The 71,345-nt window shown below is 48.7% G+C and overlaps 1 protein-coding gene across 8 annotated transcripts; it reads right to left on the bottom strand.

Annotated features, from left to right (window-relative positions):
- Positions 1-20,857: 20,857 nt before the first annotated feature.
- Positions 20,858-53,926, bottom strand: ZNF496 (zinc finger protein 496). Of its 8 annotated transcripts, none has more exons than XM_043584016.1 (11): positions 53,712-53,832; positions 53,061-53,264; positions 51,744-51,848; positions 50,968-51,347; positions 50,510-50,693; positions 46,706-46,782; positions 45,756-45,818; positions 31,412-31,544; positions 30,676-30,783; positions 29,598-29,711; positions 20,858-24,057 (listed from the first exon to the last, which is right to left on the bottom strand). In XM_043584016.1, exons 4-11 carry the CDS (start codon positions 51,295-51,297, stop codon positions 23,321-23,323), a joined length of 1,746 nt encoding a protein of 581 aa, XP_043439951.1. In that variant the 5' UTR covers positions 51,298-51,347; positions 51,744-51,848; positions 53,061-53,264; positions 53,712-53,832; the 3' UTR covers positions 20,858-23,320. The 8 variants fall into 8 exon arrangements, with proteins under 8 accessions (XP_043439951.1, XP_043439923.1, XP_043439957.1 ...); XM_043583988.1 differs by having other exon boundaries at positions 50,968-51,394; positions 53,712-53,830; XM_043584022.1 differs by lacking the exon at positions 45,756-45,818 and having other exon boundaries at positions 50,968-51,394; positions 53,712-53,926.
- Positions 53,927-71,345: the final 17,419 nt, after the last annotated feature.

Genomic DNA, 71,345 nt, shown 5'->3' with positions numbered 1-71,345 from the left:
CACTGCAGGTGCAGGGCCTGTCAAGATGCCAAATACAATGTTGTATGTGCTTGCTGTTATCAGACAATTTGCAAAAATAAAAGAGGCTTGATCCAGGGGCCAATGATTCGGCTCCTGGAGAGTCTTAGCCCCCTGCTTTCCAATTCTCTCATCTCTGCACCTTTAGGCCTATCTCTCTACACTTTTTTATCCATTCAGTCACCCTATGTGTTTTGAATGGGGCACTTAGTCCATTTTGACTCAAGTAATTATTGGTAGTTAGGTACTTATTGTCATCTTGTTACTTGTTTTACAATCCTTTTTGTAGTTCTCTGTTTCTTCTCTTGCTGTCTTCCCTTACCATTTGATTGCTTTCTTCGGTGATATGCTTGGATATTTTCCTTTCCTTTTTTTCCTTTCCTTTCCTTTCCTTTCCTTTCCTTTCCTTTCCTTTCCTTTCCTCTCCTCCCTCTCCTCTCCTTTTCTTTTCTTTTTTCTTTTCTTTTCTTTCTTTTCTTTTCATTTTTGTATATCTTTACAAGTTTTTGATTTGTGGCTAGTATTAGGTTGACGTATAACATTTTATGTATATAGCAGTCTATATTAAGGTGGTCACTTAAGTTTGAACCCATTCTAGAAGTGCTAAATTTTTATTCCTACACTTCCTACACATTCCTACACATTCCTACACATTCCTACACTACGTATATTATGCCATACTTTACATCCTTTTGTGATTTCCTTGACTAATATTTTTTAAACATTTTATTTATTTATTTATCTTAAGGAATCTGTACACCCAATGTGGGGCTTGAACTCACAACCTTGAGATCAAGAGTTGCATGGTCTTCCAACTGAGCTAGTCAGGTGCCCCTCATTGACTAATTTTTATAGATACAGTCCATTTACTGCTTTTGTGCTTTATCTTCTGTACTGTTTTTTAAATATATTAACCTATTACTTTTATTATGTTTGTATTTATCTGTGAACTTTTTTCTTTTATTAGTTTTTGTACTCCTTCTCTTTCCACAGAATTCCCTTTATCATTTCTTGTAAGGCTGGTTTAGTGGTGATAAACTCCTTTAATTTTTGTTTGTCTGGGAAATTCTTTATTTCTCCTTCTATTATGAATGGTGACCTTGCTGGATAGAATATCTTTGGCTGCAGCGTTTTGGTTTTTTTTTTTTTCCTTTTAGCATTTTGAATATATCAGACCATTCACTTCTGGCCTGAAAACTTTCTGCTGAAAAATCAGCTGATAGCTTTATGAGGTTTCCTTATGTATATTCCTTTCTTGTCTCTTGCTGCTTTCTTGTCTCTTTATCATTATTTTTTGACATTTTAATTATTCTGTGTCCTGATGTAAATCTCATTGGGTTGAATTTGTTGGGGGCTCTCTGTGCCTCCTGGATCTGCATGTGTGTTTCCTTCCCCAGATTAGGGAAATTTCAGGTATGATTTCTTCAAATAGATTTTATGCCCCCATTTTCTCTCTCTTCTCCTGGGATCTTTACAATGAAAATGTTTTTATACTTGATGGTGTCACTGAGTTCCCTTAACCTATTCTCATTTATTATTCTTTCTTTTTGCTGTTCAGCTTGATTGCCTTCCATTACTGTTTTCCAGGTCCCTGATCCATTCTTCTGCTTTCTGTAGTCTATTATTTATTCCTTCTAGGTATTTTTGACTTCAGTTATTGAGTTCTTCACTTCTGATTGGTTCTGTTTTTATAATTTCTATTTCTTTGTTGAAGGTCTCATTGATGTCTTCCCTTGTTTTTCTCAAGTCCAGTGAATTTCTTTATGTCATCCCCCTTTAGTTTTATCTTTATCTTTATTCATTACTTTGAATTCTCTATCAGACATGTAGTTATCTCCCTTTCATTTATCTTTTTTTTTTTTTCTGTTATTTTGTCCTGATCTTTCTTTTGGGATATATTCTTCTGTCTCCTCATTTTGTCTCATTCTCTATTTCTATATATTAGGAAAGTAGTGGACTTATGAAGAAGTCCTGTAGTATATTAGGATATCCTGTAGTAGAAGTCATGTAGTATATTAAGATTAGATATAGTATATCTGTATATTAGGAAAGTAGTGGACTTATGAAGAAGTCCTGTAGTGTCCTATAGTGCAATGTCCCTTGTTCACTAGAACCAGTTGCTTCAAGGATGTCTAACTGCATGTGCCCTACTGTTGTGGTTGAGACATGTTTGCCTTTAGTCCAGCTAGCTTCAATGACCCCTTTGCCTGTTGTGGGAAGGGTTTGGTACTTGTGCTGTCAAGGACAACCTTGTGGGGCAACCTTGTGCTTATAGTTGAGTCAGACCAGGTACCTTCCCTCAGCCCCTTTGCTGGATATGTGGGCATATCAAAATGCAGGGTTCTCTCTGTGCATTGCCCTATGAGAGGCTTTTAGTGATGAGCAGAACCTACAGTCAGAACAGATGTCTGCCCCTAATCTATCTGCTAGGGTTGCTGTGACCTTGAACTATAGGGCTCTTTTCTTGTGCTGTCCTTTGTAAGATTTTTGTTGGTGGGTGGGACTGGCAATCAGGTCAAATATCTATCCCCAGCCCACTTCTGGGGCTATGATCAAACTGGTATATGTGGTTATCTTCCCCTTTCCCCAGGGCAAGAGTCACTTTGGAATGATGCTGGTCGCTGTTAGGGCTGCTTGTGAAATGAGATGCAGTAGGTACTGCTTTGGAAAGACCTGCTGAGTGGGGCAGGTTGGATGGGGTGAATCTAATGGATAATGTGGAATGGGATATGTGGTGTTAGCGAGCTATGTGGAAAGTGTGGTGCTGGTTCTTACAGGTGTCTGGGTATCTAGGCTGGGTGGGAGGAGGGAAATGGTGCCTATAAGTTCTTTTATTCTTAGGGAAATCCCTTAAAAATCCATGCCCCTCCAGCACAAGTTCTGAGATTAGTAAATACATCTCCTTCTCATATACCCTAGGCACTTTTCAAACTGATGCTTCTATGCTGTTTCTCCACTAGGTTGTTTGTTATGCTTTCTGTAAGGGTGAGGACTCAGTTTCCTATTGTCCTCCAGCTCTCCTAGTACCAAGCATGATGAATTTTAAAGTACCTGTAGTTATGCCCTACTGACTTCAAAAACTCATGCAGTTAAGCCCTGCCTGGTTTTCAAAGCCAAATATTACAAGGACTTGTCTTCTCAGTACAAAGGTCTGGGGTGCCTGGTGTGGGATCTGCTCCTCTCTCTTGTCCGCATTGGGGTGTCCCACTGGGAGTTTGATTCCTGACCATTTTTCCACCCCTCTTACCCTTCTAGATGTGACCTCCTGTCTAGGACTAACTGTGGAGAGAGTTGTGTCAGTCTTTGTGTCATTGTCTGGGTTAGTTGCATTGATGTGGCTGTTATCTAGGTGTATCCATGGGACAAGGTGAGCTTAGGATCCTCCTACTCTGCTATCTTCTGAGATTCCCTGATATATATGTTTTTAACATGGGTTAACTCCTCTTGTAAAGTAGAAACAGAATCCGATAAAATCCACGCACAAACTAGAAAGTTAAATGCAGTGTCCAATGATATCCATGGTTCTTTGATCTTTTTAGCTGACTGCCCCCAGGAATTCTTTCCTGGTTTGGGTCAATCCTTCTATTTGGATTCAGTATTTTTACTGAACTTGTCCCTGTAAAACTTTGTAAAAATTTTTACTGGACTTGTCCCTGTAAAACTTTGTCTCCTCTCTATAGTTGCATGTTATAAGGACACCACCCAAATAATGGTCACTCAACAATTTGAAATGATTTCAAAGGCTTATGACACCTCACACGAGGAAGATCCAAAAACTCCAGAAGACATTTGGCCTTAAAGGAACTTGACGGTAAAGCCTTTTTCCATTCTGGCACTCTTGTGGCTCAAATGTGGCCTAAAGCTCCTAAGGAAATCATTTTTCTCCTGTTGAAACATGCCACACTGGGAATGAGTCTTCCTGAAGAAAACAAGAGCAATAATCCTTGATGACTTAGCATCACTGCTTAATGTCAAGGAAACAAAGGAATATAAGAACAGCAGCCACTACCAGGCCAGGGGACAACCTAATCGCACAAAGGACAACAACAACTAATCAGTGGTAAACTCCCAGTGCTGATTCAAAGGTAAAGATTGACCTGACACACATTGTTGAGTTCTATTTGCAAATGTAAACCCCTGTAAGCACTCCAATACCAGAGCAACGAAAGCCAGGGAACTAAAGTTGACCCTGGCTGGCCCCATGACTTTGACGTGGACTCTGTCACCTCAAGATGACTTTTCCCCCAGTTGCTTGTTGAATTCCCCATTGTGCAAGCCCCTTCATGAATATGTATGTGCCCTCAGCTTAAAACTTCCCCAATTTTGCTGTTCAGGGAAACATTGCTTTGAGAAATACCCCAAATGTTCTCCTTACTTGTTACAAGCAAAACCCTTTTTTTCCATTCTGGCCTGGCTGTGTCTTTTGGCTTGACACCCACCAAGAGGTCAACCCAGTCTCAGGCAGCACTGCCTTCTGAAGGCTGATCAGGGATGCTTTCAGAGAAAGATCAAGATCAAAAGGGGAAAATGTGACAAACTGGCATGACTAGAAACATTTTAAAATAGAGCCAGAGTGGCCACTGCAGAAAAGCTCACTTACCTGCCTTTGTATGAACTGGGATATAATCTTTGGATTGGGAAAAATATCAGGTGTTTTAAGCAATTGCTGGACAAGTTGGAGAGCGGGGGTGGTAATGGACATCCTGATCACAAGACTGATGGTTGTGGACTTTCTGAAGATAGAATCAGTAGTCTATCAGTGTAACTTAGCTTGTCATCACACATAGAAAACTTTTTTTTCTGTTCTCCTACTCTTATAATTTCCCCCTTCCTTTTTCCTCTTAGAAACTCCTTGCTTTCATCCTATAAGTGGGACACTATTTGGGTTTCTGCCTGAATCTGTGCTCACTGAATTGCAATTTTTTATTCTGAAATAAACACTCATTTGTCTATCATTGTGGCTCTTATTTTCAGGTTAACATTACACAAGTATGGTACACTTGTTACAGTTAATATATCAATATAATACATTCTTATTAGCTAAAGTCCATACATCATTCAGACTTACTTTTTTCCTAATGTGCTTTTTCTGTCCCAGGATCCCACATGACATCTAGTCATCAGTATGGTCTCTCTTTGTCTTTTATTTATTCATTCATTCTTTCATTCATTTATTCTAAGTAGGCTTCATGTCTAGTGTGGAGCCCAATGCCTGGGGCTCAAACGCACAACCCTGAGATCAAGACCTGAGCTGAGATCAAGACTTGGAAGCTTAACCTCTTTAGCCACACAAGCACCCCTCTCTTTGTCTTTTAGATACACATTTAGCTAGACTCCCTCCTTCCAGGCTCCCTTGTGTTTTCATGATTTCTCCCGTGGCGACCTCCTCTGCTCTCACAGATGCCATTACAGTAACAGGACATGACTCCAGGGTCTCCCCTACAGCCTGAAGCTGTCTCCAGTCTCCAGATGTTCTGTCCAGCTGCTCCCTTGTGGCTGCCCTGAACTCAGTGAGACCCACACTACACTCGTGCTGATGTATTCCTTCCTCTTCACACCTCATCTCCTCACATCTCCTTCCTCCTGCCTGTCTACTGCTGTCGGCTGGTTCTTGCAGGGTATCCCAGATGTGCTAGAAAGACAACATTGAAAGTCTGCTCCCCAAATCTCCAGTCTGCACTATGACCCTGACTGCCATTTGCTCCCCTTCACCCCACAGTGCTCCACCCTTCACCCCCCTGCCCTCCCTTCACTCCACGGCCCTCTTCCCTTCAACCCACTTCCCCTCCCTTCACCCCTTTGCCCCTCCCTTTGCCCCATTCTCCTCTCCCTTCACACACTGCTGCCTTCCCTTCACCACACTGCATTATTCCCTTCACGCCACTGCCCCCGTCCCTTAACCACACTGCTCCCCTCCCTTCAAAAAACTGTCCCCTCCCTTTACCCCACAGCCCCCTCTCCCTTTACCACATTGCCACTCTTCTGCATACTGCCCTCCTCCCTTCACCCCACTCCCCTCCTCTCTTAACCACACTGCCTCCCTCCCTTCACCACACTGCTTCTCTCCCTTCACCCCACTGCATTATTCCCTTAACCACACTGCCCCCCTCCCTTCACCCCACAGCCCCCTCTCCCTTTACCACACTGCCTCCCTCCCTTCACCACACTGCCCCCTCCCTTCACCCCACTGCCCCCTCTCTCTTTACCACACTGCCCTCCTGCCTTCACCACACTACCCTCCTCCCTTCACCCCACAGCTCCCTCTCCCTTCACCACACTGCGCTCCTCCCTTCACCACATTGCCCTCCTCCCTTCACTAAACTGCTCTCCTGCCTTCAACCTACTGCCCCCTCCCTTGACCACACTGCCCTCCTCCCGTCACCACACTGCCCTCCTGCCTTCACTACACTGTCTCCCTCCCTTCATCACACTGCCCTCCTCCCTTTACCACAGTGCCCTCCTCCCTTCACCACACTGCTCCCCTCCCTTCACCACACTGCGCTCCTCCCTTCACCACATTGCCCTCCTCCCTTCACCACACTGCACCCCTCCCTTCACCCCACAGCCCCCTCTCCCTTTACCACAGTGCCCTCCTCCCTTCACCACACTGCTCCCCTCCCTTCACCACACTGCGCTCCTCCCTTCACCACATTGCCCTCCTCCCTTCACCACACTGCACCCCTCCCTTCACCCCACAGCCCCCTCTCCCTTTACCACACTGCCCTCCTCCCTTCACCACACTGCTCCCCTCCCTTCACCACACTGCGCTCCTCCCTTCACCACATTGCCCTCCTCCCTTCACCACACTGCACCCCTCCCTTCACCCCACAGCCCCCTCTCCCTTTACCACACTGCCCTCCTCCCTTCACCACACTGCTCCCCTCCCTTCACCACACTGCGCTCCTCCCTTCACCACATTGCCCTCCTCCCTTCACCACACTGCACCCCTCCCTTCACCCCACAGCCCCCTCTCCCTTTACCACACTGCCCTCCTCCCTTCACCACACTGCTCCCCTCCCTTCACCACACTGCGCTCCTCCCTTCACCACATTGCCCTCCTCCCTTCACCACACTGCACCCCTCCCTTCACCCCACAGCCCCCTCTCCCTTTACCACACTGCCCTCCTCCCTTCACCACACTGCTCCCCTCCCTTCACCACACTGCGCTCCTCCCTTCACCACATTGCCCTCCTCCCTTCACCACACTGCACCCCTCCCTTCACCCCACAGCCCCCTCTCCCTTTACCACACTGCCCTCCTCCCTTCACCACACTGCTCCCCTCCCTTCACCACACTGCGCTCCTCCCTTCACCACATTGCCCTCCTCCCTTCACCACACTGCACCCCTCCCTTCACCCCACAGCCCCCTCTCCCTTTACCACACTGCCCTCCTCCCTTCACCACACTGCTCCCCTCCCTTCACCACACTGCGCTCCTCCCTTCACCACATTGCCCTCCTCCCTTCACCACACTGCACCCCTCCCTTCACCCCACAGCCCCCTCTCCCTTTACCACACTGCCCTCCTCCCTTCACCACACTGCTCCCCTCCCTTCACCACACTGCGCTCCTCCCTTCACCACATTGCCCTCCTCCCTTCACCACACTGCACCCCTCCCTTCACCCCACAGCCCCCTCTCCCTTTACCACACTGCCCTCCTCCCTTCACCACACTGCTCCCCTCCCTTCACCACACTGCGCTCCTCCCTTCACCACATTGCCCTCCTCCCTTCACCACACTGCACCCCTCCCTTCACCCCACAGCCCCCTCTCCCTTTACCACACTGCCCTCCTCCCTTCACCACACTGCCCTCCTCCCTTCATCCTACTGCCCTCCTGCCTTCACCACACTGCACCCCTCCCTTCACCACACTGCACCCCTCCCTTCACCCCATAGCCCCCTCTCCCTTTACCACACTGCCCTCCTCCCTTCACCACACTGCTCCCCTCCCTTCACCCCACAGCCCCCTCTCCCTTTACCACACTGCCCTCCTCCCTTCACCACACTGCACCCCTCCCTTCACCACACTGCTCCCCTCCCTTCACCACAGTGCCCTCCTCCCTTCACCACACTGCACCCCTCCCTTCACCCCACTGCCAGCCTCCCTTTACCATGCTGCTCCCCTCCCTTCACTGCTTTCCTCCCTTCACACACTGCCCCCCTCCCTTCACCCCACTGTCCTCCTCCCTTCACTACATTTCCCCCCTCCCTTGACCACACTGCACCCTTCCCTTCACCCCCCTCCCTTTACCACACTGTCCCCCATTCACCCCACTCCCTCCTCCCTTCACCTCACTTCCCCCCCCTTCACCCCACCATAGCAGAGCCATCTCTGAAAACACAAACCTGGTCTTACCATATCCCAATCCTAATTGACTCTGAAGGTAAATTTGAAGCTTGGTGCCACCCTGGCCTTGTTCTGTCCCTTTATATTCTACTTTTATTTTTCTGCCACATCTCACTTTATGGTTACTTCTCATAGCAGTCTTCCTACAGCCAGAGCACCAGCGTGCAAGAGCACCTGGCTTGGGAGTCCCCTGCAGACCAGGTTCAGCCATTGTCCACCGACAAAATCCACAGCAGAGAAACAAGTGTGTTGATACAGAAAAGGATTTTATTTCAGTGTGGCCAGCCCCAGGAAAACAGCGGGCTAACATGTCAAAGATGTCTCCAAGTACTGAAAATACTTCCAGGTTTATTTTCTTTAAAGTTTATTTATGTATTTTGAGAGAGAGAGTTGGGGGAAGGGCAGAGAGAGAGGAAGACAGAGGATCAGAAGCAGACTTCACACTAACAGTGCAGAGCCTGACGCGGAACTCGAACTATCAACATGAGATCAGGACTTGAGCCCAAGTGGAGTCAGATGCTTAACTGACTGAGCCAGCCAGGTGCCCCCTTCCAGGTTTGTATAAGGAAAATGTGGGCCAAGGTGGGTGGGTACCCGCACAGGTGGGCAGCGAATGTCAAATCAATCATTGTCTTGGAGTCAGTCCTGGGTGGTGTCTTGGTGGCTCCGGGCAGTCCTCATTGCTTGAGGGGGTCATTTCAGGGGCTGCTTTACCTTCGGGGTCTTCCACATGAGCCACGAGACAAGCCAGAAAGAAGAACCCTACTAGAAAGTGTGAGGTCAGAGTGGAGGCAGCTGAAGCCCTCTTTCATTCCCTGACACATTCTCTCTGTGTTCCTCATCTGTCACCCTGTCCCAGCAGTAATTTAAAAGATATTTGTGCAATTTATTATCTAACACCTTAGACAAGCTGCTGGCTCAGCACACTATGAATGCCCAGACTACCTAACGGGCTACCTGGATGGGAGTCTTGGTCAGCTGGGTCTCCCTAAGCCTATTTCTGAACCATTGTGCATCACCTGTGAAATAATAATTGTGCCTCTTTTACAGGACGATCCTGATGATTAGAGTTGACATGGGGAAAGATCGTCCAAGCTTTTCTCACTGAGATCCAGTGATTCCCAGGAAAAGTAAACACCAAGTCTCTTCCAGGTCATAGGATATTCTCCAACTTCTTTTTCTGCTTCTCAGTTCATCAACCATAGGGAGGGGCATGTTGTGGTTTAGGTCTTGCACAGTGCATGTGCATTTCCCTTCTTAGTTCCAATGACCCCACCCAGTGCCGAGCTTGGGTTATGGGCTTTGCAGGCACAGCTGCACCTCTGACTACCCAGTCCAGGAAGAGGGTCACTGCCCCTGAGGCACAGAGCAGTTAAATGAGCCTCAGGATGAGGCACAGAGCAGTTAAATGAGCCCCAGGAAACAACTTAGAGCCATCAGAAAGTGGTGGGACCAGGAGTCAGGTCCACTACACTTTCGTGCCTTTCTGGAAAACAGATGGAAAGACAGAGAGAGCCTGGAGAGGGGCAGCAGGGGATTAGAGGTAGGAGAACTGAATGCCTTCAAGATATCTGCAGTCAGCGCTTCCTTGCCTCCCATTTGAGGTTTGATCTAATTAACAAGACAGAAAGTGCACTAGAATACAAGATACCCAGAAATAGGGGCACCACCCAACTTCTGCTGTAGCCCTAAGAGCCATGCTCTGCCTTCCTCAAACAGCTGCTCCTCTGAGTACAGGGTCCATGGCACCAGGAGTTTGGGTCCATCGACGGGCACACGGCAACCAAGCCCAGGTGTCCTGGCCTTCCATACGTTCTTCACCAACTGGCTGACGGCCAAGGTAGCAAAGGACAAGGGTAGACAATGAGGGCTGCTCCTACGTGCTCGCAGGGAAATCAGGTCTTCTTCCCAGAAAGTCTCCCCCTCGCCCGATTTCAAACCACACCAGGGTCTTCTGATTAGAAATGATTTTATTCTCCCTTCTCTAGATTTATCATGACTTCACCCTTACTCTCCAGGACCTGAAGCTCACCCAGGACCACACCCTATGACCCAAGCCCTGATCTTGCCTGGAGGAAACAGACAAGCCAGAGCAGCCCCCAACCTCCACTGTCCCCAGGAGGGCCTCCTCCAGGTGGAGGAGGCTGAGCTCAGACTGGGGGAGAAGGACACTGTCTGGCTTTGCACAAGCCTTTGTGTCATAGATTCCTTCTTCCCAAGTGTCCATGAAGATGCAGAAAAGGCACGTTCCTCCCTCCGCCTCTTCAAACCTAACCCAATATCTCACCTCTACCAAGAAAAAAGTGACAAAAGTCATGTGTTCCATGTTCTCAGACTGTCCATCCTAACAGGAGAGCAACTGCATCTACTACCTTTATTCCCCCTCCAAGGGGAAGCCCTGGGGTGTGGTGGGGGCAGCGGTGACAAGTAAGGCATTCACTGCCACCCAGCCCCTCAATCCACTCAGCATGGCTACTTACAGTAGTTTGAGCATGAGGCACTTTGCAGTCTGTGCAGCAGGACATCAGGATTGGCAGAGTGGTCGACATCCAGCACAGATCCAAGCTCCTGGTAAGCACGGAAGGGGTCAGGACATGCCACCCTAAAATATGCCACTATAGGGTAAGTAAGATTTGGAGCTAAAGGAATTTGAGTTCCTACAATTCCTTATTTGCCTAAAATCAGCCCCTCCCAAAAGAACTGACATCCTCAACCCCCTCACCTCCTTGGAGCTTCACCAAAAGTCAACAAAGGATGATGGGCTTTTATCACAGGAAAGGGGACTAGAAGTCAGAACCACACCCAGACAGACTTTGTTGGGAGGCTATTGTACCTCCCAACTATTCTCCTAAGGGCCCTAAGGGCCCATTTGTCAGTCAATAAAATCCTTTGTGTTTCCATAAGTACCCTTTCCCCACCCTTCTAAGAAGTCATTCCTTCTCCCAGAGCAAAGTGCCCCTCAGTCCCTCCCCAGCCCCTACTAAGAAGGTATAGAAGCCCCAAATTCTAACCACCAACTTGAATCACATTTTTCTATGACTTTATGTATATAAGTGGGTAAAAAAAAACACCTGTCTTTTCCCTTGCTTACCGATATTTTGCCAATTTAATTTGGAGGTTTACAATTAATGAATAGAAGGTAGAGAGTTTTTTCTCCCCAGCAGTGCTCAGTGAGTACAAGCTGAGACCATGCACAGAAACTGGGCTTGGAAAGGTGGGGTGCAACAGGAAATGTGGGACTGGATAGACTGGGTGGTACAGATGACCATGAACCTGCAGGCAGGTCCCAGCCCTGGGTGAGAAAGACTCAGCTTCAGGAAGGAGTGCTCCCGCCATAAACCACAGAAGTGCTCTTAGAATAGGGAAAGACGGGACAAAATAGGCAGAGAGGGAAGGGTTACCTGAGCTCCCTGGGGAAAGGAAACACACAGATTTTGGAACAATGCTGGGAGCGTCTGACCACAACAAATCCCCTCAGGCATAACCTTCCTCTTAAGAATGTAACAGATACCACCACTCACCCTCAGGTTCCCCTCAGGAATCTGACAACCAAAATACCTAGCTAAACCATAAAAACATATGTTATACCTTATACGGGGTATGGTATGACCAGTCTGACTCTTCACACAATGGAGTTGAGTCAATCAGGAATGGACAACCCAGTACCTAGAGTTGTTCAGCCGGTAAGGGTAGGACCTGAGAAGGAATAAGGGGGAAGGAAGAAGGTGTGGACCAGAACCTTATAAAACAAGGACGCTTCCCTATAGTCGCAGGCATTCACTTTAGAATGTGCCCTCTATAAAGACAGCGTTCATATTCTTCTTTTTTTATTTATTTATTTTATTATTTTTTTTTTTAATTTTTTTTTTTTTAACGTTTATTTATTTTTGAGACAGAGAGAGACAGAGCATGAATGGGAGAGGGTCAGAGAGAGGGAGACACAGAATCTGAAACAGGCTCCAGGATCTGAGCTGTCAGCACAGAGCCCGATGCGGGGTTCGAATTCACGGACCGCGAGATCATGACCTGAGCCGAAGTCGGCCGCCCAACCGACTGAGCCACCCAGGCGCCCCATTCTTCTTTTTTTTTTTTAATGTTTATTTATTTTTGAGAGAAAGAGACAGAGCGTGAGCATGGGAGGGGAGGAGAGAGAGGGAGACAGAATCCGAAGCAGTCTCCAGGCTCCGTGGTGTCAGCACAGAGCCCAACGCAGGGCTCAAACGACCTGAACCAAAGTTGGAGGCCCAACGGACTGAGCCACCCAGGTGTCCATTTAAAAAAAAAAATTTTAACGTTTATTCAGTTTTTGAGAGACAGAGAGAAAGCATGAGCAGGGAAGGGGCAGAAAGAGAGGGGAGACAAGAATCGGAAGCAGTCTCCAGGCTTTGAGCTGTCAGCACAGAGCCTGATATGGGGCTGCAACTCACGAACCGTAAGATCATGACCTGAGCTGATTAAGACTAGATTAGAATTTATACTCTAATTAATAAACTTTTGCCTACCACTCATTCTGTGTCCACCTCTTCATTTTTCGAAGTAGCGAGACAACGAATCCTGGGTATTGAGGTAAAAAATCCTGCAAGACTCTGAGGCTGGGAGAGCCTGGTGCAAGGACCGACACTGTGCCCCACCACTAACTGGCTGCCTGTGAATGAGCTGTTCAAGCCTGCTTGGGCTTCAGCTTCCTCATCAATGGAATAAACGGGCCAAGCCAGGTAATCTGAAGATGCCCAGTGGTTCTATAATCATCACTTCCAAGGGCAGGGATGCACCGTGATGCAAATAGCATCACAAACCATTTCCCTCTGAGGAGACAGTGAACTCACTCTGGAGAACTCCATGCATGCTAATGTTTTGTCCTGTATCCCTCTTATTCCATTCTAAAATAGGAGACAGTATAAAAGGATTTTAAAATCAGTCCATAAATGAGGAGTCCCCACTCCCCATGCTGAGTTTTGCTCAGCTTGTGAAAGGCACATTCATACTCAAGGCAGTTTAATCTCAGGATGACAGGTAAGAGAGGGTGGGCAGCATGGGGTTTCAATCTTACCCCTCAGAGTGGAAACAATGGTCGAGACTAGAGTTGGGAGAGAGGTCCCTGATTTGGAACATAGCAGGCTCTGAATCGAGGAAAACAGGCCACCAGAATACTCTTCTCAGCCTGCTTCCCTGCCTCTCTAGGAGGTGGGCTTGTATAAACTCCTGCACACAGTGATGCAGAACAGGAGGTATTAAGATGGGGGGCAGCTGGTAGTACAGAAGGATTGGGGTGTGGGGTGCGGGCAGGGCGGAAGGGAAGGAAGAGGGGCCTCCATTCCTTATCAGTCAACTCGAGGCACGAGTTATGGAAGTTGAGAGAGAAGAGGACAGGTGTTTGTTTAGGCTTCTGGGTGGACACCCAAGTGTGAAGCAGGGAAGCTTGTCATGGATGCAGGCTTCTGGACCCCAGAGGCTGGGTGCTCATATGTGGACATCATGTCAACCTGTCCACCGTATGCTGCCTTGAGTACTGCCCAGATCATGGCACGGGTGTAGTCAGGGAGCCAGGGACACCCAGGGCCCACCCTAGGAGGCTCAACATTTTCTTCAAAGCAGACGAGGCCTCTCTGCCAGACAGAGCAGGGAAGATTGCACCCATGCAGCATCTCAGAACCTCAGTGAAGGTTCATCTCACCTCTAAAGTTCAAGTTCCTGGCTCCCAATTCTTTACCCTATTGAGGTTCAGTCATTCTTGGAAGACTGTCCTAAGAACCTCCTGTAGATAGTGCAGAGGTAATAAGGGATGTTCCTCTCACCCTCTTCTTCCTTCCCTAGGTGGGTGAGCAAAGTCAGCAAGGAGGGAAATGGCAGGACCCTGGCAGGCGGTCGGACTGGTGGGTGGGCAGTCTTCCTTGACCACAAGGGGGTGTCCTGAGCTGGTGTAGCCCTGACCCATGGTTTCCCCTAGCTGTGGCTAGGGTTGGCTCTGGCTGACTCCGTCACAGCAATGCCTTGGACACTCAAGGGACTCTGAGAATTTCAGCACAAGTTGAGAGGCTTGGAACAGAGGTGTTTTTTGTTTTGTTTTGTTTTGTTTTTTTTTTTTTTAACATTTATTTATTATTGAGAGACAGAGAGGGACAGAGCATGAGCATGGGAGGAGCCAAGAGATGGGGAGACACAGAATCCAAAGCAGGCTCCAGGCTCTGAGCTGTCAGCACAGAGTCCAACGAGGGGCTTGAACTCACAAACCAAGAGATCATGACCTGAGCAGAAGTCGGACGCTTAACCAACTGAGCCACCCAGGCTCCCCACTTTTTTTTTAATGTGTATTTTTTGTGAGGGGGGAGGGGCAAAAAAATTGGTGGGGTGAGGGGCAGAGAGAGAGGGAGACACAGAATCTGAAACAGGCCCCAGGATCTGAGCTGTCAGCAGAGCCCAACACGGGCCTCAAATCCATGAACTGTGAGATCATGACCTAAGCCAAAGTCAGACGCTTAACCAACTGAGCCACCCAGGCATCCCCAGAGCTCTGTCTTGAGCAGACCCAAATTTACTTTCATGATGAAAAGCCAACTCTAGGCCTGGCCAGCCATTAACTTGGCCATAGGGCTTATTTGGAACCAAAGTTTCTAACTCATTCAAGACTTTGTGCACCAGATACCTGGAGAGTTTGCTTTTGTTGCACAGAATTGGTCCCCTAAGGAAGTGGGAATCTAAGTGTGATGGTTGATTTTATGTGTCAGTGTGGTGGGGCCATGGTGGCCAGATATTCTGTCAAAAAAATTTTGGATGCTCCTGGGAGGTGTTTTTGGATGAGATTAACACTTAAATCAGTTGATGTTGGCGCGTCTGAGTGGCTCAGTGGGTTAAGCACCCTATTCTTGATCTCAGCTCAGGTCTTGATCTCAGGGTGTTGGGCTTCCCACTGGGCATGGAGCCTACTTTAAAAAAATGCTAAATCAGTAGATGTTGAATAAAGCAGATTGCTCTCCATAATGTGGGTTGGCTGCAGCCAATCAGATGAAGGCTGCTATGGACTGACTGTTTGTACCCCCAGGACCCCAACCCTTCTGTACTCACTACCAGCTGCCGTCCATCCTGATACCTCCTGTTCTGCACCACTCTGCACGGGTGCTTATCCAAGCCCACCTCCTAGAGAAGCAGGGAAGCAGGCTGAGAAGAAATTCTGGTGGCCTCTTTTCCTCGATTCAGAGCCTGCTATGCTCCAAATCAGGGACCTCTCTCCCAACTCTAGGCTCAACCCGCTAAAATTTATATGTTGGAACCTAATCCCCAGTGTAATGGTATGAGGAAGTGGAGCCTTGGGAGGTGATTAGGTCATGAGCCTCATGATAGGATTAGTGCCCTTATATACAAATCCAGAGAGCCCCCTCACGCCTTCTACCATATGAGGACACAGCAAGCAGGTGGCTGCTTATGAACCAGGAAGTGGGTTTTCACCAGACACCAGATGTGCTGGAGCCTCCATCTTGCACTTCCCAAACTCCATAACTGTGAGAAATCAGTGTTTGCCACCCAGTCTCTGGCACTTTTATTACTGAAGCCCAAACTGACTGAGACAAAAGCCTTAATAAAATATTGACCTTTCCTAAGAAAGAAGGAATTCTGCTAGCAGACTGCCTTTACACTAGAACTGCAAGTCTTCCTGAGTGTCCAGATGGACAGCATACCCTGTAGGTTTTAGATTTGCCAGCTCTGGAAATTATGTGAGCAATTTCCTTAACATAAATGCCTTTCTTGGGGTGTCTGAGTGGCTCAGTCAGTTAAGAGCTTGACTTCAGTTCAGTTCATGATCTTATGGTTCTTGGGTTTGAGCCCCACGTCGGGCTTTGCACTGACAGAACAGAGCTAGCTTCAAGTTCTCTGTCTCCCTCTCTCTCTGTCCCTCCCCTGTTCACTCTCTCTCTCTCTCTCTCTCTCAAAAAACAAATAAACATTAAAAAAAAAGAATTTAAATTTGGGAGGGGGACAAAACATAAGACACTCTTAAATATAGAGAACAAACAGAGGGTTACTGGAGGGGTCGTGGGAGCGGGGATGGGCTAAATGGGTAAGGGGCACTAAAGAATCTACTCCTAAAATCATTGTTGCACTATACGCTAATTAACTTGGATGTAAATTTAAAAAATAAATTTTAAATGAATAAATAAATAAATCCCTATATATATACATACATATATATATATACATACATATATATATATATATATATATATATATATATACATATATATATATGTATATACACACATCCTGTATTGGTGACATTTCTGTGGAAAATCCTGATAGTTAAGATTTTTCACTTTGGGTGGTTAGTTGGTTAAATGTCTGACTTCAGCTCAGGTCATGATCTTACGGCTCGTAAGACTGAGCCCCACATCTGGCTCTGTGCTGACAGCTCAGAGCCTGGACCCTGCTTCAGATTGTGTCCCCCTTGCTCTGTGCTCCTTCCCTGCTCACTGTTTGTCTTTGTCTCTCTCTCTCTCAAAAAACAAACAAACAAAAAAAACATTAAAAATTAAAAAAAAAAAAAGATTTTTCATGTTTTACTTAAGCAATCTCTACACTCAACATGGGGCCAGAATTCACAACCCCAAGATCAAGTCATACTCTCCACTGAGCCAGCCAGGTGCCCCTCTTGATAGATACTGTTTAAAAAAAAAAAAAAAAAAAAAAAAAGGAGTGTTTGGGTGGCTCAGTAGGTTAAGCGTCCGACTCTTGATTTTGGCTCAGGTCATGATCTCATGAGGGACTCGAGGGATCGAGTCCCATATCAGGCTCTGGGCAGACAGCTTGGAACCTGCTTGGAATTCTCTCTCTGCCCACCCACTGCCCCCCCTCCCCCAAGTAAAGAAACTTTTTTTTTAAAGAAAAAACCTCTCAGCTGAGTAAGTTTAAAGATCTAATTGACTGTATTCAATGACTTGACTTAGGCAGCTCACCATCTAGCAAGCAGAAGCGATCTCTGATCTCTGAGGACCTGTACAATATGAAAGGCTTTAATAGGCAGAAAGGGGCCGGGACAAGGATGTCATAAACAAAAGAAATTATTATTTCAGTTAATCACCTTCTTCTGGGGAAAGGGTGGGTTTGCCTTACTAGTGTTGATCAGGAAATTCCAGACTGAGTGGTTTAAAATTCTATTCCTGGGAGAGATCGAAATTAATTTGGTTGGTTATTAAGTTTTGATGGTGCTTAGCAAGAGTGACTCCACTTGGGGCCCATTATTTCCTTTTAACAACACAATGAGGTATCAGTCTGTCTCTCCTCTCCCCACTTCACAGTGCAAAGCCAGGGATCCTGGCCCAGCAGCAGATATCCTGGGCGCTTTCCCTTAGATGCCTCTGATCTTAGACAAAACCAAACGGCCCCCACCTGCCGAGGAGGGTTTTGGGTAACTCATCGCATTTCCTTCAGGTTTAACACTCCAGACTCTTGACTGAAGAGAATCATTTCCTCGGGGAGCATCTCTTTACTGTGGAAAACCAGACGGTCAAGGGCAGTTTTAATTTGCCCAAGACGTAGGACATTATCAATTAACTGGCTGGTTTTGATTTTAATCCTCACTTGAAAGAATAAGATTCTCAGTAATCACCATAATGAGTTGAATGGGGACCCCTCGATGATCTGTTCCCTGAAACTTGTGAATGTCACCTTGTTTGGAGAAAGGGGTCTTTGCAGACTAATTAAATTAAGGTTTTTGACATGAGACCCTCAAGGATTACCTGGGTTGGTCCTAATTCCAATGAGAGTTTATAAGAGCAGAAGATGTGAAGAAGAGGCCTTGACAAGACAGAATTTGGGCTGATGCAGTCACAAGCCAAGGGATACCTGGAGCCACCAGAAGCTGGTGTAACCCATGGATGTCACAACAAATTATCACAAACTGGGTGGCTTAAAACATCCTCTGTGTCCTCTCACAGTTCTGGAGGCCAGAAGTCTGAAATCAAGGTGTTGAAGGCTCTAGGGTCTGATCATTTCTTGCATCTTTCAGCTTCTATTGGCTTGAGACTTTCCTCAGCTTGTGGCTTCTCACTCGATCTCTGCCTGTGCCTGATATAGCGTTCTCCCATGTGTCCCCCCTGCTGTGTCTCTTAAGAACACTTTTTGGATTTCAGGCCCACACACGTAATTCAGGATCATCTATTCTCAAAAATTTTAACTTCATTACATCAGCAAAGACCCTTTTTCTAAACAGGTCATGTTCACAGGTTCTGGGGGTTAGGACATGGACGTATCTTTTTGAGGGACGAAACTGAGCCCTTTCATCCCCATACAGTTTCCCAGTGTTTTCTCTTACATGGGGCCATGTTTTGTTTTTAAGTTTTTATTTTAATTTCAGTTGGTTAACATACAGTGTAATATTAGTTTCAGATCTACAATATAGTGATTCAGCATTTCATACAACACCTGGTGCTCATCACAAGTGCAACCTTGATCCCCATTATATATTTAACACCCGGGGCCAGGTTTTAACCCCATTTTATATGCAGTTTGTTGTTATCTTGCTTATACCAGATTCTCAGGAATCCTGAATGACCGTTCTTTCTCCCAAGACTACTTACTCTAACTTGGGATTTCACTCCTAACAGTGAAACCTATGGAGCCTCAAAATTAACAACTCAAGAAATAGGTGTTGGCAAGGATGCACAGAAAGGGGAACCCTCTTGCACTGCTGGTGGGAATGTAAACTGGCACAGCCACTCTAGAAAACAGTATGGAATTTCCCCAAAAAGTTAAAAATAGAGCTACCCTAACATCCAGCAATTGCACTGCTAGATATTTACCCAAAGGATACAAAAATGCTGATTCGAAGGGACACATGCCCAAAGTTTACAGCAGTGCTATCGACAATAGCCAAAGTATGGAAAGAACCCAAATGCCTGGATAAAGATGTGTGTATATATATATACATGGATTATTACTCATCCATAAAAGAAAACCTTGCCATTTGCAACAATGTGGATGGAGCTAGAGTATTATACTAAGCAAAATAAGTCAGTCAGAGAAAAGTACCATATGATTTCACTCTTATGTGGAACTTAAGAAACAAACATGGAAAAAAGAGAGGCAAACCAAGAAACAGACTCTTAACAATGGAGAGCAACTTGATGGTTACCAGATGGGAGTCAGGTGGGAGATAGCTTAAATAGGGGATGGGAATTAAGGAGAGCACTTGTGGTAAGCACCAGGTGTTGTATATAAGTATTGAATCACTAAATTCTACACCTGAAACTAATATTACACTATGTTATCTAACAAATTTAAATAAAAGCTTTAAAAAAAAAAAAAGAAAGAAACCTATGGAGCCTAGCTGGTTAGTGAGGGTGAATCTTGTGGCTACTTTAGATACAGGGAGTCCCAGGAAGAGCATTCAGATGTGGCCACTGGCCCAAATGGTCCTGCATTATATCAGCCACTGGGGTCTTGCTATCAGAACCCTGACCAGGGCGTTTATGAGTCTCACATTCTAATGCTCTACTTGCTGGCTCTCCATGAGGCAAACTCCTTTTTTATCTCCTTCCTACTATTTCTATCCCTTGAGACTTTTAATAATGTGTTCCTGTGCTTGGGGATATGCTGAAGGTCTCATTTCCAAGAGTTTTGTGGATAAACTGTGACTTGAAAATGTGTTGGAAGACCTGTTGCCTGGGAATAGGAAACTGAGTCAAATAGATGAACTTTGACCTAACTTATTTCATGTCTTAAAAGCTTCTGTACCTGATCTGCTTCAGAATGAGGTGCTAGAGAATCTCAGACTCTCCCTGAATCTCCTACCTTTCCTGTGACTCTGCTACTTGGTAGAGAGCTTTGTGCAATGTGGCATCACGAAGATTCCCCAGTGCTCCTTTCCTGGCCAGCCTGCCTTCTTGAGCACGTCTTAACATGTAGTCTTGATGCAAGGAGCACCAGTGGGCTGGACCATCACTTTTAAGACAAAACAGGATCAACTTTTGTTGCCAAAAGACAATGTGCCTGGGCTTGATAGGATTGGGGGTCGTCCAATCCCCTACATTACACTGCAAACAGAAGAGCTTGTGCATGGTCCAAATTCTGCTTTTGGTGGAGGAAGGAAACCATCTCAGGGAAGAAGAGCAACTTAGACCAACGTCCAAGTCCAAGGCAGGTGTGGACTTGCGCCTTCTCTCCCATCAGTGTTATAGCGTGACTTAGGAATGGCAAGAGTTCAGGAGACAAAGGATGCACTAAAAAATGGCCAAAGTTCAGTGAAATAGCTATGGTGTAACCAGGAGTGCAACTTACCCGTGGTGTAGAGAGAGTGACTTCCTTTCTCTTCCAGAGAAGGCTCAGATCAGGTGACGGAAATTATCTGAGACATAAAGGTTTCACACAGGGATGTCTGATGTCCAGAAGGAACATTTTCAAGATCATTATACCTGAAGCCCTACTGTTCTGGCCTGTTGACTGACCATCTCCCTCAGCTGTGCATTTTACTTTTTAAACTAAAATTAAAAGTCTAACACGAATATTAATTCAGTGAGTTTTTATTATGCACCTGTTCAGTTTGTGGGAACAATGCCAAGGGATCAGAGGAACAGAGAGGGGATGCTTCTCAGACGAGAAGTCTCGTCTCCTGAACCTCCATGGCCAGGTAGAGACCCCTCACCTGCCTGCCCAGTGCCCACAGAGGGAGGGAGGGACCAAGTGGGCCAGCCCTCCTATTACCTGCAGCTTTCCACAATGCAGGCAGCCCTGGCTTCTTCTGCACAGATGAACCTGGGATTTGAGCTACATCACCCATGACGGTTCCCAGGAGCAATGTCAACTCCTGGTTTGCTGGGCGCCTTGGTCAGCTTTGGGTCAGGGAATTGGAGGCTGCCTCACGATGTCTGATTGATACTCAAGAAACACACAGCCTCTCTTTAGGTTTCAGTTCTGTTACATTCCACTTGTTCCTTACTTACAATCAGATTTCACACATAAAATACACCAGGTAAGTGAAGCAATGCTCCTTGTAGACGTGTCTTAAGTGGGTGGGTTAATACACTCACCAATGGACCTTTGGGCAAAAGCACAGCTGGACGAGACAAATGTGCACAGCGTCTGGCTTCTATTTGGAATTTTCCACTTTCTTATTAGCCTTAAAAGATCTGGGGGGTTTATTTTCCCCGTTTCCTGGCAGATTGATACGAGGCAAATTCTTTTGAAACAAAGAGCCCCAATAGTTTATTTATTACTGAGGGTAGGACCAAATGGTTTTATGACACTTACTGTTCCTGGGTATGAAGCTGCCCTTACACAGGTACAGCCATCATTTAACTATAGGACCTTGGGACTCTCTCATTGGGTCTGGGGGAGTGGTGTCTTGACAGGACAATGAAGTGAATGACAAGGAGACACTGGCAGGTGTATAAATAATACAGAACACCTGACCGGTTGCTGGCTTTTACAACTGGCCACAGCTGCTCACCAGTCCCCAGGCCTTCTTGTCTCTGGGCCTAGTGGACATGGTCAGTTCTCCCAGAAGCATTAAGACCACAGCCATCCATGCCTGAGATTCCACTTCCCATCCAGAATGCCAGGCTACAAACTTTGAAGGCTCTTGTGCAGAGGACACCCCACCCTGAAAGCAGCAGCTTGGGTCTGAATTGTTCTTCCGGTTGAAGGAAGAGCTAGCTACAGTGTTTGTATTGGTCCTTGTGTGGACTGGGGATGAGAGCATTACGTGACCATGTGGTATTGTGGGCTGAACTGTGTCCCCAACCCCCACAACTCTAACCCTGGCACACTGGAGTGTGACCTTCTTTGGAACTGAGGCCACGGCAGGTGTAATTAGTTAAGATGGGAGTCTACGGGAGTAGGACGGGCAGACCTTAGATATGGATGCATTCCTTCCAGAAAGGGACAGACACACACACAGAGCACCATGTGAGAATACAGCAGAGCTGGGGTGATGCTTCTGGAAGCCATGCAGTACCAACAATTGCCAGCAAGCCCTGGGGTGCGGGGGCAGGTGACAGGCAACAGGCGACAGGCGACGCATGAAATAGACCCTCCCCTGGGAGGGGCCACCCTGATCTTGGACTTGTGCCTTCAGAACTGAGATGATGCCTTTGTTGTTTAAGGCATCTGGTTTCTGCAGGAGCCCTTGCAAACGACCACAACCAACACACTAAGTCACATACGCAGAGCATGAGCATGACTTCACGTGAGGTTCTGGTTTCCCGGCTCAGCTCACCCAAACACAACAGGACACCCTCACTGGGGGCTGAGCCCCCCCCTTCCTGGACTCGATGGACTGCATGTCCACCCAAAACCACCTATGAAGACCCTTCAAGGGTACAAAGAAACAGCATTTAGGGGTGGGTGTGCTACAGTTTAAAATGGGGCTTTGCCTTAGATAAGCTCCTGTTCCCTAATAAGCAGACACCATCACAAATAAAAGGCTAGGAGTTTCCCTTCTGCAGGAGCTATAAAGCCCCCCAGCACGGTTTGAGCCTGAAAATGGCTGCCTGATAGCAGTGGGTTGTTTCTATGGGCCAAGAGGTGATGGAGACTCAGCCTTCTGATGACAGGATGCAGCCTGGTGTTTGGCCCTGTGGTCACAGGACCACAGGCCGCACCCTGCCTTATTGCCACCCTCAGCCCATCAGCACACCCCAAGCTTCTTGCTGCCGGACAGCAGTGCAGGTACCCCCAGACCACAGTACAGGGGAAGGGAGTGTACTTGACACTGGCTGGCAAGGGCCAGACCCCGGGGGATGGTCCCATCCCTCCCTGCCAGGGAAGCTCTGGAGGAACGGTTCTCTAGGACCTGCAGAGATGAAGAGTCACAGCTGGTGGAGACGCGCCCTCCCTGCTTTTTGGCACGGCCGAGACAGAGCGCATGCTCAGTCGGCCACTATCTCATTTCTACCTGAGAGCGAAGACTGGGAGGACGGAGCTTCTATCCCGGGCAGGTGCACCGCGGGAGGGGCCAGGCCGGGCCGCCTCAGTAGGAGTTGAGGGCCTGCTTGGAGCGGCGCTTCAAGTGCAGGCGCTGGTGGCGAAGCAGGTCGCAGTTCTGAGAGAAGCTCTTGACGCAGTAGCGGCACTGGAAGGGCTGCGCCGTGCCCCGCAGGTGCGCGCTGCTGCGGTGCCGCGCCAGGTGCTCCGGCCGCTGGAACGCCCGCCCGCAGTCGCAGCACTGGAAGGCTAGCAGGCCGCCCGGGCCCCCGCCCACGGCCCCCGCCGCGTTCGGCTCGGTCTTTGGCACCGGCTCCAGTCCACCCGTCGGCAGGTGTATCCGCCTGTGAGACAGCAGGTGCGAGTTGAGACGGAAGCTCTTCCCGCAGGCGCCGCAGCGGTAGGGCTTCTGCGCCTCGTGGCTCTCCAGGTGCCCGTCCAGGTCCTCGCTGTCGCTGAACAGCTCCCCGCACACCGAGCACTCGTGCGGCTTCTGCTCCCTGCGGCTGCGCAGGTGCCGGATGAAGTTGACCCTCCAGCGGAAGATCTTCCCGCAGTTGGGGCAGATGTAGGACTTTTTGGATGACGTCTGCACCTCGTCCCCAGGCTCTGCGCCGCTGCGGTGGGAGGCGGGGAGGCTGCGCGGCTTCTCGGCGGGGCCCCGCGGCTCATCAGTGCAGTAAGGGCCGAGCTGGGAGTCCTCGTCTCCAGAGCTGGACAAGACGATCTCGATGGTCACCTCCTCGTCCAGGCCGTTCTCGGGGGTCAGTGCGTCCCCTCCAGCTACAGGAAAGCCACGCGGAAGTTCATTCAGTGCTGCTGCCCATGCCATAGCCCTGACCCTGCAAAGGCTCCCCAGGGAGGTTCAGAGTGGATTCTCTTCCCCTTCCCTGTCCCCTTAAGGCCCCATCACACAATCCTTTCCTTCCTCCTTTTCTAGGCAGAGACCCCTACAAGCTCTAAGGACTTTGTATTTGTCAGTGTGAAGTCTTGGCCATTTACACATCAGTTAACACCACTTACCTAATGTCATAGGGCACGTTAAAGCTGTCAGGAAAGAGAAAGACACCATATTCTAGAAAGGCAGTGCCAGGAAGGTACCAGCTACCATGTGCTGAGCACTGACAAGCTCCAGGGGCTCTGTGGCACTTGTGACATGAACAGCCCTGTTTGTTCCTGGACATAAGTCACTGATGTATTATTTGCCAAATTATATACACGCACAAACTTGGGTGACACACTCTGGGCTCAGGGTTGAAGGGGAGTCAGGCTCGTTGTGCTGACCTCAGGGCTGTTCAACAGTACCCTACACCCAGGTCAGCTTTCCCTCAGTGTCACTTCTGACGCCTGCCAGCTGCCCCCAGTGGTGATGGGTAGAGCTGCTCTGTACTTTATACTCTAGACTGCAGCGGACAGACTCCATGAATCCTGAGTCTGTGATGTTGGAAGATGGGTGGGGAGTGGGGTGAAGTCGTAGCCCCAGTCCCACCACACAGCTCCCCATCTGGTCTGTTTCCTCACTGTGTGAGATGTGGGACTGAGGCGGGGGGGCGGGGAGTGCTGCGAGACCCCCTTGAGGTCTTAGCAGGAATTGAGATGTTAGCAGAAACATGCTGATTCTGGATTTAGTCTCTGGAGGTAGGAGCATTCTGTGAGGTTAGGGAACCTGAGGGTGGGTGGAGCTGGAGATACAGAAGCAGGGCAGGAGTACCCAGAAGCCACAGAGCATGGGGCAGACACCAGGCAGCAGCAGGGCCATGAAGCACTTGTTCCTAAGGGGACTAGGGTAAGGGGACACAGCACAACATGAGACTGGGGAATAAAGACTTGAGAACCTGGAAAATTCCCATTTTTATCCACACTGAAAAAATTACAAAGTATGCTCTGGAGAGAATGCCCAAGTGGCCGGATAACCATTTGGTAAAGGGATTCTGGGTGTAACCCACGGAGGGAAGGCAATCCAGGAAAGAGCTGCGGAGGACCCTCTGGTCTGGTGACCTGAACGCCTGTGAACTGCACTGTGAGCAGGGACGCTGCCAACTCAGACTAAAAAGCAAGAGACCTTAGGAAGGCCATCAGACTTCTGGGATTCCACAGAGTAGTCCAGCAGAGCTATCTGGAGACACATGGGAGTCGGCCTTGATGAAAGAGGGCTGGCTCCAATGGCCGTCCCCAGGTAGACAGGATGCTACAGCAGCCTGGGGCCCAAGGGCGATCAGAGTGCTGGCCAGAGATTGATCCCAAGCCTTAAGTTCAAGTTTATTTATTTTTGAGAGAGAGAGAATGAATGAGTGTGCACATGAGCAGGGGAGGGGCAGAGAGAGAGAGAGAGAGAGAGACACAGGGAGGGAGAGAGACAGAATCCCAAGAGGGTTCTGTGCTGAGTCAGCACAGAACCCAACTTGGTGCTCAAACTCATGACCATGAGATCACAACCTGAGCCAATATAAAGAGTCAGACGTTTAACACACTGAGCCACCCAGGTGCCCCAAACTTTCTTTTTTTTAAAAAATTTTTAACGTTTATTTTTGAGAGAGAGACAGAGTGCAAGCAGTGGAGGGGTAGAGAGCAGGAGGCACAGAATCTGAAGCAGGCTCCAGGCTCTGAGCTGTCGATACAGAGCCCGGCGTGGGGCTCAAACTCATGAACCACGAGATCATGATTTGAGCCGAAGTCGGACCCTTAACCAACTGAGCCACCCAGGCGTCCCAAGCCTTAAGTTCTAATGGAATTTGCCCTACTGGGCCTCAAACTTGCTTGGGAACCTTTCTTCTTCCCAATTTTCCCCTTTTGGGATGAAAAGGTCTATCCTGTGCCAGCCTGAGCACTGCACTTTGAGAAGTACAGCACTGGACGTGTGGTTTCACAGATTCACAGCCAGAGAGGATGTGCCTTGGGTCTCACCTCTACCTGATCTACAGGACATTCAGATAAGGTTACGGATGCAGAGCTGGTGCTGGAAGAGATTAAGGGATGTCCAGAGAGGGTGAATACACTTTGCATGGGAAGAGAACACGGACTTTGTAGGACACGAGGGTGGAATGAGCTGAACTGCAGCCCCTTAAAAATCCATAGATCCAAGTCCTAACACCAGTACCTCCGAATATGAGCATATTTGGAAATAAGGCATTTCAAGAGGGAATTAAGTTAAAATGAGGTCATTAGGGCAGGACCTGCTCCACCAGGTGTCCTTGTAAGAAGATTGGGGCACAGACACTCAGAGATGGATTGCGAGAAGACACAGGGAGGAGACTGCCATCCACAAGCCAAGAAGGGGGAGGGGGCTCAGAAGCCCACCATGCGGCCACCTTCATCCTAGCCTCCAGAATTCTGAGAAAATCCACCCTTGTTTGAGCCTCCCGGTCTGTGGTATCTTGGTATCGCAGCCCTCCGAGACTAATAGAATGCACATGGGAGGACATCCACTCAGATCAGAAAGTTAACAAAAATAGACGTGGAGCTTCTGAAGAGGGAGGAAGAAATCAACAGTAATGCTGTTGTGTGTCATCAATACAACAATGTGAAGAATCCCTAGTAGGTAACATGAAACTCCGAGGTGTGCCCAGAGCAGCAGGAAGAGAGTAAGAGGGAGCTCTTGGCTCAGCACTGATGAGTAACAAGGTGTGTGGGGGCAGACGTAGGGGCGCTGAACTGAGTAGTAGGGTAACGGTGGGGTAACAGGCAAGAATTACTGATCTATCCACGTGCTTTTACATGAACTATTTAATCCTCAACAACGAGTCCATCTGAGGGCACCTGGGGGGGGCTCAGTCCTTTAGGTGTCCAGACTCTTGAATTCAGCTCAGGTCATGATCTCATGGTTTGTGGGTTCAAGCCCCATGCTGGGCTCTGTGCTGACAGTGTGGAGCCTGCTTGGGATTCTCTGTCTGTCTCTCAAAATAAATAAATAAACATTAAAAAACAGAAAAAGAACCATAGTAACCCCACCTGGCAACTATGATGATTACGCCTGTTTGGCAGGTGAAAAATTTAAAGCAGAGGGAGAAAGCAGCCCTGGGTTTCAGGAGAGCTGTGGCCAGACTGTGCTGCAGGCAGGAAACGGCCAGACCGGCGTGTGAGCCGGGAGCAGAGGCACATGCCTTGGCTCGCAGCTGACGTGTCCTGAAGAGCACTCTGTGCACTGGAAATGAACAGACCCCCAAGAGCCAGAGGGGCTGAGGGGCAGCGTGGACTGAAAGTAAATAAAAAAAAAATAAAGGCATTATAAAAAATATATTCTTAGAATGTTAGAGTGGGGAGGCTTACTTACAAGACAAAAAACCAAACAGGAGACGATGAATAAATTTACATTTTTAAAATGCAGAACAAGAATTATAGGCTGAAAGACCTAGAAAGTTTAAAAAAAGTGGGAAGAATCGTGTGCATATATGTAAGAGGCCCTTAATGTTGAGTTTCTATGAAATTCTCTCAGAGAACACCAGCTTGGTAATGTGAAGGGTATAGCCCAGATGTTGTGCATCTGACCACATGGCTTCATATCTGCAGTGCAGGGTGTTCCTGGGCCCCTGACTTCGGACCACGTGCCCCAGATGCACAACAGAGACATCACAGTACCTCTTAAGGGCTAAATATCTGTCTCCCCCAGTACTCATACGTTCGAGCCTGCGTTAGGCAGTGCGGCCTTTGTGGGGGGTGGGGGGGGGGTGGTGGTGGCTAGGTTTAGACAGTGGGACCTACTGGTGTTGGGACCCTTGTGTTGGGATGAGAGCCCTTACAAGAAGAGGAAGAGACAGGACAGATCCATGCTGTCTCCTTCCAAGAGCACACAGGGAGAAGGCAAGCGTCTACAAGCCAGGAAGAGTCCTAACTACTTACAGGATGTGCTAGCACTACCATCTCAGACTCCCCCCACCTCCAGACTGTGAGAAATAAATCCCTTTCGTCTAAGCTGCCCCATCTATACTGTCTTGCAGAATCAGCCTGTGCTAAGACAGTATGCATCTTGGAAGGTGCCAGAAGGACCCAGTGCACACAATCTCATTGAGAACTTACAGTAGTGCTGCACTTGGGCCCTAAACAGAGCTCACCAAATGTGAACAGGGTAAAGCCAACAAAAACAAGGATGAACGAATATTAACTAGTCGACTCACAGAGGAAATGTGGGAAGCGAAAAGACACGTTCCATCTCTGTGCAGCACTGAGATGCACTGGTGTTTGGCACGAATGGATGGGCCCGTAGCATCTTGCGTGGGCACGGCTGTGCAGGTACAGACCCCTCCCCTGATGTCACACAGCATGGGCCACCAAAACAAAACCAGTGCCTGTTCCTGGGAATCCAGCACCTCCCCAATCTCAGACGGCAACCTTGGCTTGTGCCATTTCAGAAGACACTCTGTGTCAGGACCCAGGAAGGGGAGTGGAGGTGAGAGCACTCCATGTTGGTGAACATCCATCCCCCTTGTGAAATGACGCCGGTGGGGGTGAGACACACTGTGGGCAGGGAGGTGCCAGCAAGGACCCAACATGCCTCTGGGGGTATTGCTGAAGCCTGCATGAACGATCACCCTCAGCACACAGATTTACACAAACACACACATAAATGACTGTGGGCCCTGCATGAAGCTGCATGGAAATACCACAATCCCACGCAAGTCTTGCCTCCAAATGCCACCACGGGTCAAAGAGATCATGCGTTAGCCCGTCTTCCTAACTGAGGGAAATCTCCATGACCCAAGGGCTCCAGGGAGAACCAAAGCTTGGGTCTGGTGTTTGGAAGGAGGTCTGAACCCCGAGACCAATAAGGCTGGCTGTATTTTAGTCCTTGCTTCTGCAGGTGGTGACTTTCACCATCACAGCTCAGAGTGCATGCTGGCCACTCCTGTGAGGCTCTGCCTCCTTGTCCAGAGGGCCCCTCAACTCGGCCATCCCAGACCTGGTCTTAATTCCTGGACTCAGATCAGGGACTCTGACCCTACATCACAGCCCTGCTTCAACCCGCAGAGGGAGGGCAAGGAAGGGAGGTTCTCCAAACCTGAGGGATCCAGGCAGAACAGAACCAGCCCAAGCAGCTGCAGCTGGCAGGGGTCCCGAAGAGTCCAGTTCCTGACCCCACCCTACCTCCCAGCCGCACACACGCACCACACTGGACACCACACACGCGTGCACTTTCGCATGCCTCACACAGGACACCAAGTGCACAGGCACGCACACACGGACCCCACCACACAGCACACAGGCAGGTAGACATGTGCTCACGCGCACCACACTACACACCAGCACACACCATGCTACACCCCCTACCATGTACATTGTTGCTCGCATACACACTGCACACTGCCCCCCACTCTCCCCACCCCCTTTACCTGGGCAGGTGCTCTGGGTGAGTGCTGTCTGCTGGCAGGTCTGGAACTCGGGCACCTGCAGCTCATCCCGTTTCCTTCTCTCTTCCACCTGGAATGGCTGGAGACCTGGGAAGTCTTTCCAGAGAAGAAAATGGAGAAACTGATTTGCCCTGCAGTTGCCAGCCTCACATATGCCCTGCTGTGATCTGGGAGCAGCCCTGGGCAGCCGCTTGGTAAGGCGGAATGGCCAGCAGCAGGAACATGGGCTCTGACACCAGACAGAATCCGTGTGGATGTGGATGCCGTCTGGTCCTGAGGGCATCCCTGTGCTCACCACCACTCTGTGGTGGGGTTTGTGCAGGCTTCAGCACGGGGCCCTGCACCCACGGATACAGACCCAGCCGGGGCAGAGGGAGCACAGGGACCGCCGCCTCCATGTGCCGGAGAGTCTGCACCTCGTCCCAGCTGGGGGTGGTGAGCCACAGCCTGGTCTGATTTGCCAGCTTCAGGTCCCAGAGGGGCCGAGGTGTGGAGCTGCTGCCCATACTGTGCAAAGCGTGTCTCCCTGAAGGGGTGGACATCTCATGGCATCAGGGCACGGAGTTCTGGTGACATGGACTGCCCCAGGGCAGGGAGGTTGTGGGAAAATGCTGAGCTGTGCTGCTGTCCACTCAGCCCCAGCACCTCTCTGTGCCTTGGTTTCCTCACATAAACTAGACTGGCCAGGCATCCAGAGGTGCTATGCCTGGTGCCTGGCCAGGAGAAGCTATGGCCTCCTCCTCCTCCTCCCTGACCTCACATGTGGGAGTTGGGGGCCTGGGGGCACCTGTTCGGCACAAACCAGCACTGCTTACAGTGAGAAGAAAGACTTCTGTCACACCCTGAGCTCTGGCTGAGGGCAGAGTGATCCCCACACCTAACAGAACTGAAACCTCACAGTGTTTCTGGAAGAGTCAGGGAAGAGGCCAGGCATGTTCCAGCAAGACAGAGTGTGGGATGGGGGGGAGGGGGAGGGACACTGGGCTGCAGAGGGAGGCTGGAGAGGCTGGCCTGCCCTGGCCAGCAGTAAACTCCCCCCAGCTCTGCAACCATCACTCACCCAAGTAAGAAACCTGGGGCACGTCCTTCCCTTGCAGGTCCTGCAACTCTGGAACCCGGGGCTCGTTCTCCTCTCCCTGGGAGAGATGCAGCTGGGTGCCCGGGTCACCTGTTCATGGAGAGGAGGACACAGTTGTCACTGAGGTGTCTGCACAGGAGCCCAGGCCAGATGGAGGGGGGGACCTCTGCACCAGGGCAGATGCACCCGCAGGGGCCATGAGGGGCCATGGGGCATGCAGGGAGGGGGCAGGACAAGGAGCACATGAAAGGAAGAGCTTTGGGATGAGCGCATATCCTTTGGGGCTGTCAGGAAATCAGACGTGAAGAGAGCCATAGAAGAATGACAGAAAACCAGGGTGCCTGCGTAGCTCAGGTCATGATCTCACGGCTTGTGAGTTGGAACCCCGCATTGGGCCATGTGCTGACAGCTCAGAGCCTGGAGTCTGCTTTGTGTGTCTCCCTCTCTCTCTGCCCCTCCCCCACTCATGCTCAGTCTCTCTTGCTCTCTCAAAGATAAACAAACGCTAAAAAAAAAAAATGGCAGAAAACCAGACGCACAGGAAACATGTTGCATTTGGTTTTGTATGAAACAGCCAGGCGAGCCTGATCTACATGTGGCAGACAGAGGGTGGGTGATGGTCAATCTGCAAAGTGCCCATGAGGTCTGGGGGTGAAAAGCAATCAGATGCCGGCCCCCCCCCAGTCTCTGGCCTCAGGAGAGAGGGGGTAAGTCTTACTTGGAGGCAGTGAGACCCCACAGTCCTCCCCGATGATGAACTCTCCATAGAAGCCCGTCTGCGCAGGGTCTAGAAGGGACCAGTCCTCTTGGGAGAAGCAGAAAATCATATCCTTGAAAGGAGAAACCCGGTTCTGAAACCACAGGGGGACAACGAGGATGCCTGAGTCCAGGGAAGCTCTGAACCAGGGGAAAGCAAGCTGGGATGAAGGGCAGAGCCCCTCGAGACCCCAGCCGCATGAGCCCCAGGAAGGGAAGGCAGAGAGGCTGCCCCAGCTGTAGCCTGAGATGACCTCACACGGATCAGGTTCAGCATAATCCCAATGGCAGATGCCTGTCAGGGACAGGATGGCCACGGATCATTCACTGGCTTCCTTGTCAGTGCTGGGGCAGCCTGACACCCTCAGCTCCGAGGTGGGTACATGGGGGGTGTCCAACTGAATCACCAATGCAGACATTGCATTTTTAGAGTTTACGCTGCATATGTGCAAAGTACAAGCTTGTTCGCTGCAACATTAATGATTCCAGGTGACAGTGAAAGAATCCGACATCTGTGCCCAGTGTCACAGAACTAAGCTACTTCCCAGCAGGAACATCACACACCGGTGAGGAGGAACGAGGGCCTGTCTGTACCAAGAAGGAATCCCTCTAAGGGATTCACCCATGGAAAAAGCACCCATGTGGAAGGTGGTCTAGACGGTCCCCACGTGCCAAGTGTCCAGAAGTCTGGAACACTGCCTGCTGCTATAGAGGGGCCTATGGTTAGTGCTACATGGAGACTTTGCCTTCTTTCTTTTTTTAAAAAAAAATTATTACTGTCTTTTTAAATTACGTAGGCTCCACACCCAACGTGGGGCTTGAACTCAGGACGCTGAGACCAAGTGTTGGATGATCCACTGACTGAGCCAGCCAGGTGTCCTGACAAGGACTTTTCTTATACTTTGAGTCATGAACCATGGCAATTTTTAATTTAAAAAGTGATAGCATATGCATATAATACCAGGATACCATAACAATAAAGAAGGGCCCCTGGGGGCTTAGTCGGTTAGGCATCCGACTGCAGCTCAGGTTGTGATCTCGCAGTTTGTGGGTTCGAGCACCATGCTGGGCTCTGTGTTGAGAGGTCAGAACCTGGAGCTTGCTTCAGATTCTGTGTCTCCTTCAATCTCTGCCCCTCCCCCGTTTGCACTCTCTCTCCCTCTCAAATATAAATACAATAAACTTTAAAAAAAATAAATAAATGAAGATATCCTCTGCAAAATGGAACTACAAGATCTCTGCCAGCTGAACCATGAAGTGAGGGTTTCCAGTTTCCTGTGAATGTTACAAGACAAATGGATGGTAACAATAAATGTCATGTAAACATTGTTCATTTTGGGGGCACATGGGTGGTTCAGTCGGTTAAGCATCCAACTCTTGGTTTCAGCTTAGGTCATGATCTCACGGTCTGTGAGTTTGAGCCCTGCATCAGGCTCTGTGCTGGCAGCTCAGAGCCTAGAGCCTGCTTCAGATTCTGTGTCTCCCTCTCTCTCTACCCCTCCCCTGCTCATACTCACTCTCTTTCAAAAATAAATAAAACATTAAAAACATGAAAAAGAATTCATAGTATTTCTTTCATTATTTTTTAATGTTTATCCACACATTTCTGAGAGAGCGACAGCATGAGCAGGGAAGGGGCACAGAGAGAGGGAGACAGAATCCCAAGCAGGCTCTGCACCATCAGCATGGAGCCCAATGTGCGGCTTGAACCCATGAATCATGAGATCATTACCTGAGCCGAAATCAAGAGTCGGATGCTCAACCGATTGAACCATGCAGGTGCCCCATAAACTCTTTAAAGGTCAATCATCAGGAATATAAGTGAAATTTAACAGTCGTAGGTTTACATTACTTCTTGGTTTTTCTTTGCCCAAGCAAAGGTTAAATCTGATTAAAAAGATTATAAGTGTTATGCTCCTCTGGGTCCTGGAGGGTGTAGGAAAACGGGTCCTCACACATGCTTAGCAGAAATGCATGTTTCTGGACATTTGGGAGAATGCTAACAGAAGCACACCCATTCTACTTCTGGGAAATTTTCCTAAGGAATCCTCAGAGATATATGCAAAAATGTGTGTGAAACAACATGGAACACGCTGTTTGGGAGAATTGCGCGAGGATTCTTTTGTTCTGCACACTTTTCCCTAGTGGCTGAAGACTGCCCTGAGTAGGGCATGGACTTATTTCAGAGTATGGTTCTGTCAATAACGTTCGGGTTTTCCCCAATTCTTTGCTACTAAGAGCAACGGTCCAATGAACTCCCTCATCAGTCTCCCTGCCCATGAACAAGTGTCTCCAGGGTCGACATGAACACACCTCTTCCCCAATATTAAATATTCCCACATCGTTCTTCCAGTGGGGTACCCACAACTGTACTCCACAGGCAACGCACCTGTACTGTTCACCCACATCTTTGCCAACACCTGGCTAGGCCACGTCTACGGTTCTAATGACACTGTGAGCAAGGAGCAATCAGCAGTGGAACTACTCTTTTCTCGATGAACATTTTTCTCATGGGTGTATGGGCCAATCTGCATCTGTCTTCTTTGAAATCCTCGTGTATTTTCTTTGCACGTTTTTCTATTTTCTCATGGTTCCTTTTCCTAATTTTTTTAACCAGCTTATTTAAAATTGCAGATGTATGTGTCTCTTATAAAAGAAAATTAATATTATTTTAATTTTAAAATTAAAAAAAATCCAATGTGTTGCATTAAAAAAATCAGTAATATTAGTGGTATAGAATGAACTGTTTGAAAAAACAGAACAAAACACAAAAACCTCACACCTCATGACAAAAACACAAAACAAAAAAACCCCCAACCAAAACCAGAACAAAGAACAAAAACAACAAAATCTTGAAATGAATCAAAGACCCATATGTAAAAAATCACAACTATAAAATTTCCAGAAGAAAATTCTTTGTGACCCTGGGGTAGACAGAGATTCATTAGGACATAAAAGGTATATATTACAAAAGAAAAACACGGGACCTCTGATGTCCAATCTTCATAAGACATCAAAACAATGAAAAGGCAAACTGTAGAAGAGTGACAGAAAATATTTCCAATAATATATCAAAGGACTTTTATCCAGTATATATATATATATACACATATATATATATATACATATACACACATATATATATACATATACACACACACGTGTGTATACACACACACACACACACACACACACATATATATTTTACAAGTCCTTTTTAATTAAAAAAATTTTTTTTAAGTTTATTTATTTATTTTAAGAGACAGAGACAGTATGAGTGGGGGAAGGGCAGCTAGGGAGGGAGCGAAAGAATCCCAAGCAGGCGCTGTGCTGTCAGCACAGGGCCTAATGGGGGCTCAAACCCATGAAGCCGTGAGATCATGACCTGAACCGAAATCAAGAGTTGGATGCTTAACCAACTGGGCCACCCAGGCGCCCTAATTTAGTTTTTATTTTAGAGAGAGAGAGTGAGTGTGAGCAGGGGAGAGGGACAGAGGGGCAGAGGGAGAGAGAATCTTAAGCAGGTTCTATGCTCAGCACAGAGCCTGACACGGAGCTCAATCCCATGACCCTGGGATTATGACCTGAGCTGAAATCAAGAATCAGATGCTCAACTGACTGAGCCACCTAGGTACTCCTATTTTACAAAGTTCTTGAAACACAGTAAGATGGTTGGGGGGGTGGGGGGGAAGGGTGCCTGGTTGGTTCAGTTGTATGCATGCAATCTCAGGGCCATGAGTTTAAGCCCCATATTAGGTGTAGAGCTTACTTAAAACAAAACAAAACAAAAAACTGCAGTAAGCAACCCAGTAAGCAGGGAAAATATTTGGGCACTTCACGAAAGATTAAAAGAAATGATCCACAGCACATGGAAAGATGAAAAGCTTCATTAGTCAACAGGGAATTGAAAATTAAAACCATAATAAGATACCTATTTTAATGGGCAAAATATACACTTTTTCTAAAAAAAAAAATGACAATACCAGTAAATGGTGAAGATGTGTAGCAAAAGGAACTCTCATTCATTAGGTAGGAGTGTTGAGTGGTAAACCACCACAGAAAACAGCCATTTCTCATATAATCAATCACATCCTTACCCTACAACAATTCCACTTCTGGATAATCGCCCAAGAGAAATAAAAACCTGTATCCACAAAAAGACATATAAGTGTTCTAGAAGTCTCACTCATAATGGCCAAAGTGGAAAGGACCCAAATATGGGTTGACAAGTGACTGGGTAAACCAGCTGTCAGGGTACAATGGAATACTACTCAGCAATAAAAAAGGAACAACTGATAGACACGTGAGTGACGCTGAAATCACTGGGCTGAGTAAGAGAAGCTTGGCACAAAAGACCACGTACTGTAGGATTCCATTTACAGAAAATTCTAGAATGAGAGAAAATCATCTACAGTGGCAAAAGGGAGATCATGGCTGGCCTGGGTGTGAGAGCAGGATTTGCAAATGGGCACAGGGGAATTTCTGGGATTTGATAGAGAGGAGATGTTTTCTATGTTGACTGGGGTCATAGTTATGTGAGTGCAGACACTTGTCAAAAACTATCCAAACTTGGGGTGCCTGGGAGACTCAGTCAGTTTTTAAGTGTCCAACTTCAGCTCAGGTCATGATCTCATGGTCTGTGGGTTCAAGCCCCATGTCGGGCTCTGTGCTGTAAGCTCAGAGCCTGGAGCCTGCTTTGGATTCTGTGTCTCCCTCTCTCTGCCCCTCCCCTGCTCATGCTCTGTCTCTTCCTCAAAAATAAACATTAAAACATTAAAAAAATAAATAAACTAATAGAGTATTTAAAAAATGTGTGAAGTCGAATCAGGAGTTTGGAACAGGCTTCTCAAACTCACATATGCCTACGAACCACCTAGGCATCTCAGTAACGATGCACTCTGAATCAGTAGGTCTATGGAGGAGCCTGAGAGGCGGCATTTGAACAAGCTGTAAGTGGCTTTGCTCCCAGAAGAGGTCGGTATGATGGAAGCCTGTCCTCCCAAGACGAGTTCCACAGGATGGAAGATGGAGCTGAGAAAGCCATGGGTTTGCAGGACAGAATCTGATGTTGGTTTCAAAGGGGATTAGAAGGTCCATCCCAAATACGCCACTTTGGCATTAGGACTTTCAGTCAACTGAGAAACAGGATCACAGAGAAAGTTCTCTACCCAGGGCGCCTGGGTGGCTCAGTTGGTTGAGTGACTCTTGACCTCAGTTCAGGTCATGATCTCATGGTTCGTGGGTTCAAGCCCTGTGGAGGGTGTGTTCTGTCAGTGCAGAGCCTGCTTGAGATTCTGTCTCTCTGCCCCTGCCCCACTTGCACAATACTTTTCTCTGTCTCTCAAAATAAACATTTACAAAACAAAAGCTCTCTACTCTCCCCCATCTGCCTAAATGAAGGACATGAAGCTTCCCTGTGAAAAGCACCCTGGTCTCCCACCCACAAGGGCAAAATTACTCTTCATCTCCAGAGAGGACAGAACTGGACTCTTACCAGACCAGAGACAACAAAACACACTTGACCAAGTAACCCTTGTTTTCCGTTACTCTCCAAATACTTGCCTTCCCATAATTTACCAACCCTCTGAGCTAACAATCCCTTTCCTCTGTCTTGTCACTTCTCTGCAATTACCGCCTTGGGTTAAAATGGTGCATCAGTCAGCCTGTGGATCTGACTGCCTTCTTGGGGTTTTCATTTCATTTCTGTGAGGCAACCCACAGGCACAGGAAATAAATCTTTTTAATCCTGTGACTCTGCATTGTGTCAATTCAATGTACAGGGGGCACTGAGCCTAACAGAGTGGAGGAAAAACGTTTTTTTTTTCTCCCTGAAGGTGGTAACTGCCCCTGTTGGTAAACAGTTGAGAAATCAGAGCTCTCAGGGGCACCTGGGTGGCGCAGCTGGTTAAGCATCCGACTTTGGCTCAGGTCATGATCTCACGGTTTATGAGTTAGAACCCCGCATTGGGCTCTGTGCTGACAGCTCAGAGCCTGGAGCCTGCTTCGGTTCTGTGTCTCCCTCTCTCTCTGCCCCTCCCCCAGTCACACTCTGTCTCTCTCTCTCAAAAATAAATACACATCTAAAAAAAATTGAAAGAAAAAAAAAGAAATCAGAGCTCTCAGATGGCAGTGTAGTTCTGGTTCTGCAGATTCTGAAGACAAAAGTGGAGGAGATGTAGAAACTGCTCACTTTAGCCTTGGATGGGTGTCTGGGAACAGACCCCAAGTGGAAATAGGAACTAATCACAGTGGACAAAGTTAGCATCATGGAAGCAAACCCCAGTGCCAGGGCCAGGTGGTGGATCTGTGATGCTCTACTTGCTGACAGAGTCTGACACAGTCTGATACAGCCACCCTGGGACCCCCGGGGACTTCTGTCTCATGGGGAAATGCTCACATGTCAGGGAGAAGCAAGGATGTACAGCATAATCCCTGCAAGGGAGAAAAAACTGGCACAGGTAACTCTGGGCGCAAGTTCAACAAAACATTCGAAGATCTTCACAGGAACTGGGAACATGTAACACACTCCTGTGCTAAATCTTGCTCATTCTTCTTCTTCTTTTTTTTTTTTTTAGTGTCTATTTTTGGGAGGGGAGAGAGAAACTCAAGCAGGCTGTGCACTGTCAACACGGAGTATAATGTGGGGCTTGAACCCATGAACTATGAGGTCATGACCTGAGCCAAAATTGAGAGGGACGTTTAACCAACTGACCCACTCAGGTGTCCAGTCTTGCCAATTTTTATAAGGAGAGTGGATGGAGTACATAAATACGTCAATTTAAAAACAGAGCTACTTTATGGGGCGCCTGGGTGGTGCAGTCGGTTAAGCATCCGACTTCAGCCAGGTCACGATCTCGCGGTCCGTGAGTTCGAGCCCCGCGTCAGGCTCTGGGCTGATGGCTCAGAGCCTGGAGCCTGTTTCCGATTCTGTGTCTCCCTCTCTCACTGCCCCTCCCCCGTTCATGCTCTGTCTCTCTCTGTCCCAAAAATAAATAAACGTTGAAAAAAAAATTAAAAAAAAAAATTAATAAAAAACAAAAAACCTGGGGCGCCTGGGTGGCGCAGTCGGTTAAGCGTCCGACTTCGGCCAGGTCACGATCTCGCGGCCCGTGAGTTCGAGCCCCACGTCAGGCTCTGGGCTGATGGCTCGGAGCCTGGAGCCTGTTTCCGATTCTGTGTCTCCCTCTCTCTCTGCCCCTCCCCCATTCATGCTCTGTCTCTCTCTGTCCCAAAAATAAATAAAAACGTTGGGAAAAAAAAAAAATTAAAAAAAAAAAAACCTGACCCAAATATAGGCTATCTAAATTTTTTTATGTTTATTTATTTTTGGGGGGGGGGGAGAGAGAGAGAGAGAGAGAGAGAGCGAGCTAGCGCACAAGTGGGAGAGGCCCAGAAAGGGGGAGACAGAAGACCCAAAGCAGGCTCTCAAGTGAGCGCAGAACCCCACGTGGGGCTCGATCTCATGAACCATGCTATCGTGACCATGAGCTGAAACCAAGAGTCAGACGCTTAACCGACTGAGCCACCCAGGTGCCCCTAACTATATGCTATCTAAAAGAAACTCACCTCAAACATGATGATTTGGCAGGTTGGAAGTAAAAAGATGGGAAGTATACATTACACAACCATTAATCAAAAGGAACAAGAGTAGGTATATTAATACCAAATGAGATAGAGCAAAGAAAATTACTAGAGACATTATATAATAAAAGGGTAGTCCATGAAGGCATAGCAATCCTAAATGTGTATGTACCAAACAACAAAGCTGAAAAATATACAAGGCAAAAACTGACAGAACTCAAAGGAAAACAGACAAATCAATTACTACTGACTTCCATATCCCGCTCTCAACTGACAGAAAATAAGAAGAAAGTAACTTGATAGCACCACCAAACAAGAGGTTCTGATCAACTTCTATAAAACACTTCACCCAACACCAGCAGAATATATATCCTGTTTTTACGTGTGCACAGGACTATACCAAGACAGACCATACACTGGGTCATCAAAATCCTGAAGGGAGAGGAGAAACTCCCAACAAATTTGAAAGAAATACAGAGTATATTCTTGGATCATAATGGAACCAAACCAGAAATCTATAAAAGAAAATAAAGGGAAAACCTTCAAGCCTTTGGAAATGAAATACCACATTTTAAAATAATCCTTGGGTCAAAGAAGGCTCAAGAGAAATTAAAAAATACACTGAAATAAATGAAGGTAAAACCACATCATACTGTAACTTGTGGGATACGGCCAAAGTGGTTCTCAGAGGGATATCTACAGAACTAAAATGCTTGTATTAAAAAATGCTTACATTTATTAACAAAGGCAAAGCATGGAAAGAGCCCAAATGTCCATTGATGGATGAATGGATAAAGAAGACGTGGTATGTATACACACATGTGCACACACACACAATGGAGTATTACTTGGCAATTAAAAAGAATGAAATCTTGGCATTTGCAACTACATGGATGGAACTAGAGGGTATTATGCTAAGTGGAATTAGTCAGTCAGAGAAAGACAAATATCATATGACTTCACTCATATGAGGACTTTAAGATATAAAACAGATGAACATAAGGGAAGGGAAGCAAAAATAATATAAAAACAGGGAGGGGGACACAACATAAGAGACTCTTAAATATGGAGAACAAACAGGGTTACTGGAGGGGTTGTGGGAGGGGAGATGGGCTAAATGAGCAAGGGGCATTAAAGGAAGACACTTGCTGGGATGAGCACTGGGTGTTATACACAGGGGATGAATCATTGGATTTGACTCCTGAAATCATTATTGCACTGTATGCTAACTTGGATGTAAATTAAAAAAAAAAATGCTTACATTTGAGGGAAAGTCTCAAATCAATAATTGAAGCTCCCACCTCACGAACCTAGAAGGCAAACAGCAAAATAAACCCAAAGCATGTAGGAAGAAGAAAACAGTCAAGATGAAAGCAGAAATCAACGAAACTGAAAACAGGAAAATAACAAAGAAAAACCAATGAAACAATGAACTAGTTCTTTGAAAAGGTCAGTGAAAGTGAAAACCTCTAACAAGACTTAAACAGAAAAAAAAAAAAGAGAGAGAGAGAAAACACAAATTTCCAGAATGAAAATTTCCAGAATGAAAAACACAAAATTCCAGAATGAAACCGGAATAGCACAGACCATGCCCATACCAAAACGATAAAGGAACACCACAAGAAAGTCTACATGCAATACATTTGACAACTTCAATGAAATGAGCCAACTGCTTGAGAAGCGCGTACTACCAAAACTCAACCACCATCAGATCACATGAACAGCTCTGTAACCATTAAGGAAGTTGGCTCTATAATTAAAATACCACTTCCCCCCCACCCCGACAAAATCTCCCATTCATATGGTTCCACTATCATATTCTACCAAATGTTGAAGAATCAAAACCAAGTCTAGGGGCGCCTGGGTGGCCCAGGGTTGAGTTTCTGGCTCTTGGTTTTCAGCTCAGGTCACAACCCCAGGGTCGTGAGATTGAGCACCAGGTCGGGCTCTGCACTGAGCATGGACCCCCGGATTGGGATTCTCTCTCTCTGTCCCTCACCACCTCATGCACACTCTCTTTCTCTCTCTCTAAAATAACATTTCAAAAATAATAAACAAATAAATAAAACCAATTCTAAACAATCTCTTTTAGAAAATAAAAGGGGACACTTCCTGATTCACCATACTCACCCATGAGTATAGATACAGAAATTCTTAAAATGCAGGTGACTCTTGAATAAGTCAGGGATTAGGGGCACCGACCCTCCCCCACTACAACAGAAAATCCATGTATACCTTTTGACTTCCCCAAAACTTTACTAATCACCTGCTCTTTACCATAAGGAAAACTTACCGATGATATAAAGTTAACCCATATTTTGTATGTTATATGTATTATACACTGCATTCTTACAATAAAGTGACAAAAGAGATCATTATCAAGAAAATCGCAAGGAAAATACATTACAGTAAAGTACTGCATTTATCAAAAAAAAAAATCTTCGTATAAGTGGACAAACAGTTCAAATTCATGTGTTCAATGTTCAACTGTAAGAGCAAATAAAATCCAGTAATATATCAACAGAAGAAGACGTTTTTTCCATGGCAAGAAGACGTTTATTCCAGGGAGGCAAGACCGGTTCAATATTCAAAAATCAATAAACATAACCCACAATATTAAGAGTCGCAAGAAAATTCATGTGATCAATGGAAACAAAAACACGTAACACTGGACAAAATTCAATAACCACCCATGATAAAAACTCCAGAGAAACAGGAATTGAGGAGATTTCTCAAGTGGATAAAGAGAATTTACAAAAATCCCTCAGCTAACATACCAAATGGTGAAAGACTGAATGCTTTCTCTCTAAGATTGGGAACAAGGACATCTGCTCTCATCAGTCCTTTCAACAACATGATCAGAGTCCTCACCAGCTGAATGAAGCAAGAAAAGGATATAAAGGCATATAATTGGAAAGAAATAAAAGTTTTTATTTGCAGATAGCATGATGGTTTACATAGAAAATCTAGAGGACTCTATTTAAAAACAAACCAACAAAAATCCCTCCTTAAACAATGTGTCAATCCAGCAAGGTCACAGAATACAAAATCAACATACAAAAAAACCAACTGCATTTCTTTTTGTTGTTGTTGTTAAGTTTATTTATTTATTTTGGGACAGAGAAAGCCTGTGCGCATGAGCAGAGGAGAGTGGCAGAGAGAGAGAGAGAGAATCCCAAGCAGGCTCCACAATGTCAGTGCCGAGCCTGATACAGGGCTTGAACTCATTACCCTGTGATCATGACCTGACCCAAATCAAGACACTTAACTGTCTGAGCCACTCAGGCTCCCTTCCACTGCATGTCTTATACTAGAAATCAAAATTAAAAAAAAAAATAGTATCATTTATAATTGCTCAAAAAATGAAGTACTTAGGTATGAATTTAGCAAAACGTGCACAGCTACTTACAAGCTAAGGAGCATACAGCACTAATGAAAGAAATCAAAGAAGTAAGTAAATGGAGGGGTGCCCACTGGCTCAGTTGGGGAAGTGTGCACCTCTTGATCTCGAGGTCGTGAGTTCTAGTCCCACACTGGCTACAGAGATTACTTAAAAAAAATAAAAATAAAAAAATCTTAAAAAAGAGAGAAAGAAATAAGTAAATGGAGAGGCATCCCACATTCAGACAGAATGACTCAGATGGGTGAAAATGTCAATGCTCCCCAAATGGATATACAGGCTAAACAAAATTCCTATCGAAATCTCTGTAAGACTCTTTGTAGACATGGACAAGATTATTCTAAAATTTACAAAGAAATTTTACAAAGGGACTAAAACAGCTGAAATAATTTCTGAAAACAATACAATGGGAGGAATCAAGGCCGCCACTTCCAAGACTTAGAAAATAGCTGCAGTAATCAAAGCTGTGCGGTATCAGTAGAGACAGACCTAGGTCGATGAAACAGAGTAAAGAACCCAGGAACAGACCTATAGAAATATGCTCAACAGAGTTTTTGCTTTTTTTACAGAGAGTGAAAGCGTGAGTGTGTGCACGAAAGGGCTGGGGCAGAAAGAGAGACAGAGAATCTTAAGCAGGCTCCACACCCAGCATGGATGTGGGGATAGATCTCAGGCCCTGGGATCATGACCTGAGCCACAATCAAAAGTCGGACGCTCAACCATCTGAGCCACCCAGGCGCCCCTCGAGTGATGTTTGACGAAGGAGCAAAAACAATTCAATGGAGGGAAGAAAAATCTTCCTTTAAAAAAAAAAAAAAATGTTTACTTCCTGATTTTGAGAGAGCACAGAGGAGGGCAGAGAGAGAGAGGGAGAGACAGAATTCCAAGCAGGCTCCATGCTGACAGCACAGATCCTGATGGAGGGCTCGATCTCACGAACTCTGAGATCATGACCTGAGCCAGAGTCAAGAGTGAGACCCTAAACCCACTGAGCTACCCAGGAGCCCCGAAAACCTTTCCAACAGATGGGGCTGGAACCAGACATCCACTGGCACAAACAAATAAGCCACAACTAATGTGTCACACCTCGTTTATAAGTTAGAGATCACGGGGGCGCCTGGATGGCTCAGGTGATTGAGTGTCCAGCTCAGGTCATGATCTCGTGGGTTTGTGGGATGGAGCACCACATTGGGCTACACAGTGTGGAAACTGCTTGGGATTCTCTCTTCCTCTCTCTCTCTCTCTCTGCCCCTCCCCTGCTTTCTCTCTCTCTCTCTCTCTCTCTCTCAAAATAAAGAAACTTACATACATACATAAATAAATAAGCTAGAGATCATGGACTCAAATCCAACTGGATCACAGATCATGGATTAAACAAATCATAGACTTAAAATGGAAAATGTTTAACTATATAACTTTTAGGCAAAAATATAGGATGAAGTTTTTGAGATTGAAGACCAGGCAAAGAGTTCTTAGACTTTACACCAAAAGCATGATCCTTAAAAGGAAAAACTGACAATTTGGAGTAAATGAACATTAAAAACTTTTGGGCTTCAACTATACTTTAATAAAAAAAATAAAATAAAAATTAAATACAGTAAAATAAAATGGATGAAACCTTGGTTGGGGGCAGGAGGGAGGGGGTGGGAAGACCCTGTCAAAGGGAAGGAAAGTCAAGCTCCAGAATGAGAGGAAACATTTACAAAACACATATGCAACGAAGGTCAAATATCTGGGACATATAAGGAACTCTCAAAGTAAGAGAAAAATGCAAATGGTCCCATTAGAACATGAGCAAAAGTCGTGATGAAATATTCCATAGAAGATGACAGGATATTCAGAGGCCAGATCCGCACAGGAAAGATGCCCAACATTATTAACCCTCATGGAATGAAAATGTAAACCATAATGAGACATCACAGCACACCCATCAGAACAGCTTAAAAAAAAAAAAAAACAGTGCAAACAGTAAACGGTGGCAGCGAGAATGTAGATTACTCACACACTGCTCATGGGAATGGGATGGCATAGAGTCCCTCCGGAAAACAAAACTAAATTCGCACTTAGCACACAACCCAGGAACTATATACCTGGGCATTTACCCCAGAGACACAAAGTGACGCTCACATAAAAACCTTACAAATATTTACAACAGCATTAGGCAGAATGGCCCAAACTAGAAAACAACCCAGAGGTTGTTCAACAAGTGCATGGGCAAAAAAATGTGGTGTATCTGGACCATGGAATTCCACTCAGAAATAAACAGCTCCTCAGACCGTGCCGACTGAACAGTCAACCCCCAAAGGCAGGGGTCCGTCTATACGTTCGTGAAGTTGACAACATCTGTGGTTAGTGTGGCCAACGAGAGGACGGCGTGAAGGAGCCATGGATTTCACTGTAAAAAGCAATAGGAGGGATGGTCGTGGTGACACAAATGTTCTGTATCGTGTGTGTATCAACACCAGTGCGCTGGCTGTAGCCTCGGGCTGTGTTTTCACAAGACATTACCATTTAGCGTAAAGAGTACAAGGGATCTCTGATATTTCTCACAACTGCATGCGAAGGTAGTTACTCAAAGAAAAAAGATAAACATTACATGCACCCACGTTCACAGCAGCATTATTCACGACAACTGGACACAAACCAAGGGTCCACCAAAAATGAATAAACAACATGCATTATACACACACTATGGGATATTATCCAGCCTCAGAAAGGAAGTCCTGTCACAGGATACGGTATGGACGGACCCTGAAGTCCCTATACTACATGAAACAAGCCAGTCACAAAGGTGTAATTCTTATGCAAGCTAGTTAGGGTAGCTGAGTTCATAAAATAGAATGGTCATCTCTCTGGGGACACGGGGAGCTATTCCTGGAACCAGTGAGGAGTTTCAGTTTGGAAAGATGAGAAAGTTCTGGAGGTGGGCTGCATGACAGTGTGAATATGTGTATTACTAAACACTTAAAACACTACAGTACATAAAAATAGTTAAGATGGTAAATTTTATGTAACATGTATTTTACTACAATTGAAACTAAGGGGCGCCTGGGGGGGCTCAGTCGGTTAAGTGTCTGATTCTTAATTTCCACTCAGGTCATGATCTCACAGATTGTGAGTTCAAGCCACATGCACAGAGCCTGCTTGGGATTCTCTTTCTCTCACTCTGCCACTCCCTCCTTCACTCTCTCTCTCTCTCTCTCAAAATAAATAAACTTAAAAAATATGTTAGAAAGACTGAGAAACAAAAACCTTCGTGATGAAGACTTTCACTGCACTGAGCAGAAATGATCTTCAGCAGAGTGATGAAACAGCACTGACTTACCAAAATCTGTCTCCTGTTTACTGGGGCCTTTACAGGAACGCAGAGAAATTCAAAGACGAATACCTTGGTTGGGGTACAGGAACGCAGAGAAATTCAAAGACGAATACCAAGGCTCATTAGATACTAAGGTCACAGCATCTCTGTGTGTCATACTGGCCAAAAGTCTCAATCTTTAATAAGAAACCTGAGTTTTCCCTCCTTGGGCTCACACTTGTGCTCAGCAGCCACCACACTACATGGGAGATGCTGACACACGTGAACAGAGCCCACGAACGCAGCTCTTGGGGAAAGGAGGCGCCCCACCCCATGTGCCCGGTACCACGTACCCAGGCTTCAGGTTATGCGGGATGCATTGTGCTTAGGATTGCCAAGAGCAACCTTGGGACATGATTACTGTGTGTCTACCATCCTTCAGATGGCCCTCCATCTGTAAGCAACAATAACCAGACAAGGTCCACACCTTCTTGTCATGCACTTTCTCGTGCAACCAGACCAGGCTTTAATACCCAAGTCGCGTGCCAGCCAGCAGACATCATTAGAGAGAAACAAAGGGGGTGTGAGGAGAAACCGTGGCCAGAGGCAATGGGGCTGGAAGGAAGTGCGTGAGACCCCCTATCGGACCAGCTTTCCATCCCACAGGGACGCCCAACAAGGGAAGCCTTGCACGGCCTTGTGCAGAATCACAACAGGGAAAAACGCCCAGGAAACTCCCCAACAACATGCCCACTTGCGTACAGCACTGACATGATCTCTGCTTTTCCTCCATTTCCTAAATACAATCACTGTGGTTATCACTGCATAAGACAGTACCCTGTGAAGTATGAAAAGAGAGGTCTCCCTTTTTTCACAAGGGGGAAACCCTAACACACAGGGGGAGGACATCTGTCTCCCACCATCACAGCTGGCGGGCAGATATGGGGTTCTTCAAGGGCTGTCCACACATCACTCACCGGGGGCAGCTGCAGGGCGGTTACCTGCTGTGTATCCCTCAGACTTGCCTCCTGAAGAAGGGCAGGCTCTTGCAGAACTGAAAGAGAGAAAACGTGGATTCATAAATCTAAGGTCTCTTCTCATCTGCAAGAGGAGGGCTGCAAGACGTCGAAGGGGTAAAGCACTTGTGAACCACAAGAATTTATGTCACCAATGAGAAGGCTTCAGTGGGGAATGCCTGGGTCATGTGCGCTCGGTCACTAGGGAGCTTTTCTGTGTATAATACATGATGTTTTTTAATAAAATTTTTTTAATGCTTATTTATTTTTGAAAGAGTTGCACAGTGTCAGCAGGAGAGGGACAGAGAGAGAGGGAGATATAGAATCTGAAGCAGGCTCCAGGCTCTGAGCTGTCAGCACAGAGCCCAATGCGGGGCTCAAACCCACAAACCATGAGATCATGACCTGAGCCAAAGTTGGACGCCTGACCAACTGAGCCACCCAAGTGCCCCCAATTTTTAAACAATTTTTTAATGTTTATTTTTGGCAGAGAGGGAGAGGGAGAGAGAGAGAGAGAGAGAGAGAGAGAGAGAGAGAGAGAGAGAGAGAGAATGAGCGGGGGAGGGGCAGAGAGAGGGGGAGACACAAAATCCAAACCAGGCTCCAGGTTCTGAGCGGTCAGCACAGAGCCCAATGCAGGGCTTGAAGTCACAAACCATGAAATCATGACCTGAGTCGGAGTCAGACGCCTAACTGACTGAGCCACCCAGGTGCCCGTTTTTTAATTTTTTTTTAAGAGAAAGAGTATGAGCAGGGAGGGGCAGAGGAGACAGAGAAAATCCCAAGGAGGCTCCACGCTCAGTGTAGAGCCCAACATGGGGCTCAAACCCATGACCCTGCGATCATGACCTGAACTGAAATCAAGAGTCAGATGCTCAGCTGACTGAGCTACCCAGGTGCCACTATTATTTTATTTTTTTAAATTTTAATTCCAGTATAGTACACATACAGCGTTATATTAGTTTCAGGTGGACAATACAGTAGGTTAGCAAATCTGTGTATTTACTCAGCTCATCAGGATAACTGTATGCTGCCATCAGGTAGCTCTGCAACTTTCCATGGGTTCAGGGATCTCAGCTTCAACCACGATATGGGGGAAAATAAAGGTTAAAGCTCTACGGGGCTGTGGTGCCAGTAAGAGCTGTTAGTAATGAACATGATTGTAGACTCCACTATCATCTATAGATTTTTAAGTTCATAAATTGCAAAGCTGCATGAGGAAGCAGCTGTGAGGTACTCTTGGAAGAGCTACTGTCACATGAAAGTGCAGAGTGTGGGATTAGAGTCATCTCACCTGCCCTCAACTTGAGCTGCTGGGACCTCTGCTATATTCTCCTATGACGTCCCTCCTCTGGCTGGGACTCATTGCCTGCCTCAGGCTTCTGCTAGCTGGTGGGGGGGGGGGCATGTACCTGGCAGGGAGTTGCTGTGTGAACCCGAGCTGTGTTTTAGAATGCACTCCTTTTGGGGCATCTGGGTGGCTTAGTCGATTAAGTCTCCAACTCTCGATTTTGGCTCGGGTCACGATCTCGCAGTTTGTGAGTTTGAGCCTCACATCGGGCTCCGCACTGATGGTGTGGAGCCTGCTTGGGATTCTCTCTCTCCGAAAAATAAGTAAACTTTAAAAAAAACAATATGCTCCTTTTACAGAGTGAGACTTGGAAAGCTGTACTACCATCTCCTGGTTGAGAGGAAATCCCAGAGTCTGACCCTAGGTCACGTGTTAAATCACTGCCAAAGCTAACACTGGAAGCCAGTGTCCCTCACCTTTCGGACCTGGGACACGAAGCTTTCGTCATGGCACAGGCGAGACACCAGGAGGGGAGCCAGTTTATCCTGTGGTGATGTCTGGCTGCCCCAGCTGTGGAAGCTCAGGATTGGAGTAGGGGGTGATTTAATATGCTCTCTTACCTGCTGCCTTCTGAGGGAGGGTATAGCCCTGCCTTACATGTCCCCAGAAGAAATGAGTGCAGGAACACTATGCACATCCCTCTGCAGAGCTCTGTCTCCAAACAAAATCTAGCTTTTTAGGAAGACCTTCAAGATTAGCAACCATACTGGGGCGCCTGGGTGGCTCAGGTGGTCAAGTGTCAAATTCTGCTCAGGTCACGAGCTCACGGTTGGGAGTTTAAGCTCTGAGTCAAGCTCCGTGCTGACTGTGCTGAAGCTGTCTGGCATTCTCTCTCTCACCCTCTCTCTGCCCCTCCCCTGCTCATGCTATCCCATTCTCACTCTCTAAATAAATAAATAAACTTAGGAAAAAAAACCAAAAAAAAACCAACATAGGAACTAGATAGCTGCTACTGGAGGCTCATCCCCACAAGTCAAAGATGAATTTTAAGGTCTTCCTGATAACTAACTCGCATCATGCCTACTCTGTCCATTTACTGTTGTCCGGGGAAATACTGGAGCTGACCTATCTGACCCAAAGCCCCTTGCAGCACCTGGCTCACCTGCCTGGGCTGGTGCAGCACCTGGATCTCTTATCCGCCCTCCTGAAGACCCTCCCAGGGCACGACCCAGGCTGTGTGCACACACAAGGTTTATCTGGGAGAATAAGTTCTGGGCTGAGTTGTGTCCCAATCCTAGTACCTCAGAATATGACTGCATTTAGAGAGATCTCTCAAGAGGTAATGAGTTAACGTGAGGTCACAAGGGTGGGCCCTGCTCCAACGACTCGTGTTCTTATAAATAGAGATTAGGACAACCGTGTGGAGATGCAGGGAGACCACAGTGATTAACAAGCCAAGGAAGGAGCCTCACGGGAAAGAGAGCCTGCCTGCACCTTGGTTTAGAACATCTATCCCGCAGAACTCTGAGGATGTAAACCTGCATTGTTGGGCCTGCCCGGTACGATGCTTTGCCAAGAAATCCCTAGCAAACTAACACAAGGCCAGCGTGCCTGGACATCTGTACTAAAGTCAGATTAATTCCACCCAAAAAGAAACTTAATTTTTTTTTTTTTTTTTTTTTACTGAAAAGCTTATAAAGGATCACTTCTGTGAGTCACAGGAGTGCACTCCCGGCTTCCTATGGCATGTGTAACTACAGTACAATGTGGGGAGTCTGCCCACACCAACCTGCACCCCACAGGGGTCACTCCCCTCAACCACAACTTCCCATGGTGGTTACCGCGACCAAAAGTCAAGAAGGGCTCAGGGTCTCCGCTCTCAGCATTCTGTGGGTAAAGTCCTTTAATTCTCAAAAGACCCATATGGGTGATGATTATCCCCAAAGGGTGGGCCAGGAAACCAGGACTTGGAGAGTGCTCTCAGTCATAGCTAGAGGAGTCAAAGCCACCTGCCTCAAGCCACCACTGGCACTCTTTGTACAGATAGCCAAATAGGTCCAGGCGACATTCAGGCCTGAAAAACCCACCCTGTTCCCTCTGAAGCACTTGTAGATTTCCTTGCAGCTTCCTAACAAATCCGGAGAGCAGCTATTTCTTCGCTGGGGAAGGAGGTTCGGAGACACAAGATGTGGCTGTGCTCAGCCACCCACACAGGCGTCTCCCCAAACCGACCAAGTCTGGAGATGCACCCTCAAGAAGAGGAGATGGTGCGGCCTCAGACACCCACCCACAGCCCTGGTCGCTCTGTGTGGATTTACCACAGTGAAGGGGGCACACATCCTCAGGAGATCCTGACTGAATTGCTCTAGAGAAGGACCCAGACCATGGAAACAGTTCACGGCTCTTCACGGAATGAGCAAGAAAAACCCAAGTCCAGAGCCAGAGGCACAGGGAGGGGTAACCCCACTGAGTACCTGGATCCCCACCGGGCTGGCCCGGGGTTCTGCTCGGGAGCCCAGGGCCCTGTGCTACGACCGTGGGCTGGCTGTCCTGGCTCTTTGCAAGGTCGCTCTGGGCTTCTGCCGGCAGCCGCTCCGGCTCTCGGTCTGGAGGGCCTTCGCCATCATCAATCACCACGGGGTCTTCACAGTGCTTGAGCTGCAATCCCAGAGAGGGTGCTCAGGGCGAGGTGGAGAGGTCCTGCTGACCATCTGCACAGTGACCGCCATAGGCTCCGCCAGGGCCCCACATAGGACAGAACCATGCCCCAAAGCAGGACCCTCAAGGAATGGAACCTGCTTTCTTGGGAAACCAAACTCCAGTGTGAGCCTTGCTGAAGTGTGGGGCTCTACACAGAACTTCTCCGCAGCCAGGGGCCCTGAGGCACCCTCCCCATCAGTGCTGCCCAGCCCCGCTGTGTCCCCCTGCTCACCCACTGCCAGGGCCGCCCAGGCTCCCGCTCCAGCGCCTCCACGGCCGCCACAGCCTGATCACCACTCTCAGGCTCCTGTGCCCGCACCCAGCCCTGGATCTCACGAGGCAGGATGGCCAGGAACTGCTCCAGCACCAGTCGCTCCAGGATCTGTTCCTTGGTGTGTCTGTCGGGCCTCAGCCAGCCCTGGCACAGGTCCCAGAGGCGGCGCAGGGCCTCCCGGGGGCCCGCCGCCTCCTGGTAGCGAAAACGGCGGAAGAGGCGGCGGGAGGACTCGGGGCTGGGAAGCTCGCCCTGGGGGCTAGGGTTCTGTCCTGGTGGGCTCCTCATTTTCCTGGGCTCCTCGCTTTCTTTCGGAGCCAAGACTCGGGGACACAGGGCTGTGGGCATGATGGGATTTGATGGGGGTCAGCAGCAGAGGACGACCCTATTTCCAAACAGAAATCACTGGCTTCAATGTTCTGGTCTCCTGTGGCAGTTTTTTGGGGGCAGTGATGGGGAAAGTGACAAAACCCGCAGAGACCAGCCCGTGGGACAAGTCCTCGGACATGGGACAAGGGTCACTGTGGCTGGCCCTTACACAAGGGGAGATAGAGAAGACCCCCCCCCCCCAACACAAGAGCATCATGACAGGATTTCCCTAACGGGGCAGCCAAATGAGGCAGAGGATCTGGGAGAGAAGCGCTAGCACATCAACACATCATGGGCATTTCAGGCATCCAGGGAGCCCACAGGGCCACATGCAGGGCAGAGATTGAATTGAGACTCTGTGGTACCTTCCGTGGCCAGGTCCTCCTGGACAGGACAAGTGAATAGGCCGCTATCTTGAGGCTTCGCAGCCAAAGTCCCCGTTCTTGCCCTTGAGACCTTTACAAAAAGAGCTGGAAAGACACAGACATGCCTGGGGTGCCTGGGAGGAGCCTTCAAAGAGGATCCAGGACCAGAAATCAGCCATGCTGGTGCCCAGGGCCAGCCATCGGTGCTGGATCTGGACTCACACAGAGCAAGAATTAATGGCACCCAGAAGAATCCAGGGGGATAAAGCACACAGCCCAGATGATGCCCATGCATAAGATGGGAAGAGTCAAAAGAGGCAGGTACATCCTGAGTGTAGAGCAGAAGGTAACTACGTATGTAAAAACATCAGTGCTTTCAGATCAGCCTCCACCCAACTTGTCCCCAAGTCTGGATGGCAAACTTTAGGATGTGTTTAAAGATGCACTGGCCTTCCATCGAGCCTCTACCCCACCCCCTTGTCCTCTTCAAACCATGATGAAGGCAACCGTGTACTGCTCACGGCCCTTCCTCCGTCAGGAGTGAGGTGGGGGCACTCTGGCGCAGTTACACCTGCACCTCCCCAGTGAAAACAGGGCGACATCAGGGAGCAGTAACCCTGACTCTGCACTGTGGGACTCAAGGGAAGGGCAAATGGGGAAACATGAGGGCCTTGGACTCCAGTCTGCATAAGGCTCCAGCTCACTCCCATTTCACAGGAAGACCAGTGAGGCCAGGAGAGAGAACAAAGGCCACTGAGTGGCAATCAGAAACACTCCAGTCTCTGGACCCCCTTGCTCTGCAACATAGAAACCAATACAGAATGACACCAAAGTATTCCAAGTGTGTCTGGGTGTCCTCCTGCCTCCAGCACCTGGAATACAATCTCTCCTCCACCTGCCCCCACGTTCCCCGAGTTCAGCCAGCGCACACCTGCTGGGCCTCTATATTTCTCAGACCTGCCCCTAGGCTTGGGCGGGGGCTCGGGCCCCACCTTCTACACTCTGTTCGCAGTGGGGCATCCCGCTCGGGGTCTGTGCGGATCATCCTAAGCAGACAGCCGGGTCTGCCTTTGTCACCCCGGGACTTGGCACCTGGCACGCAGGCGGCGCAGAAGGATGCCTGATGAATGAGCTAACTTAAGTCCCGGGGGCCTTCCCGGAGGGGGCGGGGCATGCCTGTAGCAGCTCTCGGAGGACAGAGCCCCACCAGCAGAAAGGAAGGAGGAGGGCACGCTAGGCCAGACAGAGAGGCAGGCTGTCCTCGTTCCCCGCCTACCCCAGGCGCGCCTCCAGCGTAACCCGCTCCAGGCTCCTCACCTCGCAGCCCGGACCTCCTTCCCCGAGTCTAACTCCAATCCCTCCTGCTGCTGCGGAAGTCTCCGGCAGCAGCTCCTCATCCTTCCAGCCCGGCTTCCCGGGCGTCCTTCCTGAGGCCGAGGGACTCTCTCCTTGGCTGGTCCAGCCCCCGTCTCCCGCTCATGCACGAAAACGCGGCTGAACCAGTGCAGCAAATGGAGGCGCCTGCAAAACAGCATTCGTGCAGCCTTACAGCCCCGCCCGCGGAGTCCCTGGCGCGGAGAGACCTGGGCTGCGGGCGGGGAGACCCGGGCGCGTGGGGAGGCCGGGGCGCGCGGAGAGACCTGGGCTGCGAGCGGGGAGACCCGGGCGCGCGGGGAGGCCGGGCGCGCGGAGAGACCGCGACTGCAGGCGGGGAGGCCCGGGCTTGAGGGGCCGGTAGCGGGGAGCGCACGGGGGGAGGTCAGGGCGGAGGCGGAGGCCGGGGCTGCGGGCTAAGAGGCGGGGGCGCGGGGAGCCCGGGGCCGGGAGCGGGGAGGCCGGGGCGCGCGCGGAGGCCGGGAGTGGGGCGCGGGGAGGCCGGGGCCGGGAGCAGGGCGCGGGGAGGCCAGGGCGCTCGGGAAGGCACCAGGCAGAGCGCGCGGGCCCCGCCGAGCCCCGGGCCGCACTCACCGCCGCTGCGCGTCCCCTTTGGCGGGCCGCGCTAGCCTGGCCGCCGCGGAGCCCGCCGGACGCGCAGGAAAGGAAAGGCCGGAGCCCTCCGGCTCCCTCCCCTGGGACACTTCCTGCTCCGCTCTAGGACTGGGGAGGTCTCCGCATCTCAGTGGTCGAGGTGTGCGCGGGGGGTGACATCCGACACCCCCGGCCGGGCCCGGCCCGCGCGCCCCGCCCCGCTCCGCGCGCGCGCGCGCGCCCGCCGGGACACGGGCGTCCGGCCGGGGGCGTTGTGGGGCCCACCGCGCGGCTGCGGCCTGGACCACCCCGGTGTTGCGCTGGGGACGCGCCTGGGGGCGGACCGGGGGCTGACCGGGGGCCCACCGGGGGCCCGGGGACGCCGGGAAGGGCCGATCCCGATCCCGGAGCCGCGCCGGAATGTTGGAACTGGGAGGGGGCAGCGGAAGGAGGACGCTCCCGCGCGCCCTGGGCCACTGCATTCCCGGAGTCCGCCTGGGACCCTCCCGACCCAACCCCCCTGCAGCCGGAACCCCTCCCTCACGCCCAGCTCGCGGCCGCCGGGGACGCCGGGGCTGCAGAGACGGAGACCCCTCCTCCCCGTCGCAGCCCGCTGCAGCCCGCGCTTTCCAGGGATGATTCACAGTTTGAGATAGGGCTGCCCGCTAAGGCCTTTCTGAGCATTAGGACAATCCTGGGGGATGCGCAAAGGGGCTGTGGGGAATCCCGGCCACGAGTGGCTGATCGGGAAGCTCATTCCTCGCTTCAGCGGAGGGTACGGCTAGATGTGCATAGTGTGCTGGGGAGAGAGGCGAAGGGTATTTGAAGTCAGGTAACAGTGAGGGGCGAGCAGGAATCAGGGCTGCCGGACCCCCAGACAGGGCCACTTGCCACTACCCTATGCTGAACATAGTCTGGTGGCTCAAAGGGGTCTTCCTGCACCCATCCCTAATCTTCTAGGCTCTGGAGCCTGGGAGAAGGCATGTCCAGGATCCCTGAGCAGACCCGATTCCCACCAGCCCTCTGCATCATCTGCTCCACACCGAAGTTGGACTTTCCCACAGAAGAGAAGGCAAAGAAAAGGTTCCATCTACCAGAGCAGCGCCTGACGACACAGAACCCATTTGCCTCAGATCCTGTTTGAAGGCCAAGCAGAAATGAAATCAGTTCCCCTGAAGAAAGTGGCCTGGCAGAACAAATGGATAGAAAGTGGATGGACTGAGGAGAACCTGGATCCCTTAGCTGTGTTGTTCGCACTTCAGGGCCTGGTCACCTCCTGTTTCCTATAGACTGCAAATCATCACTCCTGACTAGTGCAGTTACTGGGATCCGCCATTTGTCAAATACCTGGATTTGACTTTAACAGGAGATGCACCAAAGTGAAGCAGTGAAGTTCTTTGTGAACAGTGAGTGTTCCCCCAAATGACAGATACATACCCAGGTATCTTATGTGCAGCCACCCCCTTCAGGTTTTCCCTGGACTCACGGTTAGCAGGAATCAGGCACACTCAATTTCAGAAGCACCAGCCAGCAGCTTGGCCTGGACCAAGGCTAGCCCAGGTAGTTTGGGTTGAGGTGGTCACGCCCACACCCTCTGCTGGAGCTCCTAGCCCTGTGACTGGCCGGAGATGCTGCTGTGGAGTGCTGGGAATCTGTGCTCACAATTCTGCCTAGGGCCAGTGGCCCTGCGGCAGATAAAATGCAGAGCCTAGAGATGACTGTGTACAGCATCAGATCATTCCCTGCTGCCTACTCCATTTCCCTCCCCCAAACTGACACCTCCCTGTCACCTGTCTGCCCTTCACAGCTTAGAATATGCCCTCACTCTACATTTCACTCAGCCCCAGGGTTAGAGCCAGCCTCTGGGGTAAATCCTGCTTCATCAGTTCCTGAGCAGGTGATCTCAGGCATGCTTAACCTTTCTATGCCTCAGTTTCTTCATCCAGGAAACAGATGAAGCTGTCTACCTCATTGGGTGCATGTTTGGGATCGTTCAGGCATTTAGCAAACTTACTGAGCACCTACTAGGCACTTCCACCACTCAGGCACATCCATGCACACAACCAGCTCGTGGGGGTAGGGTGCAGGCAAGCACTTGGTGCAATCAGTAATGTGGCTGCTATGTTGGATCCGTGTTGCAGAAGTGGAGCAGTGTCAAGGCTCCATTGTGACTGTGATATCTGAGAGAGTCAGTCAAGCTCCAGCAGGGGTGAGAACAGGGTCCCCCGTGGAGGCCACCGTCACCACGGTGAGCTAAAGGAATGGGGTGTCAGAGAGTGAGCATAGGCCTGGAAGCCATGGAAATGTCTTTTTTTTTTTCTGCACCATACAGGACTGTGTCGGGGACCACAGCGTGAAGCACCATGGTATGAACCCTGCACATAGACTCTGCTCAAGGACCATTGGCCATCTTGCATCAATGTGTATGTTTATTCCATTTATGTTACTGTTGCTGATTGATTGAAATACTTTCCATCTGCCACTAGTTCTTCCATCCTTGTGGTGGATGGAAAATCCTGGTTTCTGGAAACTTGAAGGGAAATCAGATAATAAATAAATGCCTCTGTGATATAACACTATTGGTGATAGATGCCATGAAAATAAAAATAAAACAAAATGAAACAAAATAAAATAAAACCCAGGTAAGGAGGAGCCTGCCAGGGCAGTCTAGAAGGACCTCCATGAGGTGACATTTGAACAGAGAGAGTGTGGAAGTTTCAACAGGTGCTCTGAACAAGCAGAACAGAGGTGTGTGGGGAAGAGCATTGCAGCAGAGAGAACTGCATGCAAAGGCTGTGAAGCAGGAGTTTGTTTCCCTCTGTGCACGCATGGTGAGAGAACAAGGAGCTGGAACAGAGTGACTGGATTTTACCTTCAGAAGTTTTCAGGAAGGGGCATGGCCTGATGGGACTTTCCTACTGTGATCGCTGTATGCAACAGATTGGAGGACACAGAGAGCAGGGGCTGAGTTAGAAGCCGCGGGGGAAACAGGCAGTAGATGGTTGATCTGGCAAGCTGTGGCTGGGATCCCCCTGATGTGCTGTGGATGTTAGAGGAATGAGGAACGGTGTGGTTTGGGCCTGAATTGGGCAACTGAAGGGTTTGTCCAGGAAACAGTGAAGCAGGTTTCTGGAAAGGGCTTGGGAGGCAGTTGTGGAATTTTGGACTTGCTGGGTCTGAAATGCCCAAGAGACAAGTAGTGATGACCCTTGGGGGAGAACATGGAGGCTGGAGGTGGAAATGGGGAATCACAACAGCAGTGACCCTGGGATGGACAAGTATGGGTGGGTGCAGATGCTGCCTCTGGGAAGAGCAGGCAGAACTGGGCCAGGGCAGCTTCCAGATCAGGAAGAGAGTGGGGAGATGCAGAGGGGGATGGGGAGAGGGAGGGAGAGGAAGGGAGGGGAAGAGGAGGGGGGAGGGAGGAGGAGAGGGAGGAAGAGGGAGGGGGTGGGAAGAGGAGAGGGAGGAAGAGGGAGGACTAGGAGGAGAGGTGGAGGGGAGCAGGAAAGGGCAGAAGGGAGGAAGAGAGGGAGGAGTAGGAAAGGGAGGAGGAGGGGGAGGAGGAAAGGGAGGGGGAGGAGATGGAGGAGGAGAGGGGAAGGAGGAGAGAGGGGAGGGGGAGGAGGGAGTGGAAGGAGGAGAGGGAGGAGGGAGAGAAGGAAAGGGAGAAGGGGAGAAGGTGGGGGAGGAAGAAGGGAGGGGAAGGAGGAGGGAGAGGAGGAGGAAAGGGAGGAGGGGAGGAGATGGAGGAGGAGAGGGGAAGGAGGAGGGAGGGAGGAGATGGAGGAGGAGAAGGGAAGGAGGAGGGAGGGGAGGAAATGGAGGAGGAGAGGGGAAGGAGGAGGGAGGGGAGGAGGAGGGAAGGGAAGGAGGAGAGGGAGAAGGGGAGGAGGAGGGAGAGGAGGAAAGGGAGGAGGGGAGGAGATGGAGGGGAAGGAGGAAGGAGGGGAGGAGGGGAGGAGGAAGGAGGGGAAGAAGGAGAGGGAGGAAGGAGAGAAGGAAAGGGAGAAGGGGAGGAGGAGGGGGAGGAAGAAGGGAGGGGAAAGAGGAGAGAGGAGGGAGAGAAGGAAAGGGAGGAGGAGGGGGAGGAGGAAGGGAGGGGGGAGGAGAAGGAAAGGAAGGAGTAGAAGGAATGGAGGAGGAGAGAGGAAGGAGGAGGAAGGGGAGGAGGAGGGGGAGGAGGAAGGGAGGAGAGGAGGAAGAAAGGGAGAGGGGAGAAGGGAGAAGAGGAAAGGGGGGGGAAGAGGAGGAAGGGGAGGGGGAGGAGGAAAGGGAGAAGGTGAGGAGGAGGGGGAGGAGGGGAGGGGCTGGAGGAGGGAAAGGGAGGGAGGAGGAGGGGGAGCAGCTGCCCTGAGGTGGAGGGAAATTGGGCAGTGCTGAGCCTTGGAATCCCCCATAAGTGACTGAGGAATGGGGTAATTGCTGCTGGCAGATCACACCCCATGAGGAACTAACACCCTCCTAGGACTGGGTAGAGGGGCTGGGCAGGAGCCAGGGGCTGTGTGGAAGCAATCTCCAGCAGCAGGGAGGGGGCGGGGTCCAGGGCCCAGGGGAGCTGCGAAGGGAGGAGGATAGGGAAGGTGGCCTCCGGTGACAGAGTGAGAATGTGTGGCTGTCTGGGAGTCCATGGTGGACACTGTCCAGTAAGATGAGAAGCAGGGTGTGATGGTATATTTTATGTGTCCACTTGGCTGGGCCAAGGTGCCCAGATTTTGATCAAACACTGGTTTACATTTGCTGTGAAGGTATTTCTAGATGAGATTAACGTTGAAATCAGGAAGCTTTGAGTAAACCTGGTTAGTCTCCCTCCATAATGTGGTTGAACCTCATCCAGCCTCCAGAGGCTCCAGAGCCAATCTCTTATCTCTAAATCTGTCAGTCTGTACACTTATCCTAAATAGCTCTCTACATGTATACATATGTTAAATCTCTTTCTCTGCCCTGGGGCCCCTGGGTGTCCCTGTCCTTTGGGCTGCCCACTCTTGATTTCAGCTCAGGTCAGGATTCCAGGGTCCTGGGATCCAGCTGCCTCGAGGGCCCGTGCTGGGTGTGGAGACTGCCTGGGATTCTCTCTCACTTTTCCCTCTCCCTCTCCCCTTCTCCCCCATTCGTGTGTGCGTGCTCTCTATCTAATATATCTCCTAAATGTCTTTATACATACATACCCTAAATGTCTCTCTGTGTACATACCTGACATATCTTAAATCCATACATATCCTAAATCCGTCTCTCTGTTTTCATTCTCCCCACCCCCCACCCCAACGCAAATGCTATTGGTCCCTGTCTTTGGAGAACCGCCCCCCCCACCCCACCCCACTGCTGACAGGGAGGAGAAGGAGGGTGTGGATGCCTGAGAGCAGGGAGGACTTGGTATTTCATGCTTGTGTTGCAGACTGGGACAGCGAATGGGATATAGCAAAAGACTTGACAGATGTTGCCAAACGCAGGAAGTGAACTGTGCACAGTGAAGTGTGATGTATACGGCTCTCCTAACAACCCAGAGTCTGCACACAGAAGGGCAACACTTAAGGGCACCCGGGGGGCTCAGCCAGTTAAGTTCGCCTCAGGTCATGATCTCACAGTCCCTGTCTCTCTCCCCTGCCTCTCTCTCTCTCTCCCCCCCCTCCCCCAAATAAATAACATTGAAAATAAAGAAAGAAAAAGAAAGGCGACAATTATGCCTTCCCTTGGGGTTCGGGTCATGATTGCACAAAATATGCTTGTGGACCTGTAACAAATACAGGTATGTATGCTGCCTCCCATGTGGTCCTACACCAGCCACATCCACATTCCCTGGAAGCTCGTTAGAAATAGAACTCTCATGGGGTGCCTGGGTGGCTCTGTCGGTTAACCATCCACTTTGGCTCAGATCATGATCTCATGGTTCATGAGTTCGAGCCCAGCATCAGGCTCTGTGCTGACAGCTCAGAGCCTGGAACCTGCTTCGGATTCTGTCTCCCAATCTCTCTCTGCCCCTCCCCCGCTCACGCTCTGTCTCTCAAAAATGAATAAATGTAAAAAAAAAAAAATGAGACCTCAAACATTAGCTTTTGGGAGCTGTTTGTGAGCCTCGGGATGTTAATGCCAACATAGCCAGGTCACCAGGAGCCAGCCTGTAGTTTGACAAATTCAGATTAGCCGAAACAACCAGATTTCTGGGCTTGTGTCTTGAGGGATGATGCCCAGAGGAGGCTAGAGTGAGGCTTGATAAAAAAGGGGAAGAGAGTAGGTGATGGGCATTGAAAAGGGCATCTTTTGGGATGAGCACTGGGTGTTGTATGGAAACTAATTTGACAATAAATTTCATGTAATAAAAAAAAAGACAAAAAAAGGGGGAAGAGAAGTCTTTTGTAAGGTTTGGTTCCAGCTGAAGGAAGGAGGAAGAGAAGGGTATCAGGGACACTGCAGTGTGGATGCCATTTAGAGGTGGGCTCAGGAGAGTGGGGATAGCTAAGGGTCCTGGGCTCTTAGGAGAAGAGGATTGCTTAACAGTGGAGTCACAGCTAAGTATAGCAAGTAGATCTGGGACGTCTCAGGTAAGGAAGTAAGTCACACCGAGACAGGTGCATTGTGGCATTTCCCAGCCGCTGTAAGACCCTGGGGACCTGTGAGTCTGTGTTTCCTGGGGACACATAGCTTCTCTGGTGCGTCTGTCTTCCCTGCCCATCTGCTTCTTTCTTTTTTTAAAAAATTTTTTTTCTTTTAATGTTTATTCATTTTTGAGAGACAGAGTGTGAGTGGGGGAAGGGCAGAGAGAAGGAGACACAGAATCCAAAGCAGGCTCCAGGGTCAGAGCTGTCAGCACAGAGCCTGATGCGGGGCTCAAACCCACAAGCTTCGAGATCATGACCTGAGACGAAGTCAGATGGTTAACCGACTAAGCCCCCCAGGTGTCCCTGCCTGTCTGCTTCGTCCTCACTGATCTTCATGCTTTTCCTCCTAGACAGGTTTTGACTTTTTGAGCAGGTAAACACCGGTCACTGCAGTTCTTTGGATGTTTCCATTTATACGTATTTGTGCTTTCTGACCTTCCTTTCTGCATGCTCAAGTCCCGATGGCCACTGAGGCTCAGGGAGAGGAAACTGGTCAAGGAGCCCATATTACGTTGTGTGTGAAAGAGAGAGATAGAAAGAGAAGGAGAAAGAAGAAAAGAGACATTACACAGGTTACATTTGGCATCTGCTAGGCTTACCACCTGCATTTATCACCATGCTCACTGGAGTCCCAGGAAGCCTGAGCCCTAAACACCACATAAAGAGTTTGAAGTCTGTCCAGCAGAAAAGAAGGGCTCACTGCATGCTGGATCCCACATTCCGATGCATCCCACCACGTGTGTGTCCTGATCCCCTCTCAGAGCACAGACCCTGTCCTGTTCCCTCCATCTTTATACAGCCTGAACCCTGAGGTTCAGGGCTATAGTTTAAGTTCTATAACCCTGGTGTCCTTACCTTGGGTATTTTCTCTCAGTCCCAGGCACACAGAAGTCCAGTATCTGCCTCCTTGCCCTGTAATTACTTAAATGCTGGGAGGCATAGATAAGTTTCTCCATGCAAGAGCTGGTGATTCTACTCCTGCCTCACAGGGATCAGACACAAATTATTTTATATAAGTTCTCCAGGACACAGCCAGAGATACTGAAAAGTTTATTTTGAGAGAGAAATACAGAGAGAGAAACCCGAGCAGGCTCCACACTGTCAGCACAGAGCCTGATGCAGGGCTTGAAACCACGAACCGTGAGGTCATGAACTGAGCCACCCAGGTGCCCCTGAATAGGTCCTTCTAATTCATCTTCTGCCATTAGTTGCATGGGAACCTTTCAACTGTTTTCAAGTTTGACATTTCAGTGCGTACCAGTTTACTTTTCTGCTGTTAAACACCTGGATCCATGTACATATTTTTGCCCCAGACATGAATTCTGTACTCCAAGTATTTCGGGAATTTCCTGATACTCTAGAGGCCCCTCCACTTTGCCAGCCTCTCTCCACCCCATTCCCTCATGCTCAATGTGCTTAGTGTGCAGGTAGGGGTGAAACTGAGGGCAGAATGGGTGGAAATGTGTCCCCCAGCAAGATATGTTTAAGTTGTAACCCTTGATTCCTGTGAATGTGACCTAATTTGGAAATAGGGTCTTCAAAGATGTAATCAAGTTCACACAGTTATATTGAACTAGAGTGAGCCCGAAATGTCATGATGCCTTGTAAGTAGGCCATGTGGGGTGCCTGGCTGGCTCAGTCGGTAGAGCACATGACTCTTGATCTCAAGATTGTGCATTCAAGCCCCATGTTAGGTGTAGAAATTACTTAAAAATAAAGTCTTAAAGGGGTGCCTGGGTGGCTCTCGGTTAAGCGTCCGACTTCAGCTCAGGTCATGATCTCACAGTTTGTGGGTTTGAGCCCTACATCGGGCTCTGTTCTGACAGTTCAGAGCCTGGAGCCTGCTTCCAATTCTGTGTCTCCATTTCTCTCTGCCCCTCCCCCGCTCACACTCTGTCTCTTTGTCCCTCTGTCAAAAAAAAAAAAAAGTTAAAAAAGTCTTAGGAAAAAAGTAAGTAAGGCCATGTGAAGACAGACACACAGAAAGAAAGCCATGTGACACCAGGGGCAGAGGTTGGAGCGATGTGTTTACAAGGCGAGGAACAGCATCGATTGTTGGTAATCACCAGAAGTGAGAAGACAAGGAACTATCCCTCCGTTCATAGAGAGCATGGCCTGGCTGGTGCCTTGATTTCAGGCTGGCCTCCAGGACTCTTGCTGTTTCAGGGCACCCAATTTATTATTGTTATTTTTTAAAGTTTATTTATTTCCAAGTGAAAAAGATGGAGTGCAAACAGGGGAGGGGCAGAGAGAGAGGGAGACAGAATCTGAAACAGGCTCTAGGCTCTGAGCTGCCCACACAGAGCCCAGTGCAGGGGTAGAACTCACGAATCATGAGATCATGACCTGAACCGAATTCGGATGCTTAACCAACTGAGCCACCCAGGCACCCCTAAATTTTTTTGTTTATTTACTTTTGAGAGAGAGAGAGAGAGAACGAGAGAATGTTAGGGGGGAGGGGCAGAGAGAGAGAGGAAGACACAGAACCTGAAGCAGGCTCCAGGCTCTGAGCTGTCAGCACAGAACCTGACACGGGGCCCAAACCCACGAACCTTGAGATCATGACCTGAGCTGAAACGTAGGAGGGAAGGGTACCTGGGAGGCTAACACAAAGGTGAGGGGTCTTGAAAACACTTGCTGTTTGGGTAGAACCGCATGACAAACCTGGAGGTGAGGTCAGACATCCACAACCACCAGGCAACCACCAGGCTCACACACGGTGGGTATCACTGCCGGTCGGTGTTTCTCATGCTGCTTTTTGCCTGCATTCTAGAGAAGGCACATGCCTCATGAATCACGCTGATAATATCTATTCCATGTTGCTAGAAGAAGGATGGGCTGTTGTAGGCAAAGATTTTCCCCTCGACCCAACTCCTCTCAGGCTTCCCTGAGCATTTTTTCAACTTAGACCTGGCTTTGGGGGTCCATGTTCATCTGTACTGTCCAGTTTTAACAACTATCCTGCTGAGTCTGGTGGCCCTGGAGATGCCTGATCAGATATCCTTCAGGTGCTGTCAGATCACCCTGGCTTGCCTTCTGCAGGAGTCCCTTTAGGTCATGTTGGCTTAGCCAGAATCCCCCTTTGCTCCTAATGTTTCCTCTTAGTAATTTTCTATCCGCTCACTCCCACCATGCTCCTTGGCTATAAATTCCCACTTTTCCTTGTTGTATTCAGAGTGGAGTCCAATTTCTCTGCCCCACTGCAAGACCCGACTGCCTCCCTACATGTATCCCAATAGTCCCTTGAATAGATTGCCTTACGGTGTTTTAACAAGTGTCATGATTTTTTTTTCTTTAAACACTGGCACAAGCTGTAATGGGTCTTTTAATATAACGGGGTGTTGATGAAGGGTTCTCATAAGGCTAAGAGGATCTTGACAGGTATCAGACTTCAGTTAGCATTTTGGCAAAGCCCTGGAAAGAGAAGTGTGGGTTGCTGGCTCTCTGGCATGGCAAGAAAGTAGATAATTGTCAGTACAGGAATTGAAGGCTGGAAAGACCTCTGCCCCATAATGGTTACTGAATCCAGCATTCACTGAAGAGGGCCCTTGTATGCCTCAGCCACCAACAGGTTGTGGAAAGACAGTGTCAGGTAAAAGTTCTCTCCCAGATCTGTGGGATGTCTGGGAACCAAAAACTCTAGCTTGTAGTAATATTTTGCTCGAGAAAGAGCATCCTAAAGCCTGCATTGTGAGCTTTGGAAATTGGGAAGGTCTGTCTCCTAAATCTCACCAAGAGCTAGAATTCTAAACCTGTGAGGTAGGTAGGTCCCAGATCTGATCACACCACTGGCCTTCACGGGGACTCCCCAGCCGTGGCAGGAGGGACACTAGTGGGTCTTAACAAATGGGACAGGTGCACCACGTGTAACTAGATGTGAAGGGCTGCCTTCCTGTATGGCTTCCATGATCCAGGTTTCCAGCTCTGGAAGTAGGTAGTTTAAATGTTTCTTACTTTACAAATTCTCATGTGGAAGGTTAGAATTTACTTGTATCCTGGGATGCCTAGGTGATTCAGTGGGTTGGGTGGCCAGCTTCAACTTTCACTTGAACTTCAGCTCAGGTCATGATGAGCCCCAGGTCGGGTTCTGGGGTGACAGCTCAGAGCCTGGAGTCTGCTTCCGATTTGTCTCCTCTCTCTGCCCCTCCCCTGCTCATGCTCTGTCTCTCTCAGAAATGAATAAAAACATTAAAAAAAAACCCAAATTACTCGTATCCTTAGCATCTCTCTTTCACACACACACAGACCTGCATGTCTCATAACCAGTTATTATTTACTCCGACTGTTTAATATTTCTTTTAAAAAGTTTTTTTTTAATTTGCTACTTTTACTAACAGAGTTAATACTATGATAAATGCTTATACATTATGCAAGTATCAAACATCCGAATTGTTGAAACTGAGGCCTAGAAAATTTAAGGATCTCCCCCTCTCCCCCCAAGGGCATTCGAGGAATTTCTGGGGACGAAAATTTGAATTTCTGGGCTATTTTATGGGACCGCTGCCTGGTCTGTCTAGAATTCCAGAACCTTTCCCCGGTTTCCAGATGGACCTGCTATGACCTTCTCCTGTGCCCTCTCCAATTGGACGTCTGGCCTCGCGGAGTTCCTCGTATTCTCCACCACCCCCATCAAAGCCGGTGGACCCCTCCGGGGCTCTGGGAGTCTCCTGTAGTCAGCACTTTAGCACTTTGGCGCAAGGCCACGCGCCTCTCTGACTTTCCAGGGCCTCTGCTGCGGAACACCGGGTGGGCTGGCCCAGGGCAGGGTCGGTGCACCTTGTCTGGGAAGGCAAGGGTCCGGGAGGTGGGAGCACCCGCCAAGTCTGTGGGGCCCGCGCGGGTGACTCCGGCACATGGCTGGACCCTGCAGCCTCCCGCCACCATCCGTCGTCATCAGTCACCAACTTTGGTAAGAAGGGCTCGCTCAGGCTCTCGTGCCCTTCAACGGGCAGAATTGGGAGTGTCAGCAGCTCCTGCCCACCACCCCGGACAGATGAGAGGGAGAGGCTTCGGGATCCGGTATTTATATCCAGATGGTCGGGCGGGTGTTTGAAACCCGAAAGGAACCATTTCAGTCCTGCCATTTCTAGGGCGGGAGGTTGTTTAAATAAATGTTAACAGCGGGGCGCCTGGGTGGCTCAGTCGGTTAAGCGTTGACTTTGGCTCAGGTCATGATCTCACAGTTTGTGAGTTCGAGCCCCGCCTGGGCTCTGTGCTGAAGGCTCTCAGCCTGGAACCTGCTTTGGATTCAGATTCTGTGTCTCTTAATCTCTCTGCCCCTCCACCACTTGTGCGCTCTCTCTCTCTCTCAAAAATAAATAAATGTAAAAAATAAATAAACAAACGTTAACAGCGAATAATTGTCCTAGGACATGTCCTTTGAAAAGGAAGCTAGACTGCCCCCCGCGTCTGGATTGTTCCCACCTACGGTTGACGACGAATTAAAGCAGTAACAGCCAGAGCGGAAGCGGGGCTCATGCGCGGGCTCGTGCGCGGCGGCAGGTGCGCGCCCAGCAGATGCAGCACCCTCGCGAGTGAAAAGTTAGTAAACTCACGAGTGCAGAACCACCGCCAGAGGGGGATCGCCTCCGGGTATGAACTTACGTCTCCATTTACTGCAACTCCTCACCGGGTTCTATTTGATTTGGGGGCAATGAGGCTTTCCCTTTCCTTCCCCTTCCAGAAACGTCCCCAAACCCTGTACTAAGACTTTTTGGAATCTTCCTTCTTACTGGGGGACTTTTGGAAGGATCCATGAGTTTGGCGGGGGGTAGGGGCGGGTACTGCCGGCCCGCTGAATGTCGAAGAGCCTTTCTCTACACCTGGAGCCTCGCAACATATCCTCCCAACTGGTCTTAGACTGGTGTTTCCTTTATGAGTTGTGCGTGGCTTACAGTAGCGGGTCAACAACAGTGTTACTGTTATATATATATATATATATATATATATATATATATATGTGTGTGTGTGTGTGTGTGTGTGTGTATTTTTTAACTGAAAAAACTAGCGGAGATTAGATGTCATTGCCCTAGTTTTGGAAATAAGACTATGGTATTTCTGAGATAGGGTTTTTGTTTTCTCAAACTGCAAGAAGGAAGAATGAGGGGAGCGTCCAGCAGCCAGAAATCACTGGTTACTTCACCACTGTTCTTATCTCCGCAATTTCATGGGTTGTTTCAGAGAAGAAAAGGAGACACCTCCCCACCAGAAATAGTTTGGAGATCGCCTGCCCATCTGGGGAAGTCCTCAAAAGAAAACACACAAAGTACTTTGGAAAAGCTATAGAGGTACCCATTTTGAAACCCAATCTCAAGCAGCCACAGTTAAGGTGGAATACGCATTTAAAAAGCCATGCAAATATACATTTGAAAGAGGAGTTAGAGGAGTCTGGGTTTTATTCAGAACAGCAAAAAGAAGCAGGACTGTGGAGGGAAGAAAATGTAAGGAATTTTCTTGTGTGTTTCAACTTTTAGGACAAGCACAGTGCTGATGATAGAACTCTGTCAGGGTATTCTCTGAAATTTGTTCTTGTTTTACACATACATACAAATGCAATGTTAAATGTGTTTCTTTGGCTTTCCATTTAAGAAAGCATGAAAGGGGGGCTCCTGGGTGTCTCAGTTGTTACATGTCTGACTTTGTCATGATCTCAGGGGTTCATGAGTTTGAGCCCCCACACTGGGCTCTGTGGTGACAGTAGGGGTCTGCTTGGGATTCTTTCTTTCTGCCCCTCCCCTACTTGTGTACTCTCTCAAAATAAATAAATAAACTTAAAAAAAAAAACACCAGAATGTTTTTTAAAAAGTGTGAAAGACAGTAACCATATGAGACCCTGAGTTGTTTTGTTTTTGTTTTTGTTTTTGAGACACTGGTATCCTGTATAATGAAAATGAAAATGCTGATTCCTGATGCCTCCTCAAACCTTCCCAATAGGAAGTACTGGGAGAGGGCCTTCCCACCTACATTTTAGCACCATACCATCAGTATAATGCAGTGTGCATATATCCCCAAGGACTTACTTATTTTGTAGCTGGAGATTTGTAGCTTTAGGCCACATTCCCCCATTTCACCCCCCCCCCCATTGTATTTTAATATGGAACAAAAGGCAAGTTCCCCAGGCTGGGAGGGACTTTGAAGCCTGAAGCATCATTCTCTGGCAGAACCCCCTTCTGGGATTTAGGAGTTGTGGAATGCTTGGGGAAGCATTCCCCCTTGCTGGGGAAGAAGGGAAGGCAGATGTGCACGCTGGTACCCACAGTAGTGGAGTGGGCTTTAATGTAAGAGCTCCCTGCACAATGCTGAATGGTTTATTAGCAACCTTGCAATCTTCTTTTTTTTTTTTATTTGTATTTAATTTATTTTTTAAATTTACATCCAAGTTAGTTAGCATACAGTGCAACAATGATTTCAGTAGATTTCTTAATGCCCCTTACCCATTTAGCCCATCTCCCCTCCCACAATCCCTCCAGTAACCCTCTGTTTGTTCTCCATATTTAAGAGTCTCTTTTGGGGGCGCCTGGGTGGCTCAGTCGGTGAAGCGGCCAACTTCGGCTCAGGTCATGATCTCATGGTCCATGAGTTCGAGCCCCACATCGGGCTCTGTGCTGACAGCTCAGAGCCTGGAGCCTGTTTCTGATTCTGTGTCTCCCTCTCTCTGATCCTTCCCCGTTCATGCTTTGTCTCTGTTTCAAAAATAAATAAACGTTAAAAAAAATTAAAAAAAAAAGTCTCTTCTGTTTTGTCCCCCTCCCTGGTTTTATATTATTTTGCTTCCCTTCCCTTATGTTCATCTGTTTTGTCTTTTAGAGTCCTCATATGAGTGAAGTCATATGATTTTTGCCTTTCTTTGACTGACTAATTTCACTTAGCATAATACCCTCCAGTTCCATCCATGTAGTTGCAAATGGCAAGATTTAATTCTTTCTGATTGCCAAGTAATACTCCATTGTATATACATATACATATATACATACACACACACACACACACACACACATACACACACCACGTCTTCTTTATCCATTCATCCATCGATGGACATTTGGGCTCTTTCCATACTTTGGCTATTGTTGATAGAACCCTGCACCCTTCTAAAACTAAAGTGACTTGCTGGAAGACTGAAAAAGACTTTATAAAAGAAAAAAAAAATTAGTGCTCTGTGCACACTGCCTCCCAGGGGAGATCCCCAGAGCCGCCTGTGCCTGCCTCCCTGCCCTGTGGCCCAGGAGTGCCTTTCCTGCAGTCTTCGCCAGAGATTATCCTGAAGAGTTCAGGGCATCAGGGCATCTGTGCTCGAATGCACACCACACATCCTAGAAAACAGGACAACATGCAGGGGGACTGGGCGCAGTCCACTGTGCTAGTGGGTCCAGGCTGCAGGCGCACTGGTGAAACACAGGCACCTTGGAGAGGTCATGTCCACAGCTGGATCGGCTGGGGCAGGCACATTCGGTGAAAGGGTGACCTTTGAAGGGCCACGAGCCCTGCACAGTTTTACTTATTTATTTTTAATACAAATCACAAGAGCAAGCGTTTCCTCCCAGAGGAGTCCTGTACAAATAGATCCCCTGCACACTTGAGTATAGCAGGAGGGAAAATGGTCCCTTGTACTTTGCTGTAACTATCAGAGAGGGCTGAGAAGAGGCTTGAGGCAACTTTGGTTCAAAACTGTCCATTTCTCCAGCCTGTGGTCAGCCCCATGATATGGGAAGGGGACCCGGCTCCTCCAACCTGAATGTCCACAGCAACTGGCCAGGAGAGGCACACCAGGTGCTACAGAGTCCCTGAGCCACGGTCCCACTTTTAGACCACACCCCAACCTCCACAAAACCCCTCCACACCCTCACGTCCACGTGGGTCCACCAGCTGCAGCACCCTCATACACAGGTCCCTGGACCACCGATTCCTTCCTCCTCTTTCTCCTCCTCCCCCCATCCCCTCCTCTTCCTTTCTTCTTCTTCCTCCTCCTCCCCCTCCTCCTCTCGATATCCCTCCCCCTCCTCCCCCTCACACCTCCTCCTCTTCCTATCTTCTCCTTCCTCCTCCTCCCCCTCCTCATCCTCTCCCTCTCCCTTCTCCACCTCTCTCACTCTCCTTTCTTCTCTTTCCTCCTCCTTCCTCCTCCTCTTCTCCTTTCCCCCTCTCACCCCCTCCTCTTCCTTTCTTCTCCTTCCTCCTCCACCCTCCTCCTCTCCTGTTAGGGAATATGACTGGAATGTTGGTGGGAAAACCAAGCGGCACTTGGAGACCTTGGTGGATTGGAGATTTATTTAATACCAGCAGGCTCATAGGAGACTGTTTCTCCAAAGATCTGAGTCCTGAATGTGAGTGGGAAGGGTAATTTATAGTTATCAGCCTCTATATTTGTGTATGTGGGGGGTGGTTGGTGGTTTGCATGTGCAGCAAACAAAGGAAGAAGAACCCGTAGGAGGGGTCCCTAAGCTAGAGACCAGAGTTTGTTTTAGCTCAATCAGTCATCTTTGGTGTACTTTATCCACTTATCCAACATTCCCCCCTTTGATGTCTTTTAAAAAAACTTTTAGTAGGCATCACCTTTCAGTTTTACAGGTTGGTATTCTCGGAAGGCTAAGATATGGTCAGTAGTTTGGCGAGGAACAGTGTTTTCAATAAAATGTACCATGGCATTCAGTACACAAGGGCCAATGGATACAAGTAAAATTATGGAGACGAGGGGTCCCGCCAGGGCAGGAAGCCGGGATGCCCAATCTGTGAGATCCCATCCTTTCCATTGATTCTCTCTTGTTCTCTAAGTTGAATTCTTTCCTTGAGTTCCTTAACCTTAATTGTGACTATTTCGGACTGGTTTACGTGATAACAACATTCCTCCCCCAGAAAGATGCAAGTCCCTCCTTTTTCTGAAGTGAGGAGGTGGAGGGCTTGCCTATTTTGGAGGGTCACTGCTGCCAGAGAGTTTATTTGGCTTTGTAAGGTTACCAGAGAATCTGCCACCTGTTCCATGTCTTCATTTAGCTCTTGAGATAGTCTATGGTATAATCCTACGGATGAACCTATATCCTATTCCTGTCGCAATTCCTGCTGCTATCAGAATGGGAAGCAGGATTGCCCATTTAGCCCAGGCTGTGGGGCTAAAGGTTGTTAGGAGCTGATCTTCAGTGTATACGGATATCTCTGGAGTTAGGAAGACGGAATAACATTATCTGAGTCCACTGGCCTCTAAGCATCAGTAGGCTGAATCAGAACACAGATAGAACACCCCAGGGGGTGAACATAGGGTTGAATTTGTATTTAAGGTTATATTTCTTCCGCATTGAAAGGTACCATTCCTATCTTCAGGGACTGTACAGGTTAGATTGTCGACATTTGTGAGACGGACCCCAGTGGCCAGGGTTCCAGCTAAGACAGAGGTGTTGGTTTTGAGATTTTCAGCAGCTTCCCAGGTCAAAGGGATAGGAGTGGCTAAGTAAGCCCTCCAGCTGAGGGGAAGCACATCCAGCAGGTTTGGGTGTGATTATCTATTTTATGGAGGACTGGTAGAGTAGTGTTAGTCCAACGTTGGAGTGGGGACTTGGTAAGCATCTGATTGAGGGCTGAAAGTTTCAAACCTTGGTAGGCTGCCGGGGGAGTGGTCACCTTTATGGCTTGTATTACCCTATCCTGGGTATCCTTCATAAATGTTTGAAGGGCCCTGTCTTGCAACCCTCCCCAGTCCGAGATCCCCCACTGAGGAAGGTAAGTGTAGCAATCTTGCTTCCCTCTCTGGAGGCCCTTGTTGTGACATGGGTTCCTGACATTTAGGGTTATCTCTACGGTCCAATACTTAGTCCTTAGGGCACTGGGTGGCTGACAGAGAGTGGGTGTTTTTCCCTTGTAGCAATCTTGTGAAGGGAGGTGAAGGTGCTCAATGCCCTTGACCCCCTTATTGTCATATAACAATCCTGGCGGCAAAGTGGGTAAGAGGCAGTTGTGAGGGTGAGATAGGTTATCATAATATAAAGGCAATACTTAATAATTCTCCCATTCAGAGGAGGTATGTGAGACCCAGCATGCATCTTTTGTC

Source organism: Prionailurus bengalensis, chromosome A1 (genome assembly GCF_016509475.1).
Source record: "Prionailurus bengalensis isolate Pbe53 chromosome A1, Fcat_Pben_1.1_paternal_pri, whole genome shotgun sequence".
Lineage (NCBI taxonomy): Eukaryota > Metazoa > Chordata > Mammalia > Carnivora > Felidae > Prionailurus > Prionailurus bengalensis.
This window is presented reverse-complemented; position numbering and strand designations above follow the sequence as displayed.

Excerpts from the sequence above, each read along its gene's own strand:
- ZNF496 (XM_043583998.1), bottom strand. The coding sequence starts at position 51,357 with ATGCCCACAGCCCTGTGTCCCCGAGTCTTGGCTCCGAAAGAAAGCGAG. Across the intron at positions 50,694-50,967 it reads CTGGGCGGCCCTGGCAGTGG|CTCAAGCACTGTGAAGACCC; the intron begins GTGAGCAGGGGG and ends CTGGGATTGCAG. Across the intron at positions 30,784-31,411 it reads TGGGGTCTCACTGCCTCCAA|GTGACCCGGGCACCCAGCTG; the intron begins GTAAGACTTACC and ends CTCCATGAACAG.